We start from the raw sequence: 72089 nt of genomic DNA on the forward strand, positions 1-72089 counted from the left end.
CCTTACTGGGTAATCATCTTTTGTTTCCAATCATTTAGTACATAATTTTAATATCAAAAGACCACAGTCACCTGTAGGAATGGAGAAGAGTGATAGCTGCCAAATTCTAATGTAAAACCGAGATGCTTATGGGGTCAGGCAGTGACATTATTTATCATAGCATATCCAATTGAATAGGAAGACTCTGCTGAGACCATTCCACCATGTCAATTACATAGTCAAAAGGGGATATCTCAGGCTGGAGAATAATTAAGTCTGGATGAGTTAGGCATTGGATTTCAACAAAGGCTCATTATGAACCCAATAGCTGTTCTTTGAAAAAGAATATGTCTCTCAATTAGTCAGACCTCAAGTTTAGAACTCCAAAAGGGGGTATCTATAGCTGCTTCCATTTTTCTTGGTTAGGAGCAAAAGAGATAGAATTTGAATTGCAAGACTGCCAGACATTAGAGACTAGAGGCATTTGTATTGAATCCAAACTACCTGCTGGTTGTAAAGGGCAGAGGAGTGTGTCTCACTTGTGTAATTACAACTTTCCCCTATTGCTTTATTGGGATAGTCTACTCTGGAGCTTATGAGATAGAAAATAACAAGCAAATAACATAACACATCAATTCCTAAAATACACTCAAAGACAGAAACAATGAAACACTACAATAAAACATTTAATTATTTTTTTCTCCACAACAAGTTTTGCTCAAAGCCATTATTTTATTGTTTTAGAGATAAACTCACAGCTGCCACAAGATCCTGAGATCCTGTTATTTCCTGGCTGGAAAATTTGTAATGCAAAGGTGGAACTGAAGTGCCAAAAGCTCTCCAAGAGATCACTTAAGCAACAGGAGAGTGAGCATGCTTGTACACTCTCTTGGGCACACATGTTCTCTCTCTCTCCTTTTTGACTACTTGACAACAGAGTTTTTATCACTGTGCATGTGGAGTAACCATGGCCCAAGGGATCATTTACTGTGTCCCCTCAGATGCTACCTTGGTTCCATCCTGCATTTCTTGGTGCCTTTAGCCACCTCTGTACCCACTATCCATAAGAGAATGGGCATTCACGTGCCAGTATCCAAAAGAGCCATAAGAATTAAAATCCTTCTCTGCTTGAAATTTCCAAATATGGGCTATAACATCTACAGTGAGACCTTGGACTCATCCCTAATTTTTAAAGTAGTAAAGTCCTTTGTAGAAGGGCACAAGAGATCAGGTGAACATGGAAAAACTTGTATCTGTGTCAGTGAATGAGACACAGTTCCTTTCAGGTTCAAGAATAGCAGCTGAGCTTCCCAAAACCATGTTCCAGCTATAGAAATTAAATAATCTTTCACTTCTCTTTGGAGGAGAAAGTGAAAAACAGCAGCAACAATTAAGCTCCTTGTATTAATCCTACTTCCTACATAACAAACATCTTCTTAATTCCTCATTAAAGAAAAAGGAGGAGAACCACATATTACTAATTGGCTAAATGATTTAGTCAGTATGCTTGCTACCAATATCTACTAGCTAATGGGTGCTTGTTTTTTTTGTTGTTGTTGTTGTTTTTCTCTTTTTTCCAGCTAATCGTGTTTATGAGAAGATTCCACCTTCTTTACCTAAATTGATATTTTTTATATTTATATTTATTTTTTAAAATCTGACAGTAAAAACAAAGTTTATGAATCAGAGGTTAAAAATATCATTTGCTTATAGAATATCTTAACACAGGTTCTGCATGTTTCATTTCTACAGAAGTAACCTGCACATATACAAGAGGCATCTGCAGTACAAGATTGGAGCTCCACCCTTGCAAAATCTCCAAACGTATATAGGACAATTTGTACATATTTTTTCTTCCCTTCTTGAGAAAGAAGAGAAAGCTTTTTCTCTAATGTAAACAAATCCCCTCTGCGACATGTACAAAAAGGTCCCTAAGTTGCTTCAACTCTTTAAAATGTAAATGAATGGGTCAGAAATTGATTACCTGTTGTTATGTAAATGAATGGCTCTAGAGATGATGAATTTGTAAATTTCCCTAGGGTTTTTATCTTTAATTTCCAGGACTTGTTTGCCTCTTCCTCATTTTCTTTTAAGTTGGATTGCTAGTACATTTTGCCCAGAAAGTCATGACCATGCAAAAATGTAAAAATAGTCACATTTTGTTCTAACACAAATTGATCTCTATACTGATGGTGTTATATTTATGGCAAATAATGATTTTCTCAGTACATAATTATTAAACATGTAGTAATGCTAATGTGGAGGATAAGGCAGTAAACAAGGGGGAAAAATATCTTTGCCCTCTAGACATGGGGAAAACAAATAAGCAAAACAAATGGTAACTTAATAATAAAAGCCAAGGGAACAAATAATCAGAGAAACAGATTGAAATCATGGGGACTTTGGGATTTTCGAGCGGATGTTCAGAGAAGTTCACATTAATGAGAAGATAGTATCTGAATGAAGAATCTAAAAATGAGGGTGTGAACCTTGACAATGACAGAGAGAATTTGATTAAGGAGCAGGACCAGTGAAAGCAAAAGCCTTAAGCCGGAGTCATGTTTGGCTATTCAAGAAACAACAAGGATAATAGCATAGCGAGGACAGAGAAAGTGGAAGAGAGACTGGCTATGATAGATAATATTCACAATCAGGTCACTAAGTAAATTAATTTAATATATAATTGAATGCTAATATATTGCATATGTTACACAGTAAAATTAGGAAAGGTGTCATGGAAGGATTGGAAATTGGATTCCTTCTATAAAGAAAAATATATTTTATATATACAGAGTAGGGATTGCAAAGGAATTTAGGCAAAGTGTTTGTGGCTAAAATCCCTATGATATTACCAAATTTTACCCCTTTTATCTTCAGCAGAGATAATTAGCAGAGATAATTAACCTGACTGCCCAACTAAAATACATGTCTCTCCCTCTTTTATAATTAGGTGTGGACATAGCTAAATTATCACAAAAGGCAAATATGTGGAATTAAGTAAGCTTGAGAAAAATGGAATGGCCTGTTCCTCAATATTGTCCACCACGCTGAATCTAAAACACAAAACTGCAAGTTCTTCTGCTTTCTCTTTTCTGCCCTTCCTCCTTTTCACCTTTCTTTTTTAATCATCTCCCCCTTCCTTTCTCTTTTCTTTCTTCCTTTACTCCTTCCTCATTTTCTCCCACAAATGATTCATCCACTTCTACATGTCAGGCATTGTACAGGGTGTCTGAGATTCAGCTGTAAGTCAAACCAGAATCTGTCTTACCCCAGTGGATCTTATACTCACGTATATGAAGAGAGGATGATAAAAAAAAGTTGCCCTGTTGATTTGGGGAGGTCGAGTCCAGGCCCCCACTTGGCTTGAAGGGATATTTTCAGACTTTTCTTTCTGTCACTTGGAGTGTCTATGCCTCTCATATTTCCCTAATAAACTCCTCAACTTTTTTTAAAAAAAAGTTTCAGATATGAATGTTACATTCCAACTTGTATAACTGGTAATGAAGAAGTGTCATAAATTAAAATAATAATAAGTGAAATATGGCAGTATAATATAGTGCTCAAGAAAGTTCCATCATTTTCTGAAATTTCAAAGCCATATAACATTAGGTAAGTTACACAAACTTTGAAAGTTTTAGTTTCTGTTTTAAAAGAATATAAAGGGAATGCTTCATGTAGTGAGCAATTGTATTCATAAAAAATTTTAGCCAGTGTAAGGATGCTAACGATGATGCATGTGAAGTTTATGTAAAATGCTCTGAAACAACATTCTCTGAAGCATAGTGAGAGCTTAATGAATTTGAGCTATGGATATTGTGAATTACTAACTATTTGACCTTGGCAGAATCATGATAGAGGATGTCCTGAGGATGCAGTGATGTGCCGAGAATTTGAGAGTAGGAGTTTAAAGCAATGTTATATTCACAAAGAAATAATAAAATATACAAGGCCAGATGTCTAGAGATCACAGACTTTTTAAAATAATTCATGCTTTTAAATTCATACTTTGTTTTTAACAAATTCAAATGCCTTCACAGGAGGGGTAACAACCATAACTGTGTGAAAAACTGAGCCATCACTTAAGTAATAATAATTTTTAAAAATTAATAAGAATCATAAATAATCAAAAGCCTGGAGTCAACTTCCACATCCCAATTTAAACGTGAAGCTATAATGAGACTTCAAAACTTCATGGAAAAATTGAATTAAAATATAAAAATAAAAAATATAAACTTTATTTCTCAACAGACACTCCATTAAGTTCAAAACACTTTTATAAGTGACTCCAAACATTTAGTCCCTCCATAAAGGAATGAGAGTCCTTGGAATTTAACCATGTCAATGCAGTCTGTTTTTATATTATTACATAAATAAATGGCTGTTCTTTACATAATTTTAAAAGTTAGGAAACCCAGAAATTGCCAGAAGGCACCAAATCAGGACTGGAAAGTGGATGGCTAATAATTTCTCATTGAAATTCTCAAAATATTGTTTTTGTTTTAGGAGAAGAATGAACGGGAACATTGTCATGGTAGTGAAGCTTTGTTGAGTGTTTCTCTGCTAACGCTTTAGCTAACTTTCTCAAAACACTCTTATAATAAGCAGATGTTATTATCCTTGGCCCTCCAGAAACTCAGAAAATAAAATGCCTTGAGCATTCTAAAAACCTGTTGCAATGACCTTCGCTCTTGACCGGTCTGTTTTTGCTTTGACTGGACCACTTCTACCTCTTGGTAGCCATTGTTTTGATTGTGCTTTGTCTTTAGGATTGTACTGGTGAAGCTTTGTTTCATCTCTTGTTATATGTTTAAAATAATTGCTTCAAGATCTTGATCCCATTTGGTTTAAAATTTCCACTGAAAGCTCTTCTCTGGTCTGCCGCTGATCTCGGTGCAATTATTTTGGCACCTATCAAGTAGAAAATGTTCTCAACTTCAATTTTTCAGTCAGAATTATGGAAGCTGAACAAGTTGAGATATGTATGTTGTTGGCTATTGTTTCTGTTATTGGTCTTCTGTCTGCTTCAATTAGGGCAGAAACAGGATTAATTTTTTTCCTTGCAAATTGGTGTGGATGTTCTGCCACTGCAAGCTTCATCTTCAACATCATCTCATCCCTTCTTAAAGTTAGCTATCTGTTGTAAACTGCTGATTTATTGGGGGCATTGTTTCTATAAAGTTTTCTCTTTTTTTCTTCCACAGAATAGAAAATATGGGAAAATTTCCCACTCACTTTATGAGACTTTTATAACTTTGGAATTAACTTTATGGGGGCATTACAATTCAGAATTACAAGCCAATTTTATTAATGAATGCATGTAAAATCCTACATAAAATATGAAGACATCAAATGTACCAATTTATGAAAGGGAAACTGTGATGGACATTACCCATAAACTTTTTATAAGGTATTAATCACGTGATCATTCTTCCACTTAATGATTACCATAAATTTGATGTTTGTTCTTTCTTCAATTTTCACAGATTTCATGTTGCTCTGATAGGGCTTTTGTCAAACCAGTGTCCTCTCCTTGGTGCCTCAAACTAGATCATATTTAGACAAGTTAGGAAAAGTTGCAACAGGCTGGGTGCGGTGGCTCACGCCTGTAATCCCAGCACTTTGGGAGGCCGAGGCGGGCAGATGGTCAGAGCTCAGGAGTTTGAGACCAGCTTGGGCAACACGCTGAAACTCCGTCTCTACTAAAATACAAAAAATTAGCTGGGCGTGGTGGCAGCCGCCTGTAATCCTAGCTACTTGGGAGGCTGAGGCAGGACAGTTCCTTGAACCTGGGAGGCGGAGGTTGCAGTGAGCCGAGATCACCCCACTGCACTCCATTCAGGGCGACAGAGTGAGACTCCGCTCCGTCTCAAAAAAAAAAAAAGAAAGAAAAGAAAAGTTGCAACAAGTTAGTGTAAGTTTATTTTGGTACAAAAAATGTTTAAAATTGATACATAGTTTTTTATAATAACAATTTTTTATGAACATCTTGAAGACCCTTAGTTTGAGAAGAAAAAAAGAAGTACTACATGGAAACATTCACTCAGTTCAAAAATAATGACTATTAAGCAACGGTTTTATGAGAAAGGTACTATTAATTTGTAATGAGAAAGAGCCTATGGATCATCTTATATTTTTAAAATTGAGGGGACAACAAGAATGTTTACTATAGGGCTATTATAGCACATTCGTGAAAAAAGGAGTCAGAATTTAAAAGAACAACATTGGCAAAGATTACTTATTACACTTCATGTTTGTGACCAAGATTTATCAATAGAAAAGTACTCTTATTTTACCTAAAACGTTTAATCCTTAAAGATCTTTACTATGTTATATTGCAATTTTCATAAAGATGGCCAAGTAAAAAAATTATAGGGAAACAATGCACTCTGGTTTCAACTAAAGTCAGAAATACTATACTTCAGTAAAGCACACTTTAATTAAAATTTAAAGAATTATTTAACTCTCCCAATATTTGATCGATTAAAGTTGGCAAAAGTCAGAAAGTATTTGGCATGTAAAATTTCCCTGTAATGGTCAGATATAATGAGGCATTTTTTTAAGTGTTTTAGAATAACCCCTGGGAATACCATCACTAGAATTACTAACTGGAATATTTAGTGAGTAAAGCAAATGCCACATTCTTGGGTACCTACAAAAAAATCTCACTTTCAGAGAGGCACAAATTATGCATCTTATTAATGTGCAGAACTAGATCTACAAATGGGCAATCAGAAAAAACTGAAAACTCTCAAAAAAGCTAAGTTCTTAGGAGAAATGTGTTTATTTGGGGCAATAGTAAATAACCCCTTAAAAGAAGTAAATCCAGTCCTCAAAGCAAAAGGGCGAGTCTGAGAGCAAGAGCCCCAGAGAAAGACGCCCGAAGGAAGTCGTAGATGTAGGAAGTGACTGTAGGTTTAGACGAATGGAAAATGAACTTGCCAGTTCACAGCTATGTCCTTCCCAATTTAGGAGGTTAAGGGCGGGAAAAACATGAGAAACTCTTTTGAGAAGCTGCAAAAGCTGACGTGGAGGATCAAGGATTTCAAAAGCTTTGAATATAAAGAGGTGAGAATTTTTATTTTATTTTTTTACTATTATTCTGGTCTGTTGGTTGAGCTCTGAGGTTAACATCTTACAACACTTTAAAGTGCAACTAAAACAAACACATCATTTTTAAAATTGGCCATATCCGTAGCCCAGAAAAATATTAAAAATAGTAACGTGTCCTTTCGGACACCTCATAAAAATTTAGGGAAGAGATATATGGAAATACCTTTTAAACACTTGGCAAATAGAATAGGTTTCAATTACATCAGATTATAGTTTTTAGTCTGACAGTTTGTGTCTGGATGTACAACGGATTAATTTTATTAAGTTTGTTGGAAGAGTTATTGAAACAACAGGTTTCAATTATTTTGTTCTCACTGAAATCTGTTTCACAAAATGGACCACTGAAATAAGAAAAATGGTTTCAGTTTATTTTAATGTGATTTCCTGAGTTGAGAGAATTTTCCACATATATATGTAGAAAGTCAAGTTATTGCTTATGAATACAGCATTACTTTTCAACTATTCTATTAAAATAATATTCTCTTAGATTTCAATAACATGTAATGTGCACGTATTACACACATGAAAAGTCAATTCTCATGGTCACTCACACTAAGGTGAGTGAATATATGATTGTCCTCTGCATGTGAGGCTCAGGATATCTCATGAAAATGTACAAATTGTCATAAATGGAATTTCCTAGCACTGCTATCTTACCATAAAAGTGATGTGGTGATAATAGTGGTAAACATAATAAAATTGTCAGAGATCAAATGTGACATATCACTATTCATTTAAGGTATAAAATGGCTGTTCATCAGATATTTGGAAATGGATATAGCATGATCATAATACAGAAATTACAAATATTGCTACAAATTACAATTTTTAGAATTTGTTTTAAGATATTTCATTATCACTAAACAGGCTTCAAATGCCTAGTGAACTGATAAATCCCACTGCCAACTGATTTGTTTCAATATGATGTGTTCATTGCTTGTATTTGGACCTATTAATAACTTGCAGAGCTAAGAAGTATGTGCTTTCCTTGCATCTTTATTGTACTCCAACTCTATTCCCTGGAAGATAGCCAATGTAAAACAATATTAATTTAATACCAACTTAAATTTTGCTTCATACAATTTTCAGTGTATATGAGAAGGTAATTTCTTTATGGATTCTGAGTTAAAATGAAATTTTAAGATTTCAAAGTTTATTATTGTTATTTCAAAAATTGCGGTTAAAATTATGTCATAAAAATCATACTTAAGAATCATAATCTTTTAATATTAAAAGAAGGAATACAAGGGAACAGGTCATTGAGCTGACCATAGAATATCGTATGAGTGGAAAGTAAAAGCTCTTGGCAGTGTAGAGATAGAACTTGTTAAAGCAGTTGCAGTTCCGTATGTTGTCTTCTTAAATAGATATGAGATTGGAATTCACTTGTTAGTGATATTCACTTCTAAGAATATCATAGAACGCCAAAATTGGAAGATTAATTTGGTTGTGATCCCAAGTTCATTGAATAGTATTTTATCTTACTGTGTGTATAAGTAATATGATAATGGTGATGGTCAAAATAGAAACCTTGCTTGATGCCATGCATGGTACTAATAAGATATGAGCATTATGTTATGTAATTCTAACAATCTTATGATGTAGTTATAACTATTACCTCATGCTTTTATTTATTAATTTAAATGATATTTATTAAGTACATTTGGTCTTCAATTTTATAGATGGTATAGCTGTCATAAATTAAACAAATAAGCTCCTTGGAGTTATGAGTTTATTCAGGTTTAAAAGTGAGCAAAAACACACAAAAAATAGTAAATGAGGAAATGGAGAAAATAGAGTTATGGCGAGATTGGGTAAGTCAACAGATGTAATAGGGAGACATTTTTCTAAAGCACTGATATTTGAACTGATTTCTGAACTTTTGAATCAGTCATCTGCACAAAATGCTTGTGGGGATAATTTCAGGCAATTGGAACAGACTGCAGCTATCATGTTGTGAAAAATAAGTGTATATTTTTGACAAATCAAAGATACAGGGGATAGTAAGAGAAATCTAATGTCTGGATTACCAGAAGAAAAATACAGAATGTAGAAAAATTTATAGTTAATGAACAGATAGAGGTTAAGAATGTTTCTATACTAATGAAATAAATGAAAACAATAAAAATATAAGAAATCCACAAAACTCTAAGCAGCATGAAACATGTAAATCTACCACTGCTATTTCTGCAGAAAGCAAAGGCAAATAGGAGATATTTTTAAAGCCAGAAACAAAAAGATAAATAATTCTAATGCTGCAAATGCTGTATACTGAATGCAGTCTGCCATGTACTAAAAAAAATTACTACCTATAATAATACCCTTTTGTAATTAAGGTAATATGTATACATTTGAAAGCCAAAAGAGAAAGAGAAGAGAGAGAGGATAAGAAGGAGAAGGAGAGAGAGAAAATTTGTAACCAGCATAATTATACTGAAGGAAATACTAGAATGTATTGTTCATGCAGGTGAAAAGTTAAAGATAAATATTCTATGTTCAAATAAATTTTGACTATATAAAACCAAAAGAGCAATATTATTTAAAATTTATAATATAGACTTAATTAAGGCACAGCAAAATAATAGGATATTCTTGTGGAGGGGGAAATAAAAGGGCAGTTCATTGTTTAGAGAAGAATAAAAAGTAGTCAGCAATGTAAGACTCTTATAAGTCTGAGATACTTTGATGTGAAGTTCCTTATGGAACAATTACTATTAAATGGTAATAAAATATTGTGTATAACATCGAAACAGAATAGAAGCAGAAAAAACAAAAAAGATACAGAATAAGGAAATCAAAGAGAGAAAAAATATATCATTAGAGGAACAAATAGAAAGCACTTATTATATTTATATATAATTATGTTATATACATATATACACACATCTGTATGTATATATATACACATACATATATATAATTACATTAATTAGCCAATGAAAAATACTTTCAAAATGGAAAAAAAAACCCTAAGTTATTTAGAAGAGAAACACTGAATCATCATAACCACAGCAAATTTACAAATAAAAACAATGAAAAAGAATATTCCAATCAAACATTAACCTATATTAATGCCAGATGAACTAATTTTAAGACAAAAATACATTGCTAGAGATGAATGGAATGTTTAATATTGATAATAAAATCAATTCCTAAAAGGTTGTAAGAAATATATAAGAACTTAGTGATACTATTTTAAAATGCAGACTCACTAATTTACAGAAAACCAAGGGGAAATAGACAAACCAACAATTTCAGCAAAATATTTCTTAGTAATTAATAAAATAGTAAAAAATTTCAAAATGTTAATTGATAAATCAGTAATAAAAGATAACTAGATTGTCCTTACAAACTTGGAAATCAATAAATAAAAGACTAAACAATCCATTACCTGTAAATTCACAATAGAATTAAAAAATATCTTTAACTGAATTATACCAAAGTAATACAGGTGATGACTTGAAGAATGCACAAAAGCAGTATAAAGACAAAAATACATAGCAGTAATGACCAGTAATAGGTATGCAACATAAATGAGAAAATTAATCTATCCCATCTATCTCAGAAAGTTAGGATTGAAAAAATTGACCTATAGAATGCAGAAAGAAAGGAATGATAATGATGAAATCAAAGTAAAGAAAAAGGAAAAAACAAAGCACACAATGGAGAGAATGAACAAAATAAAAAAGTTATTTGGAAAGGTTTTAAAATATATAATAATCTGGTGTGGTTAAACATAACCACATTTTTACCTCCCTTTTTTTTTCCTTCAGAAAGAACACATCTAAGGTTTTTCTTTAATGGGATTAAATTAGTGACAAGATTCTCTTTCTCCCTCCCTCTGTCTCTTTCTATCTCTCCAATATCTACGTTTTCTAACCCTGTCTTTTCCAATCTCACCAATACCTAAGTTTTCTAAATGGAACTAGCACTGTTTTGTGTCTGAAACCTTCTCATTTTAAAAATGCACTGGTGATGTATCCTATCTGAGCCACTAATGCCTGGTAGCCAGATAGGAGAATGGAAAAAGGTTATGAATTGATTGGTGGAGAGTGAGTATGGAAGAAGGAGACAGATGGGAATGCTAGTTAATAAACATGAATTCTGGAAACAATGACAAATGGAGAATGCTTTGTCCTGACTTTGTTTCATGTAAGGGTTAGGCCTGGTTTTTCCTTTGGTACTTGCTGAGCAACCGCAATTCATAATTATTTCTCCTCCTTACAGAGAAAGGTTTAAATTAGATTTTTCATGAAGTGATTTCTAGGCCTAAAGCTCCATGAAATAAGCTAAACCCATTTTTAAGTGTGTACAGCATGGGCATGTTGAATGTCCTCAAATTACTAGTATATTACTATGGTCAATTATACTTGGCAATTGTGCTTAATTGAAGGTGAAAACACATTAGGTTTTTAATTTAAAAGCCATAGGTAAAACCACTCTAAAAGTCCTATTTGGATCTCAGACCTGGTGATGCTTTTCTCTATAGACTGGAATTTTACGGTACATTAACCTGTTCATTCACATAATTAGAACAATAACCAAATGAGCTGTTGTATCAGGTAATACATGATAGCAATTCCATTCATCTCTACTGAAATTTGGATTATGAACATGAAACCACATTTGAAGAAACTCAGAGAAAAATATATGCATAAAACATATGTGGTGGCTCATGCCTGTAATCCCAGAACATCAAGAGGCCAGAATGGTAGGATTGCTTGAGGCCAAGAGTTCGAGATCAGCCTGAGCAATATAGTGAGATACTGTCCCTACCAAAAATAAATAAATAAATAAATACATAAACAATAAAATTAGCTGGGCATGGTGGCGCACCTGTTATCCTTGCTACTCAAGAAGCTGAGGTGAGAGACTTGCTTAAGCCCAGGAGTTCCAGGTTACTGTGAGCTATTATGTCACTGCACTATAGCTTGGATGACAGGGCAAGGCCCCATCTACAAAAATAAAACTTTAAAAAAATGCATAGGGCATATTTTTTCCTCTTGAACACTTTCAATCACATTATGGTTATACAAATCATCAAAACATCAATGACAGAAACTGTTAGTTTCTGTAGACTCCCCTTTCCTCATTTCCTTCAACACTCCATACTTCTACAAGTTGCCACATGCTGTTTCTGAAATAGTTCTCACATCTGTCTCCTTCTCTCCAGCACTGCTGGCTCACTATGGTCAGTTTCTACCTCCAGTGTCAGGACTCTCACATTCATCTTTCACACTGTTAATAAAATCATCTTCACTAGGTCATACCCTCATTCAAAGGACCTCTAGTAACCTTCCAATTTTAGGCTAACTCCACATGCTTAGTGCCATCTCCAAGCCTTGATCCCTTTGTTTTCTGTCCTCAGATGTATTTCTTACCATCTGAGAAACCAGATGTGTTTCTTTTTTTTTTTTTAACTTATTTTAGGTTTTGGGGTACATGTGAATGTTTGTTACATAGGTAAACATGTGTCACAGGGGTTTGCTGTGCATATTATTTCATCACCCAGGTAGTAAGCCCAGTACCCAATAGGTATCTTTTCTGTCCCTCTCCCTCCTCCCACCCTCCACTCTCAAATAGACCCCAGTTTCTGTCGTTTCCTTCTCTGTGTTCTTCAGTTCTTATCATTTAGCTCCAACTTAAACGTGGGAACATGTGGTATTTGGTTTTATGTTCCTGTGTTAGTTTGCTAAGGATAATAGCCTCCAGCTCCATCCATGTTCCCTCAAAAGACATGATCTCACTTTTTTATGGCTGCATAGTATTCCAACCATAATAGTGTTAATATTGCTGAGGTCATGGCCATTATCAACCCGAGTTCTGCATATCAAGGAGAATACATGGAAAGGCAAAGATGTTGCACTAGCATATTTAATTTTATACCTGATGAGACTGTAGGATCCAGGAAAAACTCATATTAATACTTGATATGGGCTGGGCGTGGTGGCTTATGCCTGTAATCTCAGCACTTTTGGAGCCCAAGGGGGTCAGATCACCTGAGGTCAGGAGTTTGAGACCAGCCTGGCCAACATGGTGAAACCCCATCTCTACTAAAAATACAAAAATTAGCCAAGCGTGGTGGTGCACGCCTGTAATCCCAGCTACTAGAGAGGCTGAGGCAGGAGAATTGCTTGAACCTGGGAGGTGGAGGTTGCAGTGAGCTGAGATTGTACCACTGTACTCCAGCCTGGCTGACAGAGCAAGACTCCATCTCAAAAAACAAACAAACAAACAGAAATACTTGATGTGGTTTGACTGTGTCCCCACCCAAATCTCATCTTGTATTTTAGCTCCCATAATTCCCACATGTTGTGGGAGGGACCTGGTGGGAAATAATTGAATCACGGGGGCAGTTTCCCTGAAACTGTTCTCATGGTAGTGAGTAAGTCTCATGAGATCTGATGGTTTTATAAGGAGTTTCCCCTTTCACTTGGCTCTCATTCTGTCTTGGCTGCCACCATGTAAGATGTGCCTTTGCCTTCTGCCATGATTGTGAGGCCTCCTCAGCCACGTGGAACTGTGAGTCCATTAAACCTCTTTCTCTTTATAAATTACCCAGTCTCATGTGTGCCTTTATGAGCAGCATGAAAATGGACTAATATAATACTTAATATCAACACTGAAAAAAACAATGATACGTGCTTCTTGTTATCTCATATATATTTCCATCATCTGAGAATAAGTCAAAATTACTGTAAGTCAAAACTTTCTTTGCATACTCTTTTCATCAAATGCATTCACTGAGCCCCTTAGGAGGGATGAAGTACCTCCCAACATCTCAGAAGCAGAATAATGAAACATTTTGCTTATATGATTTTCTCTACATCCATCCCACACACATACACAAGAGAACAATAACATCTCAGTGGTTTAACACTATATGTTTTACTTCTAGGTCGTGGCACACTTCAATGAAGATTGTCTATTTCACATGAGTGGCAATCCTTCAAGTAACAACCTGTTTTTACAGTCTCCTTACCTCTTGATGCCACTGTTTCCAGCATGTGACCCCCATGGTCACCACACAAAGGGCAGAAAGAATATAAAATATCTTTGAAGCCCAGTGGAAACTTCAGACTGAATCTGGGTATTGTATTAGGTTGGTGCAAAAGTAATTGTGATTTTCGCTATTACTTTGCATTGCAAAAACCGTAATTACCTTTCCACCAATCTGATATTATAAAGGCTTGGTATTCATATTATATGCAAATTTACAATATAAAATCTAAGAAAAAATCCTCTATCAGTTTGTAAGTTTCCTCTTTCTCTTATAACAGGTTGCCACAAATGTAATAACTTTAAAGAACACAGATTTATTATCTCTCAGTTCTGTAGGCCAAACATCCAAGCTGGCTCAGCTGGTTTCTTTGTTTTCAGTTTCACGAGGGCAAAATCAAGCTGTTGGCTGGCTTGGCTCTTTGTCAGGAGACTCTTGGAAGAACTGGCTCTTATGCCCATTCAAGTTGTTGCTCAAATCTGGTGCCCAGTGGTTGTAAAACTGCAGTCCCTGTTTCCTTAATGGCCAGCAGTCAATCTAGCCTACAGAGGCCTCCTACCTCCTCACACTTCAAGACTCTCTCACCTTCCTTTCTTCCTCTTGTGTTCTGACTTCATCTTCTGACACATCTCTCAGCCCCAAACCAAAGAAAAATTATCTGTCTTTATGGCTTCTGTGATTATGTTGAACACATCTGAATAATTAAGAGTAATGTCGTTGTTTTAAGGGGAGCTGATTCACTTTAGTTACATCTGCAAAGTCCCCTGACAGCAGTACTGAGATTTGTGTTTGGATTAATTCCCTGAAAATGGGAATCTTTAGAACTCTGCTTACCATAATCAGTAACACTAACTTGAGCTACAACCACACAATTTATTTATTTATAGTCACCCTAATCTTTCATAACAAAAACGTACAAATAATTCTATGGTTAGGCACAATGGTTCATGCCTGTAACTCCAGCACTTTGGGAGGCCGATGCTGGAGGATTGCTTGAGCCTAGAAGTTCGTGATCAGCCTGGACAACAATACGAGACCTCACCCCTTAAAAAAAATGAAAAAATACATACAGATGTTTTAAAACAAATACAGAAGCTTAAAGTCATTCATGTAAATACATAGATTTAAGAAGTAAATTTAAACTTTAAAGTGATAGTCCTTATTGAGATATATATTATTATGAAACTTGCGGATGAGTAAATAATCATAATATATGAGCGATTAGCAGGAGGCAAAAAAATCCTCTGTAGTAATATATAACAGAATTTGGGATATAATGGAAAGTCCCCTTTAATACTTATACTTTAAGGTATCAGCATCTAAAAGATAAATTGACAAACAAAGATGAGACAGAAAGGAAGATACCAGTAAAAATACCCAAGAATGGATCATTGAGAATCCAAGCAGAAAGGATGTTACAGTAAATAGCACACTTGAAAAATAAAAAGTTTAGTTAACTGTTGTATTGTTACTACCCTTTTCCCTTGGGTAAGGGTAGTATTATTAAGGTATTTATTTACATACCCTATGATGATATTTTAAGAACAAAGTTAAAGTCCATAATAGAGAGGACTTTATTTACAAGACTCACTTTTGCAATTGGTTAAATTCTTTCATATATAATGTTAAGAGGTAAAAGAAGAAAATGGTCCAAATAATTGAAATAAAACAATTTGTATGCATCCACTAGCAAAAAAGGCAAAACAAAGCAACAACAACAACAATAAAAAACTGTTTAAAGTTTCAGTCAGCTATAATTATGTTTTACACTCATCAAATTAATGGGGTAATTGTTCCACCTATATATTTAAAAGTGTACATTTGCAGATAATGATTTATTGACTTTTTGGATATATGTAATTATGAGTAGTTAATGCTGGGATTGAGTGAGGTGTCCAAGAGGCTTATTAGGGGTTAATACCTGTGAAAGATAAAAATGAGGACAAATTGGAGTTGGAGAAAGAAATTATTCGACTGCAATGCGTATATGATACATGTAAGAAAAGGAAGAAAAGCAGAAAACAGACTCTGTCCCCCTCCCCACCCCCCCGAAAAAAAGAACGTGTTCTTAGTGGAAATGCCATTAACCAATGCCTCAGCATAGCAAGATTGATGGAATTAAAATATTTTTGTCAAAAGTGGGATTCCTTTAATGGGTATTTTCTTCTCTTAACCTCTTTGGAGACCTGGCAAAACCTCTCAGAGCTGCTCTGCTCTTCTTACTCCAATCTTTCTTCCTTTTCTGTCTCCCTTCACAGGTGTCAGACTTACATCAGAGCCTGAGACTTGACATGCCTATTTTTGCACTTGCTCCTCGTTCAAATTTCATAGGCATTGCTCCCTCCAAATCACCGCTCTTCTAATTTTATCCTAGAGTGTGCATCCCAGAAGACATAAGCTGACACAATTGGGAACTGAAGTTGCTTGAAAAAGCTCGTGGTAAGATTAGGTAAAATAATTGTGTTACCACCTTCTGAATGGCAATCAATATTGCATCCTAAGTAGCATGTTTGGTTGGGTGCAGATAGTTTTTGAAACTAGGTGGTGACCCAACTTACAAATATGTCACCATTGGTGACCTAGGAAAACAGTCTGATATAAGGGAAAGCTCTTCTCAGTGAGATGATTTAGACATTTGAAAGGGCAAGGGCAATGAATGGGGTATGAATGTTAGGATAATGAAATTAACTTCTAAAGCCTAAGGTGTATTGAGATACCACAAAGAAATGATAAAAAAAAAAACAACTGGTGCCGTTGCACAAATAATATTTAACAGTGAAAGTTGGCCTCTTATACAGCTTATAAGGAGTGTAAGAAAGGATACAGCTGAGATGCAAGTACAGGACTTAGTAGAGTGACAGAGCTCCAAATATGTTGAAATGATTAGCTAAATTAGATCTGTCATGCTGTAATCAGGTCCTAATTGAGAAAATCTGAAACTCTAAAATATGGCATGCTATATCTATGCCAGCTTGCAACAGTGACTCACCCTTTTAAAAAAAAAATTGTTGGCTGGGCATGGTGGCTCATGTCTGAAATCCCAGCACTTTGGGAGGCTAAGGCGGGTGGATCACTTGAGGTCAGGAGTTCGAGACCAGCCTGGCCAACATGGTGAAACCTTGTCTCTATTAACATTTCAAAAATTAGCCAGGTGTGTTGGTGGGTGCCTGTAATCCCAGCTACTCAGGAGGCTGAGGCAGGAGAATCACTTGAACCTGAAAGGCAGAGGTTGCAGTGAGCTGAGATTGCACCAATGCACTCCAGCCTGAGTGACAGAGCAAGACTCTGTCTCAAAAAAAATTGTTTATATTTAATATGTGCAACGTGTTTTTGGCCCACCCTTCTTAAGTAAGAGTTTATGTTTCTACCATGTTGCATTAGTCTGTTTTCACACTGCTATAAAGATACTACCTAAGACTGGGTAATTTATAATCAAAAGAGGTTTATTTGTCTCAAAGTTCTGCAAGGGGAGGCCTCAGGAAACTTACAATCATGGTGGAAGGCAAAGGGGAGGCAGACACCGTCTTCATACAGTATCAGGAGAGAGACAGAGATAGAGAACTCAGGGGAAACTGCCATTTTTAAGCCATCAGACCTTGTGAGAACTCCCTCACTATCACGAAAAGAGCATGGGGAAACCTCCCCCATGATCCAATTACCTCCCACGAGGTTCTTCTGTAGACACATGGGGATTACAATTCCAAATGAAATTTGGGTGCGGACACAGAGCCAAACCATATCACATGTGAAAAGACCCTTTACAATTCACTTCCTCATAAGGCAATAGATGTTTCCTATAGGAATGTGGCCTACCTTGTGTCCTAGATGTTAACCAATAATTACCATTAATTTCCAGTATAAGCCATCTGGCAATATGCTGGGCCTCAAAGAGAAATACGACTAAAGTATATTTTCAGACTTCTTCATCAAGGGACCTAGAATGTAAAATGGATAAGTAATAAATCACTAACTGGAGGCCCTTTATGAAACCCAAGATTTAACATTTGGTTTAGAACCTTAGGGTGTAGGGCAAATTCACTGCACAGTTAAGTAGAAGCCTAGAAAATGTAATCATCTATGCTACATGAAGTTTAAATATATGTTTCTATGCCAGATGGTAGAGGAAGGAATTTTTAAAAAGCTCAGAAAAGTAGCTGTGATAAAATGAGGTTGTGTGAGGCCATGAAACTTACCAGATGATTGTCATATATGAGAGGTCCCAGAAGACCCACTATTCACTAAGATCATCAGAAATATGCTGTTAATTAGGGCACCAACATCATAAAAGATTAGCTATCTTTTGCAGATCAGGACTGATGGTAGAAGAGGTAGTCACAGGGTTTAGTTTGTTAATAGTGATGGAGAATATGAGATCCTGGATCAACAGAGACCAGATGGTGGCACATAACCACAGAATTCATAAGAATTGGCAAAGTCAGAGAGTCAGACACTGGAAGTTGTAGTGACAGTGGAAGCTGCCTTCTTTAGAAGTAAAAAATAAGGTTCTATTTAATATCTACACTCAGAAGAGGGTAAGAGGGTGATGAGAGTCATCCCAATAAAAATCGTGGTTCTTTGCTCTATTCCTGGACCAGTTACAATTTGGATACCCAAAGTCTCATTGTGGATTCCCTTTTACAGTCTAGAATTACAGGGACCATATAATAAATGAGGTCCAGTAGGTGCGCTGCTGGGATTGATGTTCTTAGCAGTTGGAGTAACCAATAGTAAGAGCTATAGCAGCAGGAAGGACTGGGAATATATTAGCATCTTAATGGGGATGACAGGGCCTGTAAGTACAAGTACTGGAACTTCAAGGACAAGGAGTACTGTGTTAGAGGAATATGGAGGCAGCATATATAACAAAGTGGACAACAGATTGTCCATATGCTGACAGTATTTGGTTTGTTTGTTTGTTTGTTTTGAGACTGAGTCCCACTCTGTCAGCCAGACTGGAGTGCAGTGGCTCACTGCAACCTCCGACTCCCAGGTTCAAGCGATTCTCCTGCCTCAGTCTCTGACTGTATTTGTTTTTGGACACCCCAGGACACACCAATATAAACGGAGTCATAACAGTGGCAGAGATGGGGTTAAGCATGGTTCCAAGAACAGAGACTTTTATACTTTCCAAGACCAATTTATTTACTAATGTTTACAATCCTTGCATATTTAACAGGGATCAGTGTCATATATCACTATTTCTCAAAGATTATCTGGTCTCTTGATGGCAAATCTACAATATTGAAACCCTTGAAAGAGAAATTGTGTTTTGTGAGTTACATGACTACCGGTTGCATCCAAGGTCTCCTCTGTAGTCAAGAGAAGAATGCAGAAACTACATGTCCAAGAATCTCTTTCCAGGTTAGAGTTTACCAGTGGGATTAAATCATGTGAATATTGGCAGGAAGAGAAAAACAAATTCCGATATTCTCAGGCAAGCATTGTGACCAGAGGTAGAAACTCATGGCAGCCAGATGAGGTGGTTGCATAGACTTCTTTGCAAACTCTCATTTCATGGTTGTATTGTCAAGAGTTCTGCATCTCAAACCTTTTTACAGAGGATACACAGCTCAATTAAAAATTTTAAGGGATAGTATACTGAACACATTTTCCAATAAAACTTATTTTATTTTAGCTTGAATTTCTCCACATATAAAATTTATAGAAAATGGATATATTCTATTGATGATTATAATTTAACCTTTAGATGAATTATTTGTTAACATCTTGCATCTTGATACAAACATTACTCTTCATATAATCACTTTATTTTTGTGTTTAACTGAGGCCCTGTTGTTACAGACTCTAGACAGCTTATACGTATTTGGACAAGGCAACGTGATGAAGAAATAATATAATTGTAGGATCACCTCTGTCCAGTAGCTGTTATCCAACATCTGCATACTTAGATTTCTGGAGAGGTAGGTAAACTACTGTGTTAGAAAACACTAGAAGTGCATGATTGTATTTTTCATGTCCAAAGTCTAACACATTAAAAGAGAAAAGGATTCAAAAATTATCTACTTTGAAAGTTTTAAACAAAAGTGAATTTTCTTGGTTAAATATCCTATTTAATTGCCTTTCTAAAAATAGCCTAAATGTCCATTGTTTGATATATGTGGTGAGATATTTTTTAAAGTACTTAATTATAATGTTTTATTTGATGAGACTAGCTATTTGGTATTTTTTTAAATGGAAAGGGGGCAAACATACTTAATAAAATGCAAAAATAATACTGGAAAAATATTTTAAATGATTGCTAAGTATTTTAGTGAATACCTAATTGCATTAATTTGCTGAGACTGCCATAACAAAATAAGACACATTACATGGCTTGAACAACATAAATTATTTTCACACAATTCTGGAGGCCAGAAGTTTAAGAACATGGTGTCGGCAGGTTTGACTCCTCCTGAGGCTTTTCCACTCTGCTTGCAGTTGTGTGCTTTCTCATTGTATCCTCACACTGTCTCCCTCTGTCTGTGTGTTCTACAATCTAATCTCCTCTTCTTACAAGGATACCAGTCATATTAAATTAAATCTGCACCCTAACGACCCTAATTTAATTTAATTAGCTCCTTAAATATTTTATCTCCAAATACAGTTACATTCTGAAGTACTACAGATTAGGACTTCAACATATTAATTCTGGGGGGAGGGACACAATTCAACTCATAGCACTTGTGTTGTTCATCTCATAGAAATATAACTTTCTATGGGTCTTTCACAACAATGAATGTTAGATGAATGCTATGGTTTGAATGTGTTCCTTCCAAAATTCAGGTGTTGCCAATGTGATGATTTGCTTTGTTTTGTTTTGTTCCTTTGAGACAGAGTCTTTCTCTGTCACCCAGGTTGGAGTGCAGTGGCACCATCTCGGTTCACTGCAACCTCCACCTTTGAGGTTCAAGCAATTCTCCTGCCTCAGCCTCCCGAGTAGCTGGGAGTACAGGCACGTGCCACGAAACCCAGCTAATTTTTGTAGTTTTTAGTAGAGTTGGGGTTCACCATATTGGACAGGCTGGTCTTGAACTCATGACCTCAAGTAGTCTGCCTGACTTGGCTTCCCAAAGTGCTGGGATTACAGACATAAGCCACCATGCCTGGTCCAATACAATGATATTAAGAGGTTGATGCTTGTATACATATGTAACTAACCTGCACATTGTGCACATGTACCCTAAAACTTAAAGTATAATAGTAATAAAATAAATAAATAAATAAAAATAAATAAAAAATAAAGAGGTGATGCTTTAAAGAGGTGATTAGGTCATGAGGACTTCTTCTCTCATTAGTTGGACTAAGGTCTTTATACAAGAGGCTTCACACACCATTCGGTTCTAGCTGTGCTTCTGCCTCCCACCATGTGAGGACACAGCATTTCCCCCTCTGGAGGATTTAGCAACAAGGAACCATCTTGGAAGCAGAGAGCAACCATTTCCTAGACAACCAAACCTGCTAGAGCCTGGATCTTAAACTTCTCAGCCTTCAAAACTATGAGAAATACTTTTCTGATTATTATTAGCTACCCAGTTTCAAGTGTTTTGTTATAGAAGCACAAAATGGACCAAGATGATGAATTTCTGAGACTGCTGACACCATCATAGGAGCAACATGTTTATTGTGTAATCTCTTGAGACTTATCTGAAGTTAGAAAGAAGGAGGAATACATTCTACTGCCCACAGACAAAGATTCTTCGAACTTTGGATTTTGATGGATCTAAGCACAATATTTAATTGTGAGTACATGCTATTAAACTGAAGAACAAAAGAAAGTTATATGTATTTATAGATGTTTGTGGAGAAAGATGAAAAAATATTGACAATATTCGACCTGTACAATGCAGAGTTGGTGAAATTCAGAAAGTATGATTGCAGGAAAACAAAGCTAGTTGGCTTCCAACTGGTAAAAGTTCACACTATGAAGAATTAACTCCCCCACACTTCCTGTCTGTATAGCCCTATGCCTTCACAAGAACAAGTTCCCACACCAGGGTCAAGAAGGAAACCGTAAGTCAAGACAAAAGTGCACAGTGAAGGCAGAAGATGAGGGGTCTCAGGTTGCATCTTCTGAGGCACGAGGATTCAAAGGTGAAGAAAGCACACAGCACATCATTTGATGTGGTAAGTTTCATGGACATAGAAGTAAGGGGGATGGAATGTCGAGGCGTGTGTGGCGGGGGAGGAGGGGAATTCAAATGAGATTCTGATCATTAACTAAACTTGAAACTAACTTGGAAAGGTGACGTAAAACAGCAGCCATTTTCCTGACACTCAAGGATTGCTTCTGCAGGTGCAGAAAACAATGACAGCTTCAGATATTCTATGATGTACAGATACCATTTATCAAATTCTTTGATTTCAAGTAATAATGGTGTTGGTGCAGCCAGACTTGAAAAAGAGGACTGTTGATTCCAACACAGTCTCAAAGATGGTTGAATTATGTACTTCTACTAATGTGTCTGTTGTTCTGGAGCCCATATTTGGAAACCCAGTCTAAAAAAATGCGTCTTAATCCCTTTCTATGATTTTGAAACCATTTAATTATTTACTTCTCCATATGTCTGGAGGCAGTACTACACATTGGAAGTTTGAGAAAATAGGATACTTAAATATTTATTTAAGATAATTGAAGAGTAATTAGTCCAGGGAAAGATTATAGGATTCCCTAGAGGTATAGGGCCTAGTGGAGGGGATCAAATTAAAATGAAGTCATTCATAATGATTTTTTTCACTAGTCCTCTCATGCCTGCATGATGAGAAGATGTGAACAAGTAACAACAATTGTAACAACAATTGGATTTAACCTGTGCTTTTCCTACTTGCATAAAATGAGGATGTTAATGGGAATTGTGGGTATGTGAAAGATGAAGATTATGATGATAGGCCACAGAATTTAAGTTTAGTAAAATGGAAAGTGAGAGCATTTGGTGGTTAGAGAGTAAAAAGGTAGTAGAAACTATGGTTTGGACAAGGCAATTAAATAGGAGTGAAGTAGAGCAAATAAAAGGAAACACTATTAAGGCAGAAGGTTGATACTATAGAATTCTGAGATAATAATAAACTATTGTTTGGAAATAAATTTATATGTTTATATTTATACTTGCTTATTTTACCATCTCATTTTTTGGTTAAAGTTACAAGAAGTAGAGTTATGTCCTAGTTTTCTGTAACCAGTGACAACAGTAAAAACAAGACTTAATTGAGCACATACTATTTTTGAGACTATTTTATGTGATTTTATTGATTAAATAATTGATATTTCAAACAACTCTGTGAAAAAGGAAATATCACTAAGCCTATTACATAGGCAAAAAAGAAGAGCAGAGAAGCAAAGCATCACAGGGCTGGTAAATTGCAGAGCTGAGATTAGAACGAAGTAGTTTGACTTTAGAGCCTGCGTGCTTACCTGGACTTTTTCACTTTCTTGACCAGAATTTAGATCTGATTTCTAGCTATCTTTCTTTTTTCCCACATAGCCATTTTATCTGACTGAAAGATTATAGATATATGTGCACAACTGGACTGAATACTTGATTGTATAGTTAATTCATAGTGATGCCAGCCTCTAAAATGACTTACATGATGAAATGAAGAAGTATCTCTGCTATAAAGGCTTTGGAGTAATGTATTTGTGACCATATTTGTTCATGTTTGTAACAACATCAGACTAAAATGGAGAGTTCTGATCAGCTGCACAATAACCACTGTGCAAACATTCAGCACAGTCATCAAAATATCAAAAACAGAAAAAAAAATCCAGGTAATGTAAGGCTATAATCATTTCAGAATATTTATTAAATTTAAATTCATTGTAAATAATTCTGAATCTCATACCTCATTATCACAGACTTAATCTAGATAATAAATATAAAAAGTACATTAAAAATCCTGTAAACTATAAAAAAATTAAAAAGGATTTGATACAGACTTGAGTTTTGGTTTGTTTATAATCTTGACTGTTGCTATATTGACCCTTAATTTCAACAATCACTGAAAATCATAAGGTAAAATTACTTCCCAGTTTTTTTTAAGTTTCTTAATTAGAATTTGCTTTCTGAGAACACTCAAAACAGCTTTATGTGCAATGCAAAGTAATTAGAGGAATTCTTATTACTCTTGCAACTAGGAGATGGAAGCATCAAAAAATTAATTGAATAATAAATATCACAATAGGGAAACAACATTATTTGAATATCACCATCCTTCTGGCTTGAATCCCAGAATGAAGAAAACTGATGGATTTTCAGAAAGGTAGGAAACAATGCACAGGTTTTGTTTTCAATAATTTTTTATTCAATTCTGTACATGAAGCAAATATTTTACTTCTAAAATATCGATCATCATTTTTCCATTATCTGAAATTCTATAGGAAACTCCAAGAATGCAAAAGTGGTCATATGTGTGTTTGTGTTTGTGTGTGTGTGTCCATATATTCATTTTCTCAAATGTACTATATAACAGCCTCATTAATACTGAAGACTGCAAAATAAATCATAAAAATATTTCAGCACTGGTTCCAATTCAGGCAGAATAAGTGGAACATATATCTGCTGCATGTTTTATTTTATTATTTAAAATATCCAACAATAAAATGGAAGATGAAATGGTTTGCTCATTTAATTTCCAGATATCACCTCATTTTGAAGAGATAAATGTGATATCACCTGGAGATTATTACAAAAGATTTCAAATGGAAAGGCAAGTGTAAAACCCAGAATAACATTGTGAAGCCAGTATTGATCAATAGGTGGAGCATATTACCGGAAACAGGAAATTGTTACGTTGAATGATTTCTCCATTTAGGTGCTACAGGGGCATGAGAGGCCATTGGAATTCTACCTTATGGGTCTCTTCCCCACTGCTAACTATGTAAACTTGTGTTCTTGCACCTCTGAGGTGTGATCTGATATCATTTCTACAATCCTCCATGTATTAGTCCGTGTTCACACTGCTTTAAATACCCGGGACTTGGTAATTTATAAAGGAAAGAGGTTTAATTAAGTCACCATTCGGCATGGCTGAGGAAACCTCAGGAAACTTAGAATTATGGTGGAACAGGAAGCAGACACTTTCTTCACAAGTTGGCGAGAAAAAGAATAGCAAAGGAGAAACTTTCAAACACATAAAAAGCCATCAGATCTGATGAGAACTCACTCATTATCACAAGAACCGCATGGGGGAATCTGCCCCCATAATCCATTACCTCCCTTCCACAACACCTGGGGATTGCAGGTCCCTCCCTTGATACATGGGGATTAAATTCAAGATGAGATTTGGGTTGGAACACAGAGCCGAACCATATCATTCTGCCCCTTGCCCCTAGCAAATCTCTTGTCTTTTCACATTTGAAAACCAATCATCCCTTCCCAACAGTCCCCCATAGTCTTAACTCATTCCAGCATTAACTCAAAAGTCCACAGTCTGAAGTCTCATCTGAGACAAGGCAAGTGCCTTCCACCTATAAGCCCATAAAATCAAAATCAAATTAGTAACTTTTATGCCATGGGGATTTAGGCATTGCACAAATGCTCCCATTCCAAATGGGAGAAACAGGCCAAAACAAAGGGGCTACAGACCCCATGCAAGTCCAAAATCCAGTGGGACAGTCATTAAATCTTAAAGCTCCAAAATGATCTCCTTTGACTCCATATCTCACATCCATGGAAGGAGAGTGAGCAATGTATTAAAGAAAGAGGTTTAATTGACTCACAGTTCATCATGGCTGGGGAGGCCTCAGGAAACTTACAATTATGGTGGAAGGGGAAGCAGGCAACTTCTTCACAAGTGGGCAGGAAAGAGAAGACTGGAGGAGAAACTTCCAAACACTTATAAATTCATTAGATCTCATGATAACTCACTCACTATCATGAGAACACCATGGAGAAAACCATCCCCATGATCCAATCACCTCCCTCCCTTGATACTTGGAGATTACAGGTCTCTCCCTTGACATGTGGGAAATACAATTCCAGATAAAACTCGAGTGGGGACACAGAATCAAAGCATATCACTCTACCACCACAATTACTCTGTTATTTGCCAACAGAAAATATTTTTCTTCTTCAAAAAAGGCATTTCCACCTGTTTTCTTTATTGCTATGTGATGTTCCTTCAATCTCACTTACCCAGTGCAGTTTCCCCAGGCCCAGAGATTTCTGGTTAACACCTATTCTTGGCATCTTAGTTGGTTATCAGTTTTTTCCAGAATATATTTATTGACCACTACCCCACTCCATTCATTTTGATTAAATGTGTTAAACATAACCCATGAAACCAGCACTTTCGTGTCAATCTATAGTTTTCATAATCTTAGAATTCTTCAGATTTTATTGAACTTGGTTTTGTTCATTTAACCCTCAAACTTGTAAGCTTGGTGGAATTTTGGTTTGGGGTTCTTTATATCTCTAGTACTTAGCACTAAGCATGGCATAAGTTCTCAAGAAACATTGACATTAATTGGTGATTTGTTAAATTTTCATTTTATTCCCAAGGAGGTTCTTACTTCGCAGGTTATTCATATAACATTTTGCAAAGTAAAAATGTTAAAAACTAATCATATTTTTAACTGTATGTGCTTTCCATTTGTATATGTTCCATGTGGGTATTTTAAATTTATAAGCATAACGTGTACATTTAAAGCAATATACAAAACCTAGAATAAGTGAGTATTTTCTACAAATTTAAAAAACTATACAAATAAATTAAAAATATAGATTTTAGCAATTCTGATTTCTTCAGGATCTGCAGGACAACAGCCGCTTGTTTGTGATTTAAAAGCAACAATAAAATTAAATATGAATCACATGAATAAGCAGACTCCCACTCAAGATTCAGGTACTGCAAGGTGTCTGCATTTCGAGACAACACAGGGTTTCAATTACAGCAATTAATCAAGACGTTAACAAGGGATACTACTGTAAGATTTTTATGATGGTCAAAGGATAAAATACAGCAGTAGAAAGAAAATACAGACAAACATCTAAGATGATTGAGACATTGAGGCATATCTTCCAGGGTTAGCTGTCAATCACATAGGATGTAATTTGTCTCCAGACCATGAACTGCCAAAAATGTATAATATCTTGGCTTGGGGAAGACTCATTCATACTCAAGGTGGTGTTTTTTATATTTTATACCCCTCTGGAAGCATGGCCATATTCAATAGCAGAAATAGGTCAAAACAGTCACCAGATGCAAACATGCATTCTGGATATATTCTGTACAGAATGGATTGGAAAGGTTGCATTCCTTCTGGAAGAGGTAGGGAAGAACAATTTTCTTGACTTTTCCAGGTTCTAGAGGCCACCAGCATGTCTCAGCTTGTGTCTCCACCTCCCTCCAAATTTTACTTCTTCTCATTACATCTCTTTCTTTGACTCTGATCCTCTGGCTCCATCCTATAAGGACCTTGTGATCACATGCAGGGTAACCTCTCCATCTAAAGATCCTCAACTCATCACACCCACAAAGTTCCATATACAATGTAAAGTAATATCAGTATCAGATATTAACAGGTAGAAATCGTTTTGGAGGAGATCCCACAGCCAGTTTTTAATTTGGGCATTGGGTGTTGGCAGAGGAACCAAGTGTAAATTATACTCTGCCTGTTTAAATTCTCATAGATTGGTGGGATAATAATTATCCTGTACATCGATTTACTGTACTTCTACTAACAAGATGCTTCGCCTGTCTGTTTGAATATCTGTAGGAATATGTCTCGTTTTTCATCTTGAATCAGTGTCCATGATCTTTCCCAAATTTGACCTCCTTTAACATGTTGTCCAACTGTTTGCTGAGTTTGTGTAATCTATTTTTTAATCTATATTATGTGTTCAAATTTCTTGACACTTTTTAAATATCATCCCTTCTAATTAGCCAATAATATCAACATTTTTTCCCTCAATATGACTGTTTTTTAGGTTCGTTTATCCTTTTCTAGGAATCCTATTTTTATGTCAATTATATTTAAGTCTCTTTTTCACAGCAACATTTAAAGGTATGATCATGATGTCATGTTTAGTGACCAAGCTTTTCTTAGGATTTCATAAATTTAATCCATTTCCTGCCACTGCAATTTTAGGCAGAGAAAAAAAAATAGAAGAAGTGAAAATGTATGTAAATTCCTATGCCATTCCCCATTATCGCTTTCCTATATTCCTTACCTTATCTCAACCATTGATTAGATGGTGACCTCTTCACTTCTACATATATTTGTTCAATCATGTGACTCATCTCTTCGGTCTTTTCTGAAACCTCAGTTTTTCAAACAGGTGTTTCAGTTGTCCTTTTTTTAAAAATCAGTCCACTATCTTGTGACTCGTAAGGAAAATGATACTTTCATCGTACATGTTTCTTAACCTTAAACAAGTGTTATGGTGCACCTGCAAAAAAATGATCTCTTCATCATTTGACAAAGCAGTGGATCCAAACTGAAATAATGTTTCTAGCCAAAGACCCCTAGTATCTTTATGGCATCTTGTTCAGGTACCAGATATCAGATATGCAAGTCCAAATCCAGAATCAATATAATTTAAGTCAGTATCCCCTAATTATTCAGTTAGAATCCTGGAAGGTGAGTAAATGTAACAGATATGTCATTTATGGGTCAGCCTGATCCTCTTGCTAACATGAAACATAACTGTCTTTAGGCTTATATGTCTTTTGACAAAAGGCCAAGTGTTATTCAAAGTTAAATTTTTGAAGAAGAAAGTGGAGTATTCTCCTTTTATTCTGCTAATTGTTGCATTGCTCAAATGACTTAATTACCTCTCATTATGTCTACCTAAGAGGCCACTTCCAATAAAAGATTGAGGTCATCAGTTTCTTTATTTTATTCCCCTGCTGAAGTAAGAAATGCTTTTTTTTTCCTTCTCTAACTGCATGATAATTTTTCATAATAAGCACTCGACACTGTGATTCCTTTTAGTTTCCAGTCATTTAAGGCCCATTTTTTGACCACATAGCCAGTTTATTGGCTACTGTCCAAAACTGATATAAATCCATACACTATTATTATTATCACTCCCCAGTTTCTCTGATAGCATGGGCAACACCATTTTCTTCCCATTGAGTGGATTTATCTTCACCCCTTATGAAGTACGTGCAATTATCCACCAGTTGTAGTACAGCTGCTTCCAGATTGAAGGCCAGCTCTCCACCGTTGAAAAGTAAACCCTGCTGTGTTTTTTTTTTTTGTTTTTTGTTTTTTGTGTTTTTTTGGTTGGTTGGTTTGTTTTTACTGAGATGGAGTCTCAATTTGTCACCCAGGCTGGAGTGCAGTGGCGCGATCTTGGCTCACTGCAACCTTCGCCTCCTGGGTTCTCCTGCCTCAGCCTCCCTGTAGCTGGGATTACAGGTGGGCGCCATGATGCCCAGCTAATTTTTTGTATTTTTTAGTAGAGACGGGGTTTTGCCATGTTGGCCAGCTGGTCTCAAACTCCTGACCTCAGGTGATCTGCCTGCCTCAGCTTCCCAAAGTGCTGGGGTTACAGGTGTGAGCCACCGTTCCTGGCCAATCTGCTGCTTGTTTAGCAACCTCCAGTAACTGATCATATATAGGAACTCATTTGGCAGTGAAGTGAGGGCAACTCCTCAGGAGGAACCAAAATAACAAGACTCAAAGACATGGAAGAAACTCTTCATGTAGGCAATATGTGACTCCAGGGGTCCTCCGACACAGGTGCTTGAGCATTTGATGTGGAAACATGTTTGTACATTTCCCTCCCTACTGGAATGTTGTTCTGACATAGTCCATTTCATGATGGGTATATGATATCAAATAATAATTTATGCATTCTTATAATGAAGAATTTTAAAAATAATAATAATAAAAGCAGTTTTAAATAAAGCCCAGAATAACAGTTGCCTTTCAAAGAAATGTATTTAGTAGCAGCCTCAAGTCACTTTATAGTAAAATCTTAACAGTTATGGGTGGCAGTTAAGAACTTATTCCAAAATTCCTAGTAATGTGAGTACAGTGGCTGACATTTCAAATACCGTTGAACCTGTTTGGCATTCTCAGAGGAATTATCTGGGTTATTACTCTTTGAAGCTCCAAGAGAGATGGCTTTTGCTCAGAGTCCCATGCAAATTAACATTCAGAAAAATAAATTGGTAAACACAAAACAAAGAAAAAAATAGTTTGAATAATAGGTTAGTATGTTCCTCAATATAGTATGAAATTTCTCTAGAAACCAAAAATCCTATTAGTCTTGTGCACCTTTTTGGATTTGGAGCTTGCAGAGAATAACTTGTTCGTGTGTGTGTGTGTGTGTGTAAGAGCTTTAGTATCTCTGACCCAGGTAATTCCTAATAATTTCACCATTTTGCTGTCCCAGTATTTTAACCAGCTATTTATTAGTTAACCCCCAGTTGTCAAACGATGAGTCCAGGGGAACATTATATCATAAACATAATGAATTACCATATTTTAAATAAAAATCTAAACCTCAGGTTGTCGTGATAAGAAATATAATTTTAATATTTCTGGGGGTGAAAATAAACATGTATTGGAATCAACCCCACAGGAATACAAATAATGTTTTTTTCTCCTGAAAAGAAAGCATTAATCAAATAGGTTACAGAATAAAATGACCCTTAGCTTGTTGGTTAGTGCTAGGATAACCTATTATCTGTATTTTTAAAAAATAAAATAACAGTAATACCAAAATACCTTGATCACAACCTCACTTTATACAAAAATTAACTTGCAAATCAATCATAGAAAGAAATATTTTAAAAGTACAAAATATTTGCAAACCTAGGGGAGGTAAATGTTTCTTGGCCAGGACATGAAAGCGCTACATATGAAATAGAGGACAAATGGGTTACATCAAAGTTAAAAATATCTATTCATTACAATAGTTTTTTTGTAGAAAAAGAGATGGCACCAATACATAAATTAACCAAAAAAAGAAACATATTCATAACTAAAAAGCTTTAAATAGAGTACAAAAAACACTCCAACAACTCAATAATGAGAAGATATTAAAATTAAGTAATACACAAAAAGTCTGGAACAAGCAATTCACAACAAAAGTTATGTAAATGGAAAACCAGTGGGTAAAACAATACTCAATATATCATTAGTCATGAAGGGAATGCAAATTAAGAACAACAAGATACTACTATTATTCAGTGCACTAGCATGGCTTAAATTTGAAAGAACGACAATACCAAATGTTGCTGAGGACATGAAACAACAGGAATCCATTATACTGAAAAGACCATATAATGGTATATCCATTTTACAGTCTATATGACAATTTCTTATCAAGCTAAACACACATTCATTCTTTCACAAAGAAGTTTAACTTACAGTTATTCACCAAAGATAAATGAGAATATGTAAGCACAGGAAGAATTTATACTAATGTTCATAGAGCTCTGATTTTTTAAAAATCTAATACTGTAAACAGCCCAAGTGATAGTATAGCCATGCAATGGAATATTACTCAACAACAACAAAAATAAATGTTGTAAATAGTCATTGCCAATAATGCAACAATATGGAAGAATCTCAGTTTATGTTGAATGAAAGAAGTCAAACAGAAAATATTGTACAATTTCACTTATAAGAAGCTCTAGAACAGGCACAATTATGATAGTGAAGATCAGATCAATGTTTGCTTTAGATAGGACATGAAAGAGATTTCCTAAAAGGAAAAACAGGATCTTCGTAAGGTGATGATAATGGTCTGTATCTTTGCTGAAATGGTGAGTACAGAAACAAACATATTTGTCATTGAGCTTGCACTACAAATTATTGAGCTGTACACTAACCTATGCATTTTATTGCATGATATATTCTATATAGGATATTTCATAATATATTCTACAAACACCCTAGTGGGACATCAACAGGAAGCTGTATACAAATATGCTTCCTCCAACTAGAATAATGTAGCATAGTACATGAAATTAATTACAGTCTTAAATTATAAATAGATAATAGAGGTCATTCAGCACAATCCTATACCAAAATTAGAAGTAATAGCTGCTGCTTGAAAGGTCATAGGGTCATCAACACTTTAATTTAGCATTCACCATTATGGGAACTCATTTTATCACAGTGTGATAATAGCTTTCATCATTGCAAAAGTGCTGATATGATCAAGAAACTTCCATGACATCTTTCCTTTAGTCCTGGTTTTGATCTTTGAACTGTATGATGTGGGATGCCTTCCTCCTCAGGAGACAATCTTTTAAATGAAAATATGTATTTAACTTATTATGGTTTGCAGTTTCCCACACTGAAGGATAATTAATTCCACTATACAACACATTAATTTTCAAATGTGTAATCCTTTTGGTTATCCTACAGTTTGTCAATATCCCTCACTGAAAATTGATCTTAAAAATAAACAGACTAGGTAAGGTGTGATCTGAGGAGTAGAGCTCTATTGTTTCTGAACACTACACTTCTAATCACAGTGTGTCTGCTGATTTGTAAATTTGAGTCAATTAAATCCCTGCCTACCCCACTATTGTTACAGTTCATTAGCTTTGACCTAAATATTAGAATTACGCTTATTCTCTTACATTCTATTACATTTTCAAAACCAATTTTTTTCTACATTATGATTCCAATTTCAAATAAGCTAAATTGCGACAAATATATCTAATATGTCTAAATTCAGATATTAAGAAAAAGCATGTTGAATCAGACAGAACTATTTTATCCAGGAGACTTACATAAGACAATAGTTTGGCAGTTGTCCATAAGAAACTTTCTAGATCTATTTTCACTCAGTAAAAATAGCATGCATGATTTATTCTCCTCAAACATTCACTTTTGTTTTTCATAGAACACATTTAAAGCAAATTCTGATTTTAAGCTTTCCATTGCTGTTACCCCATTTTTTAAATTTGCTAGACATTTTTAGCACTCTTAAAGCACTTGCGTAATAAATTGTTATAGCTCTTTACCTTTAGGAAACATTTGATTGAAAACTGGCAAACAAGTAATTACAAAACTCCGGGATGCAACAAAAAATTACTCCACTATTCTAGGTAGTTTGTCTGTAATAGATGCCCTCTAAATGCAATTTTATTGATTGCTTCCATTTTGTATTTAAAAATAAATTCTAGTAATAATTATAAAAAATTAAATTTCTGCTTGGTAAATTTAATGAATACATCAGATGTTAAATTACTTTGCCTATGAGCACATGACCTCTCATAATTAATTAAATGGCTCAAACTCATTCTTTTTATATTAACTCCAGAGAAGCCTGCAGAGGAGTTATTCTATATTTGGAAAAGGGTTTAAGAGTATTGCTTGTTTTATTACAAAATTGACGTAACATTAGTGTGGTATTAAAAAACTTGATACAAATGAAGTCAGAACTAGAGCATACTGACAGATCTTTTATCTGACTTATTTTCTAGATCATTTGAATTAATTAGGGTAAAACATAAGATTTGGATACATTTATTTATATTTGACTTAATTTTGAACTAATACAAAGACAGTCAATCCTGGAATTTTTATTTATACTCAGGCTGTAAAATGGATTGTCTCATTTTTAGGTTACTAAATGCCCTTGTGTTGTGAATATGTGGAATTATAACCATCAGGAATGTTTCTTACCTCATTCTTCAAACAGATGACTAGAATTCCAGTTTTACACTAGATCATTATTTTAAATGAAACTCACTTGGGCTAACTGTCATGTAATCAGAAGAGTCACACCATGGTGAATTTAATTAAAGACATAATTATATGTTTTCACTTAATCAGAATAGCAACCTTAATCTTTACCTACAGAAAAGACTCATTTGCCAATTTTACATGACATATTTTATACAGTTAGTGACTTAAAATATTATTTTATCACATACTGTCATTAATAATGTTTATTGATAAGAGGAATTCAAAAGTCACTAGAGCAATTTAGTGCACATTTTTTTAAAAGCAAGTGTAGACTCTTCCTATGGTAAGTTTACTTAAAAATTATGCTACTGTGTAATGTTTGGTTGTTGCAAAATATGTCAGTTACTCCAATGCAACAGTCACCTTTTGGAAGACAGTATCTGGTCATAAGTAGCATTTGCTCATGAGTTAACAAGTAGAATAAATACGATGCATACATAATTGTGAGTTTACCACTAAACCTGATTAAGGTGACAAATTCAACATAAAATATCTCACTACTAAATCGTATAATGTTGTAAACCTGTGTGAAGTATGGTCTGGATCTTTATTATTCTAAATATTCCTGATATTCTGATTAATATAATTGGGAGCCTCTTGCTTTAATCCCTCAGGTTAGAATGGTTACATTCTCTTTATACACAAATGCTGGCCTCTCCTTAATTTTTTCTTCTATTGTTGACTGCATTTTAGAATAGCCACAATTACCAGTAACTGCATTCCTGAATTTTCTGGAATGGCATTTTAACAAAACATTCATGTCTGTGTCACAGGAATCTTGGGGTATTGCTTCACCAGCCAGAAACCTCTGTGGTCAGTGGCACCGTTGCTTGAGTTTTGCTCGGCTGTTGGGCTTGTTCTGCCCACTCAGCATGGCACGCTGTGCTCAGCTTGTGCTACTGGCCTGGATCCCATGCCTGCCAAAGGCAAGCCAAGTGCAAAGTGGCAAGGGGTGTGTAAGCAAGCATGGATTCTGATCACTGCACACAGCCAGGCATGCTGGGTGTGGCAGGGTGGGTAGCATCGGACTCTGGCATGGGCACTGGCTAACTGTGAAGTTGCAGCTGGACCAGGTGTCCCACAAGCAGCTTCCATGACTGGCACTGGGAAATGTAGTGAAGCTTGGAGAAGCCAGGGACCACAAAGTCCCAAAGAGGGTATAGCCCTGGCTTGGGGAGCCAATGTATATAATATATTTATATATGGTTATATAATACATTAATATATATTATACATAATATATTTATATTATATATAATACATTTATATATAATATAAATAATACATTTATATACACGTACACACAAACACACCCACATATGCATTTAAACAAGGTTTTACAAAGCAATACTAAATACAGTGATATCTGATGTTTTCAATCCCATTCAATTTTCTTATAATATACATTAATTAAAAATTAAGCAACATTGCAAGCTATATGGTTGATTTACTTACCCACAGATAGGTCACACTCTGAAACCTAAGGACTTACTCTTTGAGGACTAACTTATTTGCAGAGGACTTTAAAGGAGGAGATGCTAGCAGAAGAAAACATAATTTCAGCAAAGATAGTGTTTATTATTTTAAAAACCTATATTGTATAAAGTTGGGCCATTCACAAATATTTTACTTTACCTCTCCTTTAAAAAAATGTTAAAATGTTAATAATGCTCTTCTGAATCTACTCTCAAAGTAGACATTGTTATTAATCTTGGTTGGGCCAAACAAAGGTTAATAAAAGTAATATTACACTTCTAGAGAGAATTAAGAAACAGCACACATTGCCACCTTCTCCCTTTACTGTCGTGATGAATTGTGTTCCAGACAGAGCAAGGTCTGCCATATTTAATTCCAGAATGAGAAGACACTGCACAGTTCCAGCCAATTCCCAATGAACCAGTAGAATCAATGAGAAATAAAACCTTTTTGTTACTATAGCATAGTCTGAAATAAAACATTTCTTTGTTCTGTACCATAGTCCAGTTGATTTGACACTCAAAAGTGAGTCATGAACTAACATAAAATAAAAATAGTTGGTATTGGCTTGGTAGTTTGCTGAATAGCAGCAATGATGCTGTTTCAGAGTTTGGAAGAACCATGGTAAGTGCCAATGAAATATTAGGGGACATTTTGACCTGCAGTAACTTGGAAAACAGCATAACCAACGTACATAGCCTTACTGGAAGTAGTTAGAAAAGAAAAAGATAGCTCTATTTGGCAAAGTACAATAAGTATATGAACATAGGAAAGAACTGACTATTTTTTGAACAACAGTGAAAAGAAATAAAGGGAGTCCAGGAATTTAAGAACTTTCAGGATTGTAAAGGAAACCCGCTTCTCAACCCTAAAGGTGATGTAGAAACTGAGGTCTTTGAGCAATAAAGAGTAATTATTATTATAATTTGAGGCAAGGGTTAAAAGAAAATATTCTGCCTCTCAAACCCATTGTTAAAGAATTCTGAGTGGAATGAGATATCTCCCAATAAAGATCCAAATAAACACAAGATACCCAATAAAAAATTGACATAAGCACTCACTGTCTAGGCTCAAGATTCTTTAAATTAAGTGAGAAACGCACATTGAGAAACAGACAGAAACAAAGACAAAAAAAAATAAAGAAAACATTCCCCTGAAAAAATTAAAAGAATACACATGAAGCAGAATCAACCTTTCAAGTGAGATATTGGTCTGGTGTTATGACCCCCTCCCATGTGATAGCTTATCAGTGTCTCCTGATGCAGAAAATTACTGGACATGAGGATCAAAAAAGTGATAGATTTTATTAATCACTATAAAAGTTTTGAGTAATGAGAAATTTTATTGCACAAGTATCTTGAAGACAGTTTGTAATATCAGTAAGTTTTGGATGATAAGGTTCCAAAGAACAACTAAGGTATATTAACACATAAAACAATCAGCTCTTGAATTACAATATTAATTATTAAAATAAGGCTGTTTAAAAGATATAGGGGGAACAACTTATGTATGATCATGTCAAATTTTATAAATGAAAATTTTAATACTTATGTTCTTCACCTACAATGTTGTGACAATAGTGGCATTTCAGAAATAAGTGTTCAAATTTTAAGTAATAAAATATGAAATATAATTAATATTGAGTACTGAAAGTTTATTCTCTGTAAATCAGTCTTCTCTGTAAATCAATCAATACCTGCAGCTGTCCAGTAGAGGAATTTTTATTTAGGCATTCAGGTTGACTTAAAATATACCTGCTGGGTTGATAACTAAATCTATTCCATGTTATAAATGGTACCACATAACAACAAACTGAGCATGATAGCTTTATATTAGTGAGGCATTGGCATAAACCAGCTTTGCAAAAAGAATGTCATCATTAATGGACAGAATAATTAGGCATCTATAAAATATATTATTAGTGTCAAAGTTTACTAATATCCATAAAATTAAGCTTTATTTGACTCAATATATTTCACTTTAGTTATTAAAAGTGTATTCTAAAATACGTTTAATTAAATTTATTAAAATTATGCTTTTAAAATTAATTCGAACTTTGAATTAAGATGTAATGGATGTCTTCAGGAAACCTGATCAAGTTTTGAGGTATTACGGCACTGTGTAAAATTATTTTTGCTTTTCAAAAAACTGTGATAATATTTTATTCTCTTTGAAGCAATTGTGAATGGGAGTTCACTCATGATTTGGCTCTCTGTTTGTCTGTTTTTGGTGTATAAGAATGCTTGTGATTTTTGTACATTGATTTTGTATCCTGAGACTTTGCTGAAGTTGCTTATCAGCTTAAGGAGATTTTGGGCTGAGACGATGGGGTTTTCTAGATAAACAATCATGTCATCTGCAAACAGGGACAATTTGACTTCCTTGCTTCAAAGAGAATAAAATACCTAGGAATCCAACTTACAAGGGATGTGAAGCACCTCTTCAAGGAGAACTACAAACCACTGCTCAAGGAAATAAAAGAGGATACAAACAAATGGAAGAACATTCCTTGCTCATGGGTAGGAAGAATCAATATCGTGAAAATGGCCATACTGCCCAAGGTAATTTACAGATTCAATGCCATCCCCATCAAGCTACCAATGACTTTCTTCACAGAATTGGAAAAAACTACTTCAAAGTTCATATGGAACCAAAAGAGAGCCCGCATCGCCAAGTCAATCCTAAGCCAAAAGAACAAAGCTGGAGGCATCACACTACCTGACTTCAAACTATACTACAAGGCTACAGTAACCAAAACAGCATGGTACTGGTACCAAAACAGAAATATAGATCAATGGAACAGAACAGAGCCCTCAGAAATAACGCCGCTTACCTACAACTATCTGATCTTTGACAAACCTGAGAAAAACAAGCAATGGGGAAAGGATTCCCTATTTAATAAATTGTGCTGGGAAAACTGGCTAGCCATATGTAGAAAGCTGAAACTGGATCCATTCCTTACACCTTATACAAAAATCAATTCAAGATGGATTAAAGATTTAAACGTTAGACCTAAAACCATAAAAACCCTAGAAGAAAACCTAGGCAGTACCATTCAGGACATAGGCGTGGGCAAGGACTTCATGTCCAAAACACCAAAAGCAATGGCAACAAAAGCCAAAATTGACAAATGGGATCTAATTAAACTAAAGAGCTTCTGCACAGCAAAAGAAACTACCATCAGAGTGAATAGGCAACCTACAACATGGGAGAAAATTTTCGCAACCTACTCATCTGACAAAGGGCTAATATCCAGAATCTACAGTGAACTCAAACAAATTTACAAGAAAAAAACAAACAACCCCATCAAAAAGTGGGCGAAGGACATGAACAGGCACTTCTCAAAAGAAGACATTTATGCAGCCAAAAAACACATGAAAAAATGCTCATCATCACTGGCCATCAGAGAAATGCAAATCAAAACCACTATGAGATATCATCTCACACCAGTTAGAATGGCAATCATTCAAAAGTCAGGAAACAACAGGTGCTGGAGAGGATGTGGAGAAATAGGAACACTTTTACACTGTTGGTGGGACTGTAAACTAGTTCAACCATTGTGGAAGTCAGTGTGGCGATTCCTCAGGGATCTAGAACTAGAAATACCATTTGACCCAGCCATCCCATTACTGGGTATATACCCAAATGACTATAAATCATGCTGCTATAAAGACACATGCACACGTATGTTTATTGCGGCATTATTCACAATAGCAAAGACTTGGAACCAACCCAAATGTCCAACAATGATAGACTGGATTAAGAAAATGTGGCACATATACACCATGGAATACTATGCAGCCATAAAAAATGATGAGTTCATATCCTTTGTAGGGACATGGATGAAATTGGAAACCATCATTCTCAGTAAACTATCGCAAGAACAAAAAACCAAACACCGCATATTCTCACTCATAGGTGGGAATTGAACAATGAGATCACATGGACACAGGAAGGGGAATATCATACTCTGGGGACTGTGGTGGGGAGGGGGGAGGGATAGCATTGGGAGATATACCTAATGCTAGATGACGAGTTAGTGGGTGCAGCGCACCAGCATGGCACATGTATACATATGTAACTAACCTGCACAATGTGCACATGTACCCTAAAACTTAAAGTATAATAAAAAAAAAAAAAAAAAGAAAAAAAACAAAAAACAAAAAACAAAAAAAAAAAAAAAAAAAAAAACTGTGATAATAAATAGCTGTTGCAGTGTCATTTTAAAACTCTTTATCTCTTTTAGTTAACTTCGGCCTGGCTTTAGTTCCAGCGTCACAATAAGCCATTAATTATTCTCGGTAACAATAAATCTATGAGTAATAAAAAGGAACACATATTATTTTTTCCTGAATAATTAAATAAGATTTTTAGTTGACAGTACAAATTGCAATAGCTTTTTGTATCCTATTAAGATAATAGTTCAATAAATATCTAAAATGAAATAATTTAATATTGGATACATTTGAAAACTTGGATGTCAGTGAAAACGATCAGTAATCTTATTTGATATTTTAGTATCATGTAAGGGACATATTATCTGAAATAAATTAGATGGTTTAATCAGGAGCAAATGTCATATAGAAAGTCTTACTTATTACTTCTTAAGAAAAAATGGTCTACACAGAGGAGGTAAAAGCTACTAAGGCTAATCCTGCGAAACATTGCACAATTAGACAATACTTGTCATGTCAGCCTATGATATAAATATAAAACCCTTACAAAATTTTCTTGCTATGTATGCTAAATGTATTTTCAAATTAATCTGGTTGCATGATGTTAGTAATCACTAAAAAATGATTTTGGGAAACTAAAAGCAGAAGAACATAATATGGGATACAAACAATTGTTCTAACAAAGGTAGCTTACAGAAACACATTCAAGACTACCTTCAATAATGACAGTTTGGGAAACTAATTAATTTCAGTCCAGAAAAACACATATAAAGTAAAAACAATTATTTATAAAAATAAAATAAAATTTAAAAATAACAATTTCAACAAATTTGAAAACTCCCAAAGTGATTCATAAAAAACAGCTCCTTTTCGAGGTAAGAATGGTAGGTATATGAACTTTTTGACTGAGAATATGGAAGAGGAAATTAAAACTAACTGGGAAATACTTAAAATGAGAGAACTGTAGAAGGACTAAGAAAATAAGCATTCTACAAATTCTGGGATGACTGATAAACTACTTTAACTACATAAACATGAAGAAGCCAGAATCCTCGTGAAGATTTAAAGCCTGGGAGACTTGAAAACTTGCTGTGCCTGTGAGAGCATTCTTTAATCCACATACATCTGAAATGGCAGAAAGCCTAACTGGCTTGAAGAGTCTAAGCACAGCCTTTGGAAATCATTTTCTGGCCTTTAAACCACACAAGTGCAGGATATATCTCTATGGAGACATTGACCAACAATTGTACACAGTAGGGGATGCAGGTTTGAAAATTTGAGTCTGGGCATTTTAACTGCATTGAAAAATTAAAATCCATTTACCTTCTAAGAACAACACAAAATGTATAGTCACTAAAATGTATTTTCAAAACGTCCAGTCTTCAAAAAAAGAATTACTAACTATGCAAAACAATAAGAAAATGTGATTCTTGTTCTGAAAAAAGCATTCAACATAAAATGACTTCAATTAGACTGAGATATCAGACTTAGCAAACAAATGCTTCATCAATTTCCTAAATATCTTAATTAACAGAATTAAAATAATATAGGCTTAAAATAAGTGAACAGGTAGAAAATCTCAATGAAATCAAATAAAATTAATCTTAAAGAAAATTTGAAGTAAAAAATATGATAATGTTATATTTATTAGAGAGATCTAATTCAAATTCAAGATGCAGATGAAGGAATATGTATATGAGAAATATAATACCACTAGATGCACAATAGGGTCTTAATAAATGTATTTATTGCAAGCATGAATGTATAAATAAAGGCCTAAGGAATTTTATGGAAGTAGTTATAGACTGAGTAAGCACACTATTTTACTTAGATTCTATATCATCGTATGTATATTCATGGAGTTGAGACTGTAACTAATGGTACTCAAGCCACCACCAAGCCCTACTTACTTCATCAGTTGCATAGAGAAGAAACCAGCCCTAATGTCTATCCATTTCTCTCCTCAAGGCAACTCTATCATCAATTTCATAGTTATGTTTCAACATAATTCAATGTATATGTCTTCATCTAAGGTTATTTTCTTTAGCTTTGCTGTAGTATAATTTACATACAAGAAAATCCACTCATGTTATGTATCCAGTTGGATGAGTTTTGGTAAAACTATAAGAAATGTAACCACTACCACTATATAGCTTTAGAAAACTTTCTGTCTCCCCCAGATGTTCTTTCATGTTGTTTTGCTTTCAATTTGTCCTCTGATCCTTGGCCACTGGCAATGACTAGATTTCTGACACTATAGTTATGCCTCTTAAACAATTTCATATAAATGGAATCATACCGTATGTCCTTTTTGAGGCTTGTTTCTTTTACTTATCATTAGTTTATTTTTAGAGGTTTCAAGGTTGCTGTATCAGTATCTTGCTTATTTTTTATTTGCCGGGCAGTATTTCATTGCATGCAAACACCAAGGTTGGCCTATCCATTTATCATTTTGACATGTTAGCTTATTCCTTTTGGGACTTTCATGAATAAAGTTTCTATGAATATTAATTTACAAGTGTGTGTGGACATACAATTTTATTTCTCTTGAGTGTACACATAGAGTAGAAATACTTAGTCATTCGGTAATTGAAGTTTTAAATTAAAATCAAAACAAAACAAAAATGACTGTACCACTTTGCATGTGAAAAAAATAACATTTGCATTTTGACAAGTGGAATATGGAAGCTTAAAAGAAAGACACCCAACATTCTAAGGTAGGTTCTGACAGTTTATTGGATTAGTTAAGCTGGGCAACTGGAGCTGATGAGGTCTGGGCATGACTAAGTTATCACTGAAGGTTTGCATCATTCTGCTATTTGCAGTACGTTGATAGTGGCCTCAGTTAAACAATGCATGATCAAAGTTAACAAAGTTGTCCCATTACACATCAGTCAAATTAGCTGATGAAATGGTGTATTCATGAGAAAACTTTCCAGAAGCCAAAACAGTGGGGAAATAAGGGAAAAATTTTAGAGAGGGAGTGGAAATTTTCCACGGGTCTCTCGCACTACTGCCTGTTTTCTGAGCAAGGGACATTAACAACTTTATTCCAGATTGTCTTTTTAAGAATATTTTGTATATCAAACATTTTTGAGAGATGTAAGTAAAATTTTCCTTACTCGTGTCTTTCAGGAGGGCAGATTTGTTTCCTGACCAGGATTATAAAGATGATACTCCTGTTCAGGGAAAAATTTGAGCCGGTTTTCAGCAACACACTTATAAGGCTATGGGCTTCCGAAGCTAAGGTTCCTCAGCTGTGACATAAATTCATTGTGTTTTCAGTATCGTCCTGTACTACTTCACATCAGCCTCATGGTCCTCAGGGAAAGGGGAGTAGTTGCAAATGTATGCTACCTACTGTTCTGTGAGGGAAAAAAAAAATGGAAAAAAAAAAGCCTTTGGCTCTAAACCAGGAGGCTGTGTCTTCTGCCAGCATCTATAAAGCTGTGACACACTAACTCACAAGCTTACAGATAAAGTAAGTTTTCAGACCCTTCACTGATCTTGACATATTGATATCCCTAAACATACCTTCCAATGTAGAGAGATAGATGCTAACATGCAGTCAATACTGGTATTTAAAGTAAGAGATGCACTTATGAAAAAGAATAATGCAATATAAAGAGGACAGAGAAACGGTGGTGGATGCTGTTTTATCTAAGGTGTTTCAACACTGAAATAGACTTAAAGGAAGTGAGAACATGAGCTATGAGAATGATACAAACAGATGGCTGCATTTTTTTGTGTAAACCCTCAAATTACTTCAGTTGTAAATATTTTATAGTTCGCGTTTTTAAATCATTTCCATGTATTAGCATTCTCAAAGAGAAATCCTAAAATTAAACTTAGTGAAATAAAATAAAACAGGAAATGTGATAAAAGTGAAAATGAACGAACGTAAATCTCCTGCAAAGACTCTCTGATCCTTGGAGCTCACACACTTTAGCTCTCAGTGTACTTTCCTCTTTAGTCCATATACCCAGCAATGGCCGAGCACCTTCTGTATCCTTGAGGTATCTTAATACTTTTATGAGAGTCTGGGGTCTGTCAACTTCTCCTTTTTCTTTTTTGTAATTCCTATATTAAATTCAGTAAGGGAGTCAGAAACTCATGATATATGCCATCATATTTCTGTTTCTCTTTTGATATTGAGAATGATTTCTATTTTTTATATTTATTCTCTGTAAATACCCTCAAATTATTTGAGGACGATCACAGAATGGTGACATGAAACAATGACCTGTCAAATATCTATGTTAAAATTAGACTTCTTAAGTATTTTGATTTAATGTGGCTTTACATTTTCTTTATTATGAAAAGTTTATTTATCATTTAACAAATGAAACATATGAGGTTATGCATACAGCCAACATCACATTTACATGTATGCACCCACACACATAAACTTTCCTCATTCAGAAGCAAGATCAGGTCAAACTGAAATATTTGTAATATTATTGTAAACTAGGAAAGTAACACTTGGTTCATTCCGATAAGATAATGAATAAACATAATGCTATAGTTTTCCAACTTGTCACCAATCCTATAATATTCATCCACCTTGTGATGCAACTGTTGGGAAGTGTTACCATGTTCAAAGGTTGTCATATATATTTTAAATATATGTATTCAAATATAAAAATATGTATAAGTATGCATATATATTTAAAAATAAATACACATATAAATATTACTATAAATACATACTTGGAGTACCATATTTGTAATTGTAAAAGCATGTTGCTGTCAACAACAAATAAAGATAGATACCTAATTCTAAGTCAGCTATTGGGTAGCTATTAAATCCCTATGAGAGGGTCTGATTCCAGATAGCTCTGTAACAGGGTCCTCTTTGTGGCCATTCACTGAAAGAGAATAGTAAATGGCATAGAATTCTACAGAAACACAAAGATAAAGTAAAATGCATGAGCCATAATACATAGGAAAGAATAGCTTTAGTTTGTTGGAGGCTAAGAAGAAATAGCTACAAAGGAGAAATACTGGAAGGGAGAAAATTGAATTTGTGTCTTTTGTGAAGAGAGCAAGATGCAGTTTGTGTTATATCCTGAAGGTTATTCTAGTTTCTGCATGATAACTTATTCTGTGTGATATAAGGATGCAGGGTTTTTGTTGATGTTTTATGGTCTTTTTATTGCTCTTCCTGTGTGGTATAAGGATGCAGGGATTTTGTTGATGTTTTATAGTCTTTTTATTGCTCTTCCTGTGTGGTTTAAATAAAGTCATAATTACTGAAGTAAAGCTGAACATTTTAGAATTTTGTCTGACAATCGGAAAAGCCTAGCAAACGTTGCCTAGCAAGGATAAGGTTGTATGAGTTTGGAAAAACAGGGAAATTTCAGATTATATTTCAAAAGTAAACATGTATCTATGAGCATGTAGTAAACCATACTGAAACAAATACTTTTTATTCAAAATCCCAAGCCTGTAGTTCATTAAACATTGCCTAATTCTACAAAGACACAGATAGTCGTATATTGGAAATAAAGAAACAACAATGGAGGTGTATAACTTATTAATCAAATATAAAATCTGAGGAAGTAACCAAACTCTGTGTATATGTTTGTATGTATACATCTATTCCAGAAGCAGGGTGCTTTCATGACCTTAGCACAGTGCTGGGTGTAAGATGACAAGGTGACAGTGAGAGAGGAAAGTAATGTATTCTTTAATAATTTTTAGCAATGCTAATTTTTGTGATAGAGAATAAATGAAGATTCTTTTTTGAGACAGAATCTCGCTCTGCCACCCAGGCTGGAGTGCAGTGGCGTGATCTTGGCTCACTGCAACCTCTGCCTCCTGGGTTCAAGCGATTCTGCTGCCTCAGCCTCCAGAGTAGCTGGGATTACAGGTGCCCGCCACCATGCTCAGCTAATTTTTGTGTTTTTAGTAGAGACGGGGTTTCGCCATCTCAGGCTGGCTGATCTCGAACTCCTGGCCTCAGGTGATCCGCCCACCTTGGCCTCCCAAGGTGCTGGGATTACAGGCATAAGCCATCGAGCCCCGCCAAATGAAGAGTCTTATGACTACAGATGATATGGTTTGTCTCTGTGTTCTCACAGAAATCTCATCTTGAATTGTAATCCCCATGTGTTGAGGGAGGGAGGTGAGTGGAATATGGGGCAATTTCTCCCATGCTGTTCTCATGATAGTGAGTGAGTTCTCACAAGATCTGATGGTTTTATAAGGGGCTCTTCCTCCTTCGCTCTTCACACACAGTCTCACACCTCCTGCTAGGTAAGATGTGCCTACTTCCTCTTCTGCCATGATTGTAAGTTTCCTGAGGCCTCCCAGCCATATGGAACTGAGTCAATTAAACCTCTATTATTTATAGTTACCCAGTCTCAGATAGTATCTTTATAGCAGTATGAGAATAAACTAATATAGTCAATTGGCACTGCAGAGAGTGGGGTGCTGCTATAAAGATACCAAAAAATGTGGAAGTGACTTTGGAACTGGGTAACAGGGAGAGATTGAACCGTTTGGAAGGCACAGAGGACATAGGGAGATGTGGGAAAGTTTGAAACTTCCTAGCGATGTCTTGAATGGTTTTGACCAAAATGCTGATATTAATATGGACAATGAAGTCCAGGCTGAGGTGATCTCAGATGGAGAAGACGAACTTGTTGGTAACTGGAGTAAAGGTCACTTTTGCTGTGCTTTAGCAAAGAGACTCTTGGCATTTTGCCCCTGCCCTAGAGATCTGTGTAACACTGAACTTGAGAGAGATGATTTGAAATTGGAACTTATGTTTAAAAGGGAAGCAAACTTCAAAAGTTTGGAAAATTTGCAGCCTGATGATGTGAAAGAATAAGAGCTCCAACCTTCCCTGCAGTAGGATGTCCCAAGGTGTTCCAGGATTAAAGCATCAGCAAAGTGTTTTTGTCTCTTAATCAAGCTATACCTTTTACCTTAGTGTTTGACAATACTAAACAGATACTTTTGTTCTACCTGTATAGGTTTTTTTGTCTTCATTTTTAAACTGATTTAGAATTCTTGTAAGGTGAAAGAATGCTGGTTATGCCCCCCAGATTTCTTGTAATTATCTACTCTTCCACTAGCCCTGAAAGTAGAAAGTACATACTTGTACGTATATCACATATAAGTTGAGTGTGCTTACTGATCAAATAGCTCCCACATCAGTGTGATTCTAAATGTTAAAATCTTTTTAAATCAACTCATAGCCCTACAGCTTTCCATATGTATTGTTATTAAGCTTTACCACTCTTTTGATGTAATTATTTGTACACATACTTGTCACCCAGTTGTCTTCCCCTTTAAGATAGATAACTAATAAAAATACTGGTTCTCTCACTCATGTTTTCATTAGTAAAGTAACTGACACATAACCATGACATAAAAAAAACCACCACCACCACCAAACATTTGATGAACCAATTACCAGGATACACGAAAAAGTAGAAACTGAGTTATGTTTATGAAGAAAAGTGGTCATAGGCACCATCAAATGCATACGGGAGCATGACCATAAATCTGATGTAATACTAATGGCACAGGCATAGCTACAAATATTCCTGAAAGAGACTGGCCTTTGGGTGAAATAGGAAGAGCATGCCAAGCTAAACAGTAAAACTCAGGGAGCGATAACACTTAAAAGTGGAGTCAATTTGGCATTCCAAATATTAAGATGCTAATTTTGTAGGCATCCTTTACCCTAATGAAATCTCCCACCTAAATTTTCTTTTTCATTTATTATTGTTGTCGTTGAGAGTTTGAATATGAGGTTCAGACTTATTTATTGTTTGCATGTGGACGTCTTTTTATAGGTTTTTATTCTATCTAGCATAACTTTATCTCAAGTGCAATATTATAAAACGCACTACCGTTTACAACCTATAACCTTGGTCTTCTCTAATTGATAGAGGCACAAGGACCTTCAGAGCCCATTTTGCCTTCACTCAGAGGCCCTTACAGATCTATTAAGAATTCTAAGGCACAATATGAGAAAAAGAACCCCCTGGTGTATTTCAGGGAATGTCGAAAAAAAATCTCTTATATTCAACCCACAGCTTGTTTTATGTTTTATTTATTGCTGAGAAGTCTCTTTCCATATGTCTAGACGTTGAATATTTTTTAAAGTTCCACATCAACACTGCATCTTTATCTAAGATTAGTATACCATGTTCTGATTGCTGAGGCATTAAACTGTTTTCAATTCTAGAAAAGTGGAGGTATACTGTTATTTTCATTAGCTTTCTCCATGGTACTATTTGGATTATATTTAAATTTTTCTCAGTTGGCTCGATGACAGCAGAAATGCCAAGATTTTGAACAAAAATAACTAGTCTGACAGTTTCATATTCAACTTACGAAGCAATTGATGATTTGGCCGGACGCGATGGCTCACGCCTATAATCCCAGCACTTTGGGAGGCTGAGCCAGGCAGATCAAGAGGTCAGGAGATCGAGACCATCCTGGCTAACACGGTGAAACCCTGTCTCTACTTAAAATACAAAAAGTTAGCCGGGCGTGGTGGTGGGCACCTGTAGTCCCAGCTACTCGGGAGGCTGAGGTAGGAGAATGGTGCAAACCAGGGAAGTGGAGCTTGCAGAGAGCCGAGATCGCACCACTGCACTCCAGCCCAGGCGACAGAGCGAGACTCCATCTCAAAAAATAAATAAATAATATTTTTCATCCAACAATACGTATTTACAAGATTTTTATGTTTGTACTTGGAAAATGTATCTTCTAATCCAGAAGGCCTATTGAATGTGTAAGTATTGTGTTTTATATGCAGATCACAAAGTATAAACGAATAGCTGATTTCCACTTAGGCTGATATTAATATTACCATTATGCCATTTAAAATCAAAGCTAGCATAATTCATGAGAAATCATACATTAAGTTAACAACAGTCTGGAAACAATGGATTCACCTTTTAACAAGGTACACATTTAAATATAGTTTTAAAAATTTGATTGGTACACTGTAAAAACACAGTAACATATAAAGAAATAGAGAAATGGGTAAAAAGCTCATAAACTACAAAAGTGCTGATGATAAAAAACTTATTTAAAAATTCAAAATGTAGATGAAAATATAAAATTAAATTAAAAGCTCTTCTCAGCCCTCACTCCAAATTTTTCTTCCCCAAATTAATCATAGTTACTAGTGGGCTTTTTATTCTAGGAGAAAATATTTTATCTGTCTACCAACATGTATACATGTCTGAAGGATATTTAATTTTTGATTACAAAAATGGATTATATTTATCAGGCTCTGTTAAAAAAGCAAAATATCATCAAGTGTTGCTTAGTCAGTACCCAGTAAGAGTCTTCATATGAGCTTTCACATGTATGTGCTTCCACAGTATATTTGGGGTTTTTCAACCCTATAATTAAGAAAAAAGGGCCAGGCTCGGTCGCTTACACCTGTAATCCCAGCACTTTGGGAGGCTGAGGCAGGAGGATCATTTGAGGTCAGGAGTTTGAGACCGGCCTGCGCAACATGGTGAAACCCGATCTCTACTAAAAATACAAAAAATTAGCCATGTGTGGTGGTGGGCACTTCTAATCCCAGGAGAATCGCTTGAACCTGGGAGATGAAGGTTGCAGTGAGTCGAGATCATGCCACTGCACCCCAGCCTGGGTGACAGAAAAAGACTCCATCTCAAAAAAAAAAAAACAAAAAACAACAAAAAAAATGCAGAAACAAAGGAACTTGAGTAACATGCTCACAGTCACAAAATCAGGGTATGTTAGCATTCATATTGTCAATTTCAACAAATGGTGCTGGGACATTTGATTATCTGCACGCAGAAAGATGAACTTAAACCCTTACTTGTCTCATACAACACACAGAAACTAACCCAAAATGGGTGATATATTTAAATGTGAGAGCTTATATTAAAAATTTTAGGAGAAAATGTGGAAAGACATCTTTCAGATTTGGGTTAGGTAATAGTTTCTTAAATTTGATACTGAGAACATGATCTGTTAAACAAACAAAACATAATTTGGACTTTATCAAAATTCAAAACTTTTCCATCTCAAAAGACAGTATTAAGAAAATAAAACTATAAGCAAGAGGCTAGGAGACTATGTTTGTGAAGTACAAAGATACATATATCTGACAAAGGATTGTTATCTAGGATATACAATAAACTCTTGAAACTCCATGAGAAAATAACCAACCTAATTTTAGAATGGACAAATATAAAAGTAGACATTTATTAACTAAGGTATATAAATTACTAATAAGAGATTTATATTACCAGTAAAAGCATCTTTAGTCATCAAGGAAATGTAAATTTCAAACATAGATGCCATTTCATACATACTATTAGGTTGGGGCAAAAGTGATTGCACTTTTTGCCATTACTTCCAATGGTAAAAACTGCAATCACTTTTGCACCAAACTAATAGTATGTCTAGTTAAAAAAAAAAAAAGACAGAAATCAGAAATAACAAATATTGGTGAGGATGTGAAAAATAAGGACCTTTAATATGTTGCTGGTGGAAATGAAAACTGTGGGAATTTTGGGAAAAAGTCTCTTGAATGACAAACTAGTAGGTGGGGGCTGAAACTACATTTTATGGACAACGTGTGGAAAAAAAATGCGACCATCAAAAAATGTGACTTACATGTAAATTCATGGTGCATTTTGCTAAAAATGATGGTATAAATATTTGAAACATTGTTTATTTTATTGATCTAACAAATGTTCATAGACAAATTTTAGAACAAAATGTAATTTGTAAATGAGAACTCTGAGAACTAACAGATTTACTACTTCAAAGAACAATGTTTTCTGTGATTCAGATCCATTCTCCCAAAAAGTCCAAAGTTGAAAACCAATATAAATGAAAATATATAATTTACTAAACAATAATTTAGCCAAATATTTACATTTATTATAATGAATAGAAGGAAAATAAAGTATCATTAGAAAACAATCAGAAATAACTCTATGAGAACTGTCTTGAAACTTTTGTTGTGCAATGGATATAGAAATAGTGTAACATAACCCTCAAAATGAGGATATCAATTTCAGACAGCCCTTCTTTAGAGGCTTCACATATACTTTCTTTGAATTTTGCTTTAATTACCTTAAAATATGCATTGGGGAACTTTCCATGTATCACATGCCGGTGTATTTCATTCATTTTTAATGGCTACAAATTGTTTCATCTTGTGCATGAATCACCACATATTAAAATAGTTTCCTACTAATGAATATAAATGTCATTTCCTACTATTTTATTTCAAATGTAACCAAAGGTAAATACATTATACCTATAGCCTAACATTTTCTTAGGTCCTCCTGAAGAGTAAAGTCCTAAAGTTGGAATTTGTGAAAGAAATGTAACATGTGCATAACCTTTTAAATTAACACTTTCACATTTTCCTCCAAAAATTTTTAACAATTATGTTATCAGCTATGTCTTTTATTAGTTATTTCATATTCCTGTAAATAGCATAGGATTTATACTTACCCACTGTGTTGTCAATGGGAGAGCTAGTCTCTCTTGTGGGGTCTTTAAGATAATCACTTCAGTGTAACTGCAGAAATTACACTCCGAGAGGCATATGAAATTGAAGGATTTATTATACTCACAGGTCCTAGGGAGGGAGGCACGGCAAGTCCAGAGGGCCACACAAAGTCACGGCAAGCAGAGAGAAAATGGAGTAAGGACCCCTGGGCTAGTTCCTTTATTGAGGCTTATAGCAGGGGTAGTTTGTGGCACATGGGGGGCACTCTATCTGAGTAATTTGAATGTAGCTGGGTCAACATGAAAGGAGGAACTGATAAAATGGGGAAGTCATCATGAGGCTTGGCACTTGAAGACACATGTTGGAGACGGGTACCCAGAAATGGGCAATAAGTGTGTAATAGTTCAAAGCAAGAATGGCAGGTGCTGGCACTCAGGAAACCATCGAGGCAACAAATAACAACTTCACATTACACCTACCTCTCCACCAATATTGCAAAAAGCTTGTAATGCAAACTGTGAACATTGTTTTCCAAGCTGTTGCTTGAAAAATGTCATTTTTTAAATTTTACTGTTCTATAATTTTGAATATGATATCTCTTCTTATTTATTTCTTTTCATGTCTTTTCTGCAATTTTCTAGTGTTAATCATTTTCAGTTTATCAACTTTTCCAGTCTTGTGTATTTAATGCACAGGACCAATTTTTAAATATTTGATGAATTCAAGTGTGACTAATGAATACTAAAATATACTATTGTATTGGCATCATTACTTGGTCTAATAGGCTAGTATTTGAATCTACTGGTGAATTATAACCTCACAATCTAAGACTGTGTGGTAAATTTTTGCTGAATCCTATTTATTGTTAAATGAAACTTTTGGACAAACTCTAAGCTCTGTGTTCTTGTAAACCTGTTGTCACGATAAATAAAAAATATTAATCTCAACATTATTTGCTGATATAACAGCTAGCTTGCATTCTGAGTGAGATAAGAGAATCAGTAAGTAAAAGAATTTGAAAAAACTGTATGTGCCATGTGAAGTCATGGATGGATTTAGGGCAAAGAGTAGCAACTAAGACAGAAATAACTGGGCTTCAAGGGATCTCAAATTAAGTCAAAGAGAATATTAAGAGGCTTTTTGAGAAAGACATCAGATGTTTGTAGTACAAGGGAGGAAGCCAGCAATCTTTGATTTTCCTCCAGTTTTGCTGTTGATTCATTTATTATTTAAAATCTATTCCTCTTAACATTCTGTCTTCAGGTTCCTCTGACCAGGAAAAGAGAAGGAAGTGTGGTTTGGGGGCCTAGAAAATCAACCTTTCTTCTCCCCTTTACCTATCAAGGTGACTTATAGAAGCTTAGGACAATGTAAAATGAGTTTAAATCCAAATTATTCAATTACATAATATTAAAATCAGAGGTTTTGATTTTAACCATCTGTAATTTGTTAGATCCAATGACAGTTTAGCTATCTCTAAAAATTGGATATTTTTTAGCTTTCATTTTAAGTTTAGAGGGTTACATGTGCAGATTGATTACTTGGATAAATTGTCTGTCCCTGGAGGTTGATGTACAAATGATCCCATCACCCAGGTAGTGAGCATAGTACCTGATAGGTAGTTTTTCTACCCTCCCACTTCTCCAACCCTCCTCCTTCAAGTAGAACCCATGTCTATTGTTCCTATCTTCATATCCATGTGTACTCAGTATTTAGCTCCAACTTACAAGTGAGAACACACAGTATTTTGTTTTCTGTTTGTGTATTCATTTGCTTAGGATAGTGGCCTCCAGTTCTATTCATGTTGCTGCAAAAGACATGATTTCTTTTCTTTTAAAGGGATGCATAGTATTCCATGGTGAATATGTACCACATTTTCTTCATCCGGTCCACCATTGATGGGCATCTAGGTTGATTCCAGTCTTCGTTGTTGCAAATAGTGCTGCTATGAACATAGAAGTGCATGTGTCTTTTTGGTGGAATAACTTATATTCCTCTGGGTAGATACTTAGTAATGAGATTGCTGGGTCAATTCTGTTTTAAGTTCTTTGAGAAATCTCCAAACTACTTTCCAAAGTTGCTGAACTAATATACATTCCCGTCAGTTAACAACTGTTTTTTTGTTTTTTACTTTTTAATAATAGTCATTCCGATTGGTGTGAGATGGATTTAAAAATCAGCTTGTTAAGCAATCATGCATAACCCATTAAAGGAACATTTTATCTTTTAAATTCAAATGTGAAATTATTATTTTATTCAATATCTGGATTAACCAGAAAATCTAAACATCAACTAATGTCAGCTTTCACAATAACATTTCTGTCATGATATTTTGGGAAATGTTTGGTTTCATTTGTTTCAGGCAAATGATGATTTTATAAGGTAGTTATATGAGGTAGCTATACTAAATGATAACTCACAGAAATCACCCTGAAAGTTAACACTTCCGATTATATCACTGCCTTTGAATATATCATTTAATAACTGTTTTATGCATTATTAGTATTTATGCTTTTAGGTGGCATCAAATTCTATTTATATAATGACAGATGATTAAGAAAATGAATGTAAAGATTGCATGTGTCAGGTGTAATTATTTCAAATATATATTTTTTCTTATAAAATGCAAACATTAAATTTCATCTTGAAGAAGCTTATTTGCTTTGGACATTTATATAAAATACTCCTTTAAAAGGAATGGAATAAATATTTTCAAATAAGTGTGTTGCTCCAGGATTGTTTCTAGATAACCTGCTGTAACTTAATGTAAGTAGCTGAAGAATGCTTAATTTCTAAGTTTCAGAACTTACAATAAGTTTCAAGACCAAATATTTTTGCAGCACTCAAATGAAAGAACAAAAATTAAATGTGCACCCTCTAACTATAGGAAGTGATATCTTATAATGATGTTGTACTTTTTTAGTTATATATTTTTAATAAATGACTGTTCTTCATTAACTTGGAAACATAATTTATGACATTACAGAAGGCTGAAAACAGTGACTATCTTTGCAAAGTATGAAGGATAGTGCTAATTGTATAATCAACAGATGAATTAATAATAAGTCTAATGATGCATTTCTATCGTTAAATAGAAATTAACTGCTTATAATTGACAATGCTTTTGAAAAATGCTATGTTGCGTAGCTTTGTTTTTACCTGATTTTAGAATCTAAACTTGTAATAAAAACAAAAACTATAAAGATTCAGGGTCCTGGAGCTAAGTCTCCACCATGTTTTCAGTCTTTTTCTAAATGAGTTAGCTATTTATCCAGTCAGGCTTGTTCTTAAGTCTGCCTTGGCTAAACCACACAGGGTTGGACTAATACCTGGCAAGGTGTAAAGGTTTGGATGATGCCAAATGTGGAGACAGAGATACCAGGTCTTAAGTTTACAGGCAAATTGGGCCTTCCATAGACCACTGTCTAGAAAAACACACCACGCAACCTCCCTCCACACTTAAAACGTACTTTACTTAATTTAACGTACTTTACCACCTCATCAGTCTGAGTGGCCCCTTGGAATTTAAAGATGTGCCACCTGTTATCCAGACTTTGCATTTACTTAGGTTATTTGCATTTCTGATCACTCTGTTCAATTTATTTTAAAATTATCTTTCTCTTGAGCAGAATAGTTACTCATGCCCTTGCTAACCCTGGCTGTACATTCTTAATGTAGGACTTCAAGGAATATTTTTTTCAGTGCATATGCATGTGTGTATTTGGATATAATCATACGTATGCATGAACAGTTTATTTAAAATACGAATATACTATAAAAACGACCTTTAACATATGAGTATGTATGTGTGTGCATATGGATGTGTACGTTTCTTATATAAATTGTTAGAGGTGTGCTTTATTGTTGATTTCGCACTTTCATAACTAATAAAGAATAAATGCTTTAAAATGCATGCAAGAAAAATGATATGAATATGCACCATTTCATAGCTTAGAACAATATTAAGAAACATTACATTTGGATGCTAATATATATTGTTTAATCAAACTAGTTTGTGCCGTAATCTCTTTCATCTTACTTAAATGGCTCCATTTACTTTAAATAAGGAATGAAGAAGCCTGCTATTTATGCAGACTGTTCAATCTATGAAGTATTGCGAAAAAATTATTCTCAATAGTCTAAATAAGATCACAAAATGAGATGCACTATATGCCTTATTTTTTATAATGATCTTAAATGGAACAGATGGCAGTTTATTTCTACTGAATTATATTTGACACATAAAACCATTTTATTTTTATACCAATCGTCTTCTTTAAGGTAGAAAATGTTAAATTATTGATATAATTTTTCTAGTTTTATTTCTTTCCATTGTCCCTTTACATTTATCATAAATTCGACATTTGAAATATAAAGCATTATATTTTGTAATAAAAAAGTCTGTTATGCTCAAGTATTTTCTATTAAATTTTTATATGCAAAACTCAATTACATTAGCCATTATTTTACTTAGAATAAACATTAGAACATGTTGGATTCCTTCAGCTAATCACAGTGACTGATAATAGAAGATTGCCCATGTTAATTTACTTATACAAACATTAGACTGAGAATATACTCTATAAAATGTCTTTTTTAAAATATGTAATCCACTTTCCCAAAGCTATACTTTATATTACTTATGCATACAGTCTACTATTACTTTACATATTTAAAAACACAATTGCCAAGAAAAAGCGCTGTCAAACGTAATCAATATGTCAATTTAAATGCATTGAAGTGTTGAGTAAGTTGAGTTAAAGTATTCTGAAAGAAGGATCCAAGCAGGGTCAGTGATCTATAGAAAATATGCAAACTGGAAGCATTTCCTTTGAAAACTGGCACAAGACAAGGATGCCCTCTCTTACCACTCCTATTCAACATAGTGTTGGAAGTTCTGGCCAGGGCAATCAGGCAAGAGAAAGAAATAAAGGTATTCAATTAGGAAAAGAGGAAGTCAAGTTGTCCCTATTTGCAGATGACGTGATTGTATATTTAGAAAACCCCATCGTCTCAGCCCAAAATCTCCTAAGCTGATAAGCAACTTCAGCAAAGTCTCAGGATACAAAATCAATGTGCAAAAATCACAAGCATTCTTATGCACCGATAACAGGCAAACAGCCCAATCATGAGTGAACTCCCATTCACAATTGCTACAAAGAGAATAAAATACCTAGGACTCCAACTTACAAGGGATGTGAAGAACCTCTTCAAGGAGAACTACAAGCCACTGCTCAACGAAATAAAAGAGGACACAAACAAATGGAAGAACATTCCATGCTCATGGATAGGAAGAATCAATATCGTGAAAATGGCCATACTGCCCAAGGTAATTTAGAGATTCAGTGCCATCCCCGTCAAGCTACCAATGACTTTCTTCACAGAATTGGAGAAAACTACTTTAAAATTCACATGGAAACAAAAAACAGCCCACATTGCCAAGATAATCCTAAGCAAAAAGAACAAAGCTGGAGGTATCACACCACCTGACTTCAAACTATACTACAAAGCTACAGTAACCAAAACCGCATGGTACTGGCACCAAAACAGAGATATAGACCAATGGAACAGAACAGAGGCCTCAGAAAAAACACCACACATCCACAACCATCTGATCTTTGACAAACATGATGAAAATAAGAAATCGGGAAAGGATTCCCTATTTAATAAATGGTGCTGGAAAAACTGGCTAGCCATATGTAGAAAGCTGAAACTGGATCCCTTCCTTACACCTTATACAAAAATTAATTCAAGAGGGATTAAAGACTTAAATATTAGACCTAAAACCATAAAAACCCTGGAAGAAAACCTAGGCAATACCATTCAGGACATAGGCATAGGCAAGGACTTCATGACTAAAACACCAAAAGCAGTGGCAACAAAAGCCAAAATTGACAAATGGGATCTAAGTAAACTAAAGAGCTTCTGCACAGCAAAAGAAACGACCATCAGAGTGAACAAGCAACCTACAGAATGGGAGAAAATTTTTGCAATCTACCCATCTGACAAAGAGCTAATATCCAGAATCTACAAAGAACTTAAACAAATTTACAAGAAAAAATCAAACAACCCCATCAAAAAGTGGGCAAAGGATATGAACAGACCCTTTTCAAAAGAGGACATTTATGCAGCCAACAGACACATGAAAATATGCTCATCGTCACTGGCCATCAGAGAAATGCAAATCAAAGCCACAATGAGATACTATCTCACACCTGTTAGACTGGCGATCATTAAAAAGTCAGGAAACAACAAAGTGCTGGAGAGGATGTGGAGAAATAGGAACACTTTTACACTGTTGGTAGGACTGTAAACTAGTGCAACCATTGTGGAAGGCAGTGTGGTGATTCCTCAAGGATCTAGAACTAGAAATACCATTTGACCCAGCAATCCCATTACTGGGTATATACCCAAAGGATTATAAATCATGCTACTATAAAGACATATGCACACGTATGCTTATTGTGGCACTATTCACAATAGCAAAGACTTGGAACCAACTCAAATGCCCATCAGTGATAGACTGGATTAAGAAAATGTGGCACATATACACCATGGAATACTATGCAGCCATAAAAAAGGATGAGTTCATGTCCTTTGTAGGGACATGGATGAAGCTGGAAACCATCATTCTGAGCAAACTATCACAAGGACAAAAAACCAAACACCACATGTTCTCACTCATAGGTGGGAATCGAACAATGAGAACACTTGGACACAGGGCGGGGAACATCACAGTCCGGGGCCTGTCATGGGATGAGGAGATGGGGGAGGGATAGCATTAGGAGAAATATGTAATGTAAATGACAAGCTAATGGGTGCAGCAAACCAACACGGCACATGTATACATACATAATAAACCCACACGTTGTGCACATGTACCCTAGGACTTAAAGTGTAATTTTTTAAAAAAAGAAAATATGCAAAATGAAAGTCACTCTTCTTATCCTCGGACCTTGTTTTTGTTATACTCATCAGATCAAAGTTGGCTACATCTTTAAAATTAGGAGGAACTCCAGGTCTTTACTACCTTGACTGAGGAATGGAATATTCTCTTTCTGATTTCATGAAAATATATTCAACATTCATTTGCTTTAGATTACATCCATTGCTACCATCTCTATTTCAGCCTCTTTCGCCACCTTCACTGGTCTTACTGCAAAAGCTTCCTAAGTTTCTCCATGTCTTCATGTGCTCTCTGATACAGAAAGATCCTTTCAAAGTGAAGATATGGTCATGTCAATACCCAGCTCATCATCCAAAAGTAGTCCTGCATTTTACTCAGAGATAAGACAAAGTCCTTACACAGTTTCATTCTGTGATTTGTCCTCCGCTCACTCTCTCAGTGAGCTCATCTCTGTATTGCTTTTCCCTTCACACCACACTACAGCCACATGAGTCCTTTCCAGATATCAGTGAACCAAGCACCATCTGGCATTGTAGCATTTGCACTGGTTCTTCCCAGTACTCACTCACATCTCCTTGAAATCTGCTCAAATGTCACCTTCACAATGAGGTCTCTTTCTTGGATGTCCAATGATAATCATTAAGTTTCTCTTTCTAATTAGCACTCCCATTTCCTTGAGCCATCTCCATGTTTTCATTGTATGAATAACATTTAATACCTGATATATTAGATAACATACTTCTCATATTTATTGTTTATTTTGTGCTGCTATAATTTAAGCACTATCATTGAAAAGACCCTTCTCTTTCTTATTTGTTGATGTTTTAATCTCCTAAGGGCATCAAATAATTTCTGGAACATACGAGGTATATATCTCAAAATTATTTTATATGGAAGAAATATTATAGAAAATGCCCTAAAATATGTTTTAAGAAACTATATTCTCATTTTGCTTTTTTAAAAACTAGAATACAGAAATAAAATTGTTTTCAAATAGAGGCAATTTAATGTAGAGTAATCTTACAAATCAGTTGGTTAAAAGAGAAACAGGGAATTGTTTAAATGAAAAGAAATGGAGGAACAAAAGGAAAAATTTTTAATCTCAGAGATTTGAAGCAGCTAAAGCCCCCAGTTTGGAAGTCATAAGCCTACGCCAGCTGCTGCATTTTGTATAGAGATGAAGAAGAGGTACTTTTTCAACCAAAGCTAGAACTGTCAAAATAATGTTACATTTGCTGGGCTGCTGGATTCCAGAATCACCTAACTGCTACTGCTTCTTCAACCTTCAGCAACTACCAGTAACCGCCTTGTTGTTCAAGCCAGAATTACAAAGTAATTATTAAGTAATTACAAAGATATTATCTTCTGTATGCCTACCTACATCCTACTGACAGAATAAAACAGAAATTATATGTATTATAAAAAGAGCCTGAAAAGTGTAATCTGCAAATGTTGTGATTGAACAGAGAAAGGTTAGTATGGAACTGAGAGAAAATGGAAAATAGCCAACCCAATCAGTACCTACTAACAATTAAAACCAGATTTTTCTTTTGGCATATATCAAGCCAATGAATTACAGGAAATTTTGAATGATAGTTATATTTTTTCTTATTTTATTATATAAATAAAATATTTTTAATGCGTAACATTTAAAAACATGGACTATTTTTGCCATGTAAAATCATCATCATTTAACTGATGCAAAACAACAAATTTCACTTGAGTTTTCTTAGTTGAAAATGTGGTAGCTTTTAATTAAGCTCTTCATTACTATTTTTCTGTTTTGTAATCTTCAGTTAACATTAAATAACATGCTCTAAGCCATCAGCATTTATGATTGTTTAAAGAATTTAAATTATCTGCCATAGCTAAGATATGGAACTAACATAAATACCCACCCATGAAAAAAATAGATTTAAAAATGCAGTATATACATATGATGGAATATTATTCAGCCTCAAAAAAGAAGAAAATCCTGCCATATGGGACAACATGATGAACCTGGAGGACATTATGTAGGTGAAATAAGTCAGTCACAGGACAAATATTACATGATACTACTTATCAAAGTATCTAAAATAGTTAAGCTCATAAAAGCAGAAAGAGGAATGGTGGCTGCCAGGAATTGGGGAGAGGGGAAAATGGGAAGCTGTTTAATGAGTATAAAGTTTCAGTTATGTGAGATGAATAAGTTCCTGAGATCTGCCCTGCAACATAGTGTCTACAGTTAACAACGCTATACTGTGTATTTAAAAATTTATTATGAGGGTAAATCTCATATTAAGTGCTTTTACCACAAAACACACACACACACATGCACATATGCACATGCACACACAGATGCAAACACACACATGCACACAAACACACATGCACACAAACACACATGTACACACACACATGCACACACACATGAAGCATGCAATTTTGGAGGTGCTGAATATGTTATGTTTTGGATATGCCTATTATCTTGATTTTAATGATAGTTTCATGGGTATATGTATATGTCAAAACTCACCAAATAGTATATATTAAGTGTGTGGAGTTTTTTGTTTATCAATCATACAACACTTTTAGCTTCACCAATCACATTTCCTGAGATGTGTAAAAACAAAAGCCTATTTCCCCCCCCCACCCCAAAAACAGAGTAATTTTCACATGGAAACAATAGCATAAGCATGCACTACAGAAACAGATTTTTGCATGCTGATTTTTTTTTTTTTTTTAGATGGAGTCTCGCTCTGTTGCCTAGGCTGGAGTATACTGGCATGATCTCGCCTCACTGCAAGCTCTGCCTCCCAGGTTCACGTCATTCTCCTGCCTCAGCCTCCCGAGTAGCTGGGACTACAGGAGCGTGTCACCATGCCCGGCTAATTTTTTTTGTATTTTTAGTGGAGACTGGGTTTCACCATGTTAGCCAGGAAGATTTTTGCATGCTGAATATTTATAAACTTTATTGTATGCAGTTTTCTTGCCAATCCTCTATTCCTCCCTACACAAATCAAAAATGTCCAATATATTTTACATAAAAGAAATCTAAAATCAAAACTGAGAGATAAAGATCTCGTGAAGAAATCTGTCACCTTAAAAATAAACATGATTATTGGTGGCAATAGTAATTCAGAATCACTTGCAAAGTTAAAATTCGGAGCTAAACTATGTACATTTTGTAAGCAAATATAACAGTAAACTCTTTAATTTGAACATTGAACTAGAAATCTATCTCCCAAAAAATTACAATTTTGTGAAACAGGAACCAAAACTAGATACTAAGATAACAGTAATTCATCAGGTACTTTTTTGGATATTATTTACTATACACATTTTTGTTCTACCTTACAAAAGTTAATAATCTTTCATTAACATTAAATAGAATTAATCAATTCAACAATGGTATAATATTTAATTTTAATTTTGTAGGTCATTGATCTGATTTCATTTGTAATCAGTTTTAGCATAAGTCTGCATTAAGAGACCAGAGGAGAAAAAAAAATGAAAGAAAAATAAAATCTAAAAGTGCAGAAAAATAATATCTTAGTAAGAAAAGAACATTTTCCTGGCACTGTTTGAAACAAGGCCATGTAATAGCCTTTTACCAGAGTTACCCTAAACCCTGCCTGCCCCTCCTTCCCCAGCCATTTATCAGCTCAATCAAAATTCTTGTGGCAATGTAGCATCAACTAATCCCATCAATACAACCATATCTTTGGTCATCGTCGTATTTGCTTCCCCTCTGGGTAGCCATCCTCTGTACTCCACCCCCGACTGTTCATTAGTTTTCTCTTCCTACCAGCTTGATACCTATTTCTCTTGCTGGAACACTTGTTTGTTTTTACTTTGTTGGTTTAAAGGTCAACAAAACTTAAACATTTTTAAAGGCTTTTAAATAACTAAAAACTAACTGTATTTCCATTGTATCATCTCTCTTGCATCCTATACTATGTCCATTATCTTTTAAGTTACATTACTACCTTGCTAACTTCCAGAAAATATGCTTACTCTAGAAAATCTTGGCTTTACCATGTTTCACCTGCTTCTCCTCTGGTTTTCAACCAACATTTTAATGCCCCATTTATTATACTTAGTGCCCAACCGAATGGAGGCTTTTGTTTGTTTTTGTTTTTGTTTTCTTTCTATTCCAAATTATCTCCAGCATCCTAATTAGTCTGATTCTTCATGTTGATATTCCAACTGTTTAGTATTACTGAAAGTATGATTTCCGTCAAAAAACTATAATTCATCCACTATGAGATAAGCACAGAAATTGAAAGTAAGACATTAGAAACCTTAAAACCACAGGATCCCTGCATATAATAATTTGCCAAATTCATTGGTTTATTTTTAGATGAAAACACTGCTGTGAAAAAAATTTGAAATTAAGGAAAAATCTCCTTTTCCTCTTTCTAGAGAAACACTGCTCTAGACCAGTTCTTTACCTCACATTTTCAGATACTTTAATTCACCTCTACTTCAAACTGAAGTTTCTCCATACCTCATGAATTTACTAGTAGTTTTAACCTTCAGCATGTGCAATATTACATTGAGATATCCTATTATTTGACCATAATCTTCTACATTTTTAAATAATTATATAACTATACCTGTATTTTATGTAAAGATATCTATTCCCTGAACCTTTATTTTTTTTCATAAGGACTTTTTCCGGTTTGACCTGAACCTTTTTATTTAAACTAAGTGGCCACCCTTACTTCCTCAATTGTTTGAGATTTTCCTTTTTTAATCCCAACAATTTTTTTTTTTTTTTTTTTTTTTTTTTTGGAGATCTTCTCTACTTCCTCGTCTCCTTGGAAATTTTTTTCTTACAGTGAATCTACAAGTGAAAAGTTGAACAGTACTGAGAGAATAAGAAAATTTACTAAATGATGCTGTTCACGATTTTATGGTTTCTAATCTGACTAGACGCCGAACTACCCAAGGAAATTATTTCTCTTTTTTTTTTTTTTTTTTTGGAGACAGAGTTGCTCTGTCACCCAGGCTGAAGTGCAGTGACGCAATCTCAGCTCACTGCAGCCTCCACCTCCTGGGCTCAAGCAATTCTCTTGTCTCAGCCTCCCAGGTAGCTGGGATTACAGCCATGCGTCACCACGCCCAGCTAATTTTTTGTATTTTTAGTAGAGACAGGGTTTCACCATGTTGACCAGGCTGGTCTTGAACTCCTGACCTGGTGATCTGCTTGCCTTGGCTGCCAAAGTGCTGAGATTACAGGCGTGAGCTACCAAGCCTGGTCTGTTTCTCCCTTTTCTATCATTGCTCTCCTTACTCTTCTTAAACTTGCTACCCTTCTTCCATCTAAGTCAAAATTTATATTGTCACTTTGACTTTACAAACAAAATATAGAAAATTCATCTTATCTTTGAAAAATGAACTGCTAACGTAGCTGGATTAGCAAATACTCTTTCCTTTTATCCCTTATTTGCAATGGATATGTTGGTACAAATTATTTCTAAGCCCAATACTTATATTCCTGTTCTTAATTTTATCTACTTATCTCCAGAAATTCATCTGATAACTTTCTCTTCATTTTTGAAACACAGTCTATTCTTGACTTTTAAAAATAATGCAACAGGCAGGGTGCAGTGGCTCACACCTATAATCCCAACACTTTGGGAGGCCAAGGTGGGTAGATCACGTGAAGTCGGGAGTTCGAGACCAGCCTGGCCAACATGGTGAAAGCCTATCTCTACTAAAAACACAAAAATTAGCCAGGCATCGTGGCACGTGCCTGAAATCCCAGCTACTTGGGAGGCTGAGGCAGGAGTATTGCTTGAATCTGGAAGGCGGAGGTTGCAGTGAGCAGAGACTGTGCCATTGCACTCCAGCCTGGGCAACAAGAGCAAAACTCTGTCTCAAAAATAAAATAAAATAAAATAAAATAAAATAAAATAAAATAGTAAAAATAATGAAACAAAGGAACAAAAACAAAAAGCATCAATGTCATCATACACATGTTATTCCTTTGACAACTAAATAGCTACCATTTTCTATTAAATCCATAAATTAATGTAGGAGAAAATGTATAATGCTAAATAGTTCTATCTTACTAAGATTTACCTACTTTGTCTATATATACAGATAAGTAGATGAATGTTATCGATAAAATTACATAGAAACTTGTATGCATCTAATAAATTCGTATGTATCTAATAATCTAGGTTAAAATAGATAAAGAAAAACTGATACAATTTTTAAAAAGGGGAAAATTCACTATCATTTTAAGATATATAGTATAAATTGCTTCTGTTCAAAACTGGTAAATCAACCAGACTCTATAATAAGAATGTAGAAGACTAGCTAGGTGATTAAACAGAAATAAATGGAATACCATATTCAACAATACTTTATAGTGATTTTGTTGCTAATTACTTTTATTTAAAAAGTTTATGGAAACTGCCTAAAAAGTGATCAGAAATTGAATCTCAAATTTTAAACATTGATGTAATGTAGGTCATATATTCTAAAACTCCAATAAAATTAAGTTAGATGTTAGTTTAAACAGTGAGAAAAAAAACCCTTACATGTAGAAATTGTGAAAAAAACCCTGACACTTCTAAACATCTTATGGGCCAAAGTTACTGTAACAATAATCAGAAAACACATAAAACTGAATAAAATATAAATATTACTAATCAAAACTAACGAACACCTAAATAAAACATTATTTAACTTTAATTGATTATACTCTAAAAAAGAAAGACTGAAAGTGAACGAGCCAATAACCAAACTTAAGACTCAAGAACTTGAAAAATTAACATAATACAGAATACAAACAAAACTGCATATTATCATCAGAAATTATTTATATATAATAAATCTGAAATAGAAGAAAAAGCAAAAGATAATTTTTGAAGAGATAAAACTGACAAATCTTTAGTGAGACTCATACGGGAAAAAAACACATAAATACACATTGTTAAGAATACAGGCTTGGTGTGGTTGCTCACACCTATACTCCCAGCATTTTGGGAAGCCAAGGTGGGAGGATCACTTGAAGCATGGAGTTCCAGACTAGCCTCTGAAACATAGAGAGACCCTGTCTCTACAATAATAATTATAAAAAATTAGCTAGGCATGGTGGCACATGCCTATAGTCCCAGCTACTCAGGAGGCTTATATGAGCCCAGAGTTCAAGGCTGCAACTAGCCATGATTGTGGCATTGCACTGCAGACTGCGTGACAGAGCAAGAGTCCATCTCTACAAAAAAAAAATAATAATAATAACATAAATGCAGGAAGAAAGTGCAGAGACTAGAAACATGAGTATCAAAGTTGGACACATAAAAATATGTATACATTTAATTATATAAATATAAAAATTACAATATATATCATACAACACATCTCTATTTGCATCTCTATCTCTATGTCCTTATATTTATAGCTAAAATATAACTACACATACCTATAGTTTATTCTTATTATTTACAGTATTTCTGTTTTATAAGTCCCCACAGACACTGAATTAGCCAGTAGTGAACTCAGACAAAAATACAGTTAGATTTGTGACCCTTTGTTCACATTATTTTGTTAATCCATCAACACACACCTTTGTTTTATATGTCTCCATTTAAAGACAACTTATTTAATGTATTTTGTTGATTCATTAACATTGAACTCATAGCCAACAGCACTGCAACTCAAGCCTAGACACAGCTTATCTAACACACATAATTTTACCTTAAGTCTCATTACCACCTTTTGCACTTAGGAACATTACATAGCACTTTAAGCACTACATTTGGGGGCCATTTTAAACAGTGAAATTTTCAACAAAAAGCACAAGAATGTGAAAAACACAGCTCTAAATAAAGCACAGAAAGGACATTTGCTTGCAGTAAGTGAGCTGAAACAGAAAGGCAAAGTGTCACTGTGTTTGATCTCACTTGGGAATGTATGCATTGTGCAACTTGTATTTTTGGCTCTCTGCAGATATCCATAAATGACCATGAAAGTACAGCAAGTGATTTTCAAGCTGCAAACAAATTTTAGCAAGTAGGTGCATTTGCCAATAAGCAATACGTGAAAATGAGAATCAAAAGCATATATACCATAATATGCCATAAGTTTATACACCATAAAATATATCTACATATTTATATCTATATCTATATCAATCTATATGTATATCATAAAAACAACAATTATCAGCAATGCAATGAATGGGAATAGAATAGATCAATTCATAGAATAGTCCTATTGATAAACAACTCTAATATAGTACAAATTATTCTACCGTATGAAAAAAAGAATACTAGATCAATCATTTTCTGAAGCTAGAGTAACTTAAATACAAAAATGTGACAAGGATAGTCTTAGAATGTAGAACATACTTATAAACATAGATTTTTGTGCAGGATTAAACAGAAAATAGTTGGTCAATACAAACAAAAAGGCCAAGTGTGGTGGCTTACACTTGTAATCCCAAAATGTTGAGAGGCCAAGGCAGGAAGATCACTTGAAGCCAGGAGTGGGAGACCAGCCGGGGCAACATAGTGAGACCCCCATCTCTAATATATATATATATAAAAGCTGGGCATGGTGGCACATGCCTATAGTCCCAGCTACTCTGGAGACTAAGAGAGGAAGATCCCTTTAGCCCAGGAGTTCATGGCTTCAGTGAGCTATGATCGTGTTACTGCACTCCACCCTGGCCCACAGAGTGAAACCTTGTCTCTAAAACAAAATCCAAACACCAAAACCCAAAATAAAGACATTTATTTATTAAATTTTATGTAGCATCAGAATCTTCAGCTAAGCTAGGCATGCTTCACAATGTAACACCCTTTAAAGCAAGAAGAATCTTGAATCTACTTCTCAACTATTTTGCATATATCTTCTCCAATTCTTTTCACATTCCCCATTATGTCAGTTCCTATTCACCTCTTTTTTAGTCATCTCCATTTATTTTTAGCAGCTCATATTATCACCTAGACAAAAGGTCAAAGACTTTATCAGCCCCTGTTGTGTTCTGTTTGGGTTTTTGTTTGTAATGTCCTGTCTATTTTCCTTTTAAAATGGCAAAATGATAATTCTGTATTATAAGGCGTAATAACCTTGAGATTGCCCAATTGTTGTTGAGTGGATAATTTAAAAATAATTGTAGAGTTTTCGTCAAGAAAGTGAAAATAAACACAAGCCAGCATCAGTTCCATTTAAAGCAATACTACATAGATAAGCCACTTCACCTTTTTAATATAGCATTGACATTGGCAACAAATGTTAAGGATGTCGTATACACCATGAATTTGAATAAATTAAATGCAGAAACTAATTGACAAGTCTATTTTTTCATAAAATTAATGTTAAAAATTGAGTTTAAGCTTGAGTGTCCTACTGTATTATTATTATTACATAACAAATGAGTTAGTTATATTGAAAATGTAGGAAAAGCAAACTTTTCCCAACCCCCCTCGCATCAAACATGGTGTCTCTCAACTGCATTAGAAAATGCTGATTCAGGTAATCCCACCCTAACCCCAGATGCTGTCTAATAGTGTATTAGGAAACCCCTAGTAGCTTGGAAAGTATTAACCTAGTATTTCTGTTTATATTGCCTTGATTATTAGTGTAATTGAACATTTGATTTCATCTTTTGTAATACATAGGTGTATGTCTCTTAAAAATATTTTACCAATTGCTTATTTGATTATTAGTGTAATTGAACATTTGATTTCATCTTTTGTGATACATAGGTGTATGTCTCTTAAAAATATTTTACCAATTGCTTATTTTTTCTTGTAGATTTTTCTTTTCTGAATCTTTTTTATTGAAAATTTTATTCCTGAGTGAATCTCATAAGTTGCAAACATTGAATGAAGTAGAAGTTTTAACTTTATTTTGTTCACATGTGTTGTCAAGTGTTTAAATGCCATCAATAAATTTGTATATATTAAATTCCTTATAAGATTTGTTACCACAGTCCTTATTATAGCTAGTTTTTCAGTTTGTTCTATTATATCACCATTTAATTTCTTTATAATTAATAGCATTTTTGAAAGAGTCTTCATAAGTCTTCAGTGATTTTCTTAAATTATTTTTATTTTGCAGTTAAATAATTTTCCAAACAAATGAACTAATTTAAAGTGATAATTTTTACTGTTATTACTTTAATTTACATAATAATTTGGCAAGAAATGAATTCCAGTAGATATAGCAATGCATTGTATTCCCTCTGCTGTAGTGGAAAGCGCCAGTGTTACAACTAGAAATACAAATCTCAGGTATGGTAGTGTAGAAAAATTGAAGGTCTGCTAGCTGTCTCATATGAATCCAAGTAGTTCTGTTCAGTGCTAGAAATAGCTTACAATGTCATGGTTCCAGGTTCTCTCTTGTTACTCTGTCATGTTCAGCAAACCATCCTTGCGGCTGTTTTTGCCTTCATCATCCCATTCTCATTGCAGGCAAATGGAAGAAGAAAGAGGAGAGTGGTGGTGTGTGCTTTCCCTTTAATGGCAGAACCCAACAGTTGTACACACCACTTCTACCCTCTTAAGATGGGTCAGAATCCAGGCCCAATTCCATGTATACGTGGAAGAGAGGCTTATTAAAGTAGTCTTCAATTGCTGGACAGAGTTCCATCCAAAACTACAGTTAATAGGTAAGTTGAGAACTTACATTAAGTGATAAATGGCAGTCTCTGCCAAGGAAAATATTCTTATATTCCATGCTCATGGAAAAGAAGGATCAATATCATGAAAATGGCCATACTGCCAAAAGTAATTTATAGATTCAATGCTATTCCCATCAAGCTACCATTGACTTTCTTCACAGAATTAGAAAAAACTACTTTAAATTTCATATGGAACCAAAAAAGAGCCTGCATAGCCAAGACAATCCTAAGCAAAAAGAACAAAGCTGGAGGCATCATGCTACCTGACTTCAAACTGTACTACAAGGCTACAGTAACCAAAACAGCTTGGTACTGGTACCGAAACAGATACGTAGACAAAGGGAACAGAACAGAGGCCTAAGAAATAACACCACACATCTACACCCATCGAAATTTTGACTAACCAGACAAAAATAAGCCATGGGGAAAGGATTCCCTATTTAATACATGCTGATGGAAAAACTAGCTAGCCGTCTGCAGAAAACTGAAACTGGACTTTATACAAAAATTAACTTAAACCTTATACAAAAATTAACTCAAGATAGATTAAAGATTTAAGTGTAAGACCTAAAACCAAAAAACCCTAGAAGAAAACCTAGGCAATACCATTCAGGACATAGGCATTGGCAAAAACCTTATGACGAAAATACCAAAAGCAATGGCAACAAAAGCCAAAATTGACAAATGGGATCTAATTAAACTAAAAAGGTTCTGCACAGCAAAAGAAACTATCATCAGAGTGAACAGGCAAACTACAGAATGGGAGAAAATTTTTGAAATCTATCCTTCTGACAAAGGGCTAATATCCAGAATCTATAAGGAACTTAAACAAATTTACAAGAAAAAAACAAACAACCCCATCAGAAATTGGGCGAAGGATATGAACAGACACGTCTCAAAAGAAGACATTTATGCAGCCAAGAAACACATGAGAAAAAGCTCATCATCACTGGTCATTAGAGAAATGCAAATCAAAACCACAATGAGACCATCTCACATCAGTTAGAATGGTGATCATTAAAAAGTCAGGAAACAACAGATTCCGGAGAGAATGTGGAGAAATAGAAACGGTTTTACACTGTTGGTGGGAGTGTAAATTAGTTCAACCATTGTGGAAGACAGTGTGGTGATTCCTCAAAAATCTAGAACTAGAAATAACATTTGACCCTGAAATCCCATTACTGGGTATATACCCAAAGATTATAAATCATTCTACTATAAAGACACATGCACACGTATCTTTATTGCAGCACTATTCACAATAGCAAAGATTTAGAACCAACCCAAGCGCCCATCAATGATAGACTGGATTAAGAAAATGTGGCACATATACCCCATGGGATACTACGCAGCCATAAAAAGAATGAGTTTATGTCCTTTGCAGGGACATGGATGATGCTGGGAACCATCATTCTCAGCAAACTAACACAGGAACAGAAAACCAAACACCACATGTTGTCACTCATAAGTAGGAGTTGAACAATGAGAACATATGGGCACAGGGAGGGGAACATCACACACTGGGGCCTGTCTGGGGGTTGGGGGCAATGGAAAGGATAGCATTAGGTGAAATACGTAATGTAGATGGTGGGTTGATGGGTGCAGAAAACCACCATGGCACATGTACACCTATGTAACAAATCTGCACGTTCTGCACATGTATCTTAGAACTTAAGCATAAAAAAAAAATATATTTCTGGGCAGAGGAAAAATACTTTGAAATTTACATTTAATCCAGTAAAACTTCAGTGCATTAAATTAAAGCTTGTAATATAATAATGATAATAACAGACAGCATTTAAAGAGCACCTCATGTGGATAATCAAGTTATTGAGAAATTATGTGTGTTATCTCTGGGATAAATATTGCTGCATCCTTATATTCTTGTGTATAAACAGACCCTGTATATGTAAAAAAAGGAAAGAGAAAAGTATTTTTAAATGCACTAATTTGTAATTACCACATACACGATTACTCATGGAAGATTAGTTATTTGTTGTCAGTACTTTTTTTTCCCTTTCAAAAATGTATTCAGATTTTACTATGGCCTAATATGTAATAAATGTATATTTCCTGTGTGTCCTATTGGGGCTTTCAAAGAAAACATATCTCTTTTAGAAAACATTTTTCACATAGAGCTATTATGCATCATATTCAAAACCTTTGTAGATATCTTTCTTGAATTATTTTATGAGTCAAAGTTTATATTTCAGAAATATTTCTTTATTTTTTCCAGTAAAGGAGAAATCATTAATAAAGAGGCAAATTTATTAACACTATTACCTGAATTTTTTAGAATGATAATAAATAAATTTAGTAAATATTGCTGATTTATTAGCAGATAAAGTCATTCTGCTCCAAGAGCACGACAGCTAAACTTCCACTAGCTCATTTATACTCTGTGGAAATATGATTTTCTGCCATATGAGAGAAATTAAATTCTATTATTTTAATTCTGTATTTTGTATCATAAAAGAGAAACCAGATATGGAATACAGAATATGCATATATGGAATAAAACAATGGGGAATAAATAAGATTTAGTTCAAGACATAAAGAGATCATGTATTCAAACACACCAGTGAGTTCTTTAAAAAGGAAATCTTTTATGTTCTAATTAAAGTAGCAAACTTCACAACTTGAGTTTTTCAGCTCATTTGTTTCCTGACTTCTTTATTCCAAGTTAAATACTCCTAAGGTGGGTCATATAATTCAGTGACCTTTAAAGTAAAATTGAAATATTTAATTTTACTGCTTTTCTTTATCTCTTTTTCTCTCACCACATGCAGCTTATAAATGCCAATATAATTAATTGCCTAATTATAAGGAATAAAAACATTGCCTTTTGAAGGATTTCAAATTTATGTATCCTGCTGTGGAGATTTTGCTTGACTACCTGACCTATACAGTCTGTGCTTCTTAAGGAAAGAAAATAAGTGGACTACTTTCGAACACATTTTGAACTTGATAATGAATGCTACAATACTGCTCTGCTCTATAATCTTAGGTTATTTTATATTTTAAGGGCTTCATCTGGAGCCATTTTACTGCTAACCATAACTATTATATATACTCTTTAATAAGCTCCATTATTTTTTTTTGCTTTTTTCTTTATACAATTTAGTAATATGGCAGAAAAGCAGGCAATAAGGAAAATACTAATCATCATTAGTTTACAACACATTGACACACATTTTCCAGCAAGAAAATTCGATTAACAGGTAGCACCAAAAAAAGCTGCCTACCTGGATAACTCATATAACACTTTATACTATATCTCTCAGAAAAAAATTACCATATTTGATATGCTTCATATTTATTTTCTTAATAATCACATTTTTAAAAACCTCATTTTCTCTGGGAATTTTGGGTTTCAGGTACATATAGCATCTTCATGCCAATTTTATAAGGTCATACCTTAATCACTAGTTGCAAAGGTAGGGATATAAAGGCAAGAATTCTAGATTAGAAAGTGATATATGTGATTTTACAGGAAGACAGAAGAAAGGGAGAATTTGTGAGTACTATGTGGTAGAAGAATAAACCCGTGAGCCAAACTTAATTTGGATATTAAAAGCTGATTATATCACACATACACCAAGAGAGTATGAAAAGATTTATTTCTCACATAATGAGACTTTCTGGACAGATCATGGCAAGCTCAAAAACAGGTCTGAAAATG

The 72089-nt window shown here is 34.7% G+C and overlaps 1 long non-coding RNA gene across 1 annotated transcript; it reads left to right on the top strand.

The window, feature by feature from the left end:
- The first annotated feature begins 6770 nt into the window (after positions 1-6770).
- On the top strand, positions 6771-22223 carry LOC103786198 (uncharacterized). The gene is made up of 4 exons (XR_004668430.3): positions 6771-7044; positions 16348-16528; positions 19892-20010; positions 21643-22223. It is a non-coding gene; the product is annotated as an uncharacterized LOC103786198 (long non-coding RNA).
- The last annotated feature ends 49866 nt before the right edge of the window (positions 22224-72089 follow it).

This window comes from Pan paniscus, chromosome 22 (assembly GCF_029289425.2).
Source record: "Pan paniscus chromosome 22, NHGRI_mPanPan1-v2.0_pri, whole genome shotgun sequence".
Classification (NCBI taxonomy): Eukaryota; Metazoa; Chordata; class Mammalia; order Primates; family Hominidae; genus Pan; species Pan paniscus.